Below are 72,089 nucleotides of genomic sequence, written 5' to 3'. Positions count from 1 at the left end.
GAGAAAGGGTGACTCTCTTTTTGCAGCTGTAGTAGATATTATATATGTCACACGCCACAAGCACCTACGTAAATTATACAGTAAAATAGCAAGTCCCTTTACTTTTATATAATTAATAGATGGATACCCCACTCAGGATGGTTAAAATAAATTCCATGAACGGAACAGTTTTTGGGTGCTTCTTTGTTATAAGAGCGAAATTCGAAAATGAAAATATTGAATTTCAAGTAAAATCAATGGTATCTACTTAATTGTCATGTCACAGTAATAAACATATCCAAAAATTATGAAAAACGATGATATAGAAAATAAATTTTTAATGAAAATAGTTTTCAAAGACAATGACGAAAATTAAATTTTAATAAAAACGAAACCAGAGATTTCGTATCGCAACAAGGAAAGTAATTATTTTCTGAAAACTTTGAAAATCTTAAGCAAATTTAGCCAAACTTAATTTTCGCTAATTATCTTCGAAAACTGTTTTCATTAAAAATTAATTTTCTACCTTATCGTTTTTAGTAATTTTTTGATATGTTCATTACTGCGATTTGACAATTAAGTAGACACCATTAATTTGAGTTTTTTGTTTGTTTTTTTTATAAAGGAGTCACTGTTTATCAAAGCCTGGAGGCTACTCGAGGATAAGGGTTAATGAGTGTGCAGTAGTCAATGGGGCAATATCGTAGTAACCGTTAGTAGTGGAAATTTGATAAGTTGGATTACTTAAAGGGACGGCTCATCAAGAATTTGTTTACATTGGACTTGAAGATGGCCATATTGTAGCCAGCTGGAAAGCAGGTAAATGGAAGAGATTTCCACAGGTGTGCAGTTCTAAGAAAGAAGCTTTGTTCATAGAATCTACGTTTAGGTTTAGGCACAGATAAAGAGTGTGAGAAATTATTGATAGTGGTTTCAGCTAGACGAGTGTTTTACGTGAAAGTCAGACGAAGTGAGGGGGGGGGGGATAGATTTGAGCTCAGATCACTTCCCATGAAAATAATGATAAAGCAGAGACAGGCTCGCAACGTCTCTTCTGTGGGAGAAAGGTTGCAGGGAAGAGAAACGGACATCCCCCACTACGAGGCTACGAAGTCTATTTTGAACTTTGTTAAGGCAGGATAAGCTGCTTCTAGCAGTTCCTGCCCAGATGTGGCAAAAGTACTCCATCGTTGGCCGAACTTGGTTCTTTATACAAGTAGAGAATTGCATCAGCAGTGAGATATCTTCTGGAGCGATAGAATGATCCCACCATTTTCCCAGCAACCTTGGCAATGGATGTGATGTACATGTTCCATTTCAGATTAGGAGTAAAGGTCAGATCCAGGAGCTTGTCAAAACATGGAGTCTCTCCAAGACGAGAGCCATTCATTTCAATTGATGCCAGACAGGGATCAGATCGTTGATGATGTAAAGATAGAAGCTTGGTTTTATGTGCATTAAAATTAACCAGCCACCTCTTTCTCCATTGCACCACGTGTTCAAGATCAGAGGAGAGAGAACTTGGTCGTTTACAGCCTTTGAAATATTACCATAGATGGTAGTGTCATCAGCATAAATGTCTACGAATGATCTTAGGATGTAATTTGGAAGATCGTTGATGCAGATCAGGAAGAGAGCTGGGCCCAAGATAAACTCCTGAGGGACTCCAGCATTAATACTGTGAGCTTCTGATCTCTGCCCATCAACTACTACTCTTATAAACCTATCAGAGAGAAATGATTTAATAATTGAAAAGACATTTCCAGCTATACTGCAGCTGGAGATTTTGTGGAGTAGACCTTTATGCCATATCCTATCAAAGGCCTTTGGTATGTCAAGAGCAATTGCCCTAAAAAGGGAACCTCCATTAAGAGATTTGCTAATCCTATGAGACACAACTATGAGCACATCTGCTGTAGATCTAGCAGAATGGAAATCATATTGCATGTCACTGAGGAGGTTATTTTTGCTGAGGTGGTTGACTACTTCTCTATTTAACACAACTTACTCATGACACACAGGAGACTGATTGGTCTGTACTGAGAGGGATGTGACTGATCACCTGAATTTTTAAATACAGGACATACTGTTGAGGTTTTTCAGGGTGTTGGGAAGCAATTATCCTTAAGACAACGTTTAAACAGCTTTGTAAGTATGGGAGCTAGTTCTGGTTAAAGCTTTTTCGGCACTATAATTAGAATGCCGTCAGGGCCAATTTCCATACTGGAATCGAGGTTTTTGATTATCTTGGCGACATCATGCACAAATATTTGTATGTCACATTATATGTTTTCAGCCATCGGAGGAAATATGGGGGGTTGGCAGCCCTGATTACATAGGGTAGAATTAGTTCCAAAGTTCTTGGCAAAGAGTTTCTTTGTCCGATGCTGATGAGATTACCTCAGGTCCATTGATGATGGTTGGAATAGAGCACATGCTTTTGATCAGGACCCTATTTATTATTTGCTAAACTGGTGGGAACCAGGCTGCTGTTCAGCTACTTTGGACTTGATGGCCTGCGCATACAACTCTCTCGCGTTCTTTATTACTCTTTTGCAGTGGTTGCTGGCAGTCCTGAGAGTAGCTTTAGTCTCAATACATCTATTATGTTGGAAGCAATGAAAATAGTGATTTCTGTGTGCAATGACAGCAGCACATTTTGGAGAGAACCACGGCTGGTTGTTAGGTTTTTGCTGGTATCTTTTGGAGGGTATGAAGCAGTCTATACCTATAATTAATCATTCCGTCAGGTCTGATAATATAGAGGACATTCTTTTTAGACATGGCACACAGAGATAAATCTTATATAAATGTATGGAAGCTATCCCAGTCAGCCATATACTGTACGATGGAGAGGTACGTCTGAGGACTTATTACATTTTGTTTTTATCTTAACTGAAACAACCGAGTGGTTGGAAGATCCCAGTGGAGACAGAACGGAGGATGAACATAGCTAAGGGCAAGTTGTGAAAGAAAGGTCTAAGAGACTTGCATACTGACCATCAGTGTCAGGCACGTGGGTGGGTTCATGAAAAATCTGTGTTAGGTCATAAGCTACGGAGAAATCGTGACAGAACCTCCCTTCATTATTTGTCTTGTTTAAGTCGGCTAACCATTTCACATTGTTAGCATTGAAGTCTCCACAAATGTGAATGTTAGTCGAAGGATGAGCAAACAGGATGTGGTCAATTTTCTCAGATATGCTCTTAAAGATAGTAACTCCACTGTTATGGGGACGATAGAGGGCAAATATAAACACAGTGGTATAAGAAAATGCAACCCAGAAGCACATATAGGGCAATTTAGGGTCTTCTCTGGAAATGTTTCTACCACATGGAAAACATCTCCAATGTATGCACATATTCCATGTCCATGGCGATCTTGGGGGTCAGATTTGAATGTTAAGTTAGAGTATCCTTTAATCACAAACTCATATAGGGAAATAGTCGGTCCAATGCCAGTTTTGCTTAGGAATAATAGGTTTGGTTTAGTCTCTTGTAATTAGATTTCAACCTTTGGAAAGTTGGAACATAGACCCTGATGTTGGAGAAGGAGACATAGTAGTGAGGATCTATGTTGGAAGTTGGAGTTTAATCGTGTATTTTTTTCTGGAGACTTTTCATGATGGAGTTTTGGGATTTGTGGAACAGATCGACAGACTTGGTTAGAGCAAGGCAGAGAGGGAAAGTAAGGGAGAAAAAGAAGCAAAGAAATATTTTTTTTATCGGCCATAGGGTAAAGCTGTAACAATTACCTGCTAATATGGCATTGAGAAGCCTCACCAGAAGCTACTGCATGGGCCAGAATCCATTCACCAAATGGCAATACAGCAGTCCCAGTACTTTGCACTTGCTGATAGGGCGGCCTGCTTAGTGGTTAATCCAAGGTTTGAATCCTTTACTATCAGGCGGATAACGTCAGCTCAGTAAAACGTTTGTCTCCATCATCTTTATTAGTGACATGGTTATAATACAAGGATAGAAACAGAAACAGAAAATTTCAGATATTTCAAGAAACTCCTCACGCAAAAATACTGCCGACCTAGAATACAGTTTTTTCTTCTCCCTTTGTCAGAAATATCACTCATTCTAAAGGACTGGTGGACAAATAAAAAGAAGCAAAAGTTACGGGAGCTGCCGACAACGCATCTTAGATGCGTCGCATCTACAATGCATTGTCTACTCTCCTTTAAAAAAAAAAAAATAATTACTTGAAATTCAATATTTCCATTTTCAAATTTAGCTATTATGACGAAGAAGCGCCGTTTAGGGTTAGGTTATGGTTCGTTTATGATTAAAAAAAAAAAAGCGAACCTGAAGAATCTTACCCCCCACCCTCTCTCTCTCTATTGTTTTATTTTCGTCTTTTTTTTTTAGCGGATTATTATCGATTGGACACTAGTCTACCAGATTATCAAAGAAAAAAATTGAAAAAGTCAATATTTAAATACCTGTAGGTGTATTCAGTTTCTAATGCAACGTTCCAGTAAATTGATCACCCATTTTTTAACCACTCGATGTTTTTAGGCCAAATTTCGCAAAATTAGCCTTCATAAAAATTTAGCTCCTTTAAAAAGGCCAAAATGCTTTAAAATTAGGCTAAATTCGCAAAATTTGGCCTGAAAATGTCGAATTGTTCTAAAATGGATGATCGAACGTTGCATTAGAAAATGAGCACCCCTACAAATATTTAAATATTGGCCTTTTATTTTTTGATAATTTGGTAGACTAGTACCCATTCGATAATAATCAGTTAAAAAAAATTAAAATAAAAAAATAGAGAGGGGGCAAGATTCTTCAAGTCCGCTAAAGAAAGAGTTCAATTCGTATAGATTGATAATGCTCGTTAACAGTCGTTTGTCAAATAGTCACGAATTAGTGAAATTGGAAAAAATTCAGAATTGGGAAAACGCACACACACCCTAGAAAAGCTTAAAACAACAACAAAAAAAAAAAACAACAAAAAAGAAAGAAATTAATAAAATTAAACCATACACTTAAGAAAAACGAAACACTTTTTGTCAAATAAATTCTTGATCGAAAACAAAATAAAATAAATAAATAAATGTGCATTCTAATTTATGCATTTGTTAACGCCACGTTTACTTAGCAAAACACATTTTCCATTATTGCAGGCGATTTATTTGGGGAGGCGGTGTGCACGTGGTCACTAATTTTAGTAAAAAAAAAAAACAACCAAAAAAAACAAAAAACATGTCAATAATTTTAGGTTCTCAACAAACTCCTATATTTAAAAAATAAATAATAGATTAGATATTTTTTAAATACCCCCCTCCAATTGAAAATCGGTTATGTAATCGCCCCAAAAAAGTAGAATCTAAGGGGGGGGCGCTAAACTATAATGGCTGTGATAGTAAAACTATTTCCTTTTTTTTTTAACTTAAATTCGCATATTTAGTGGAAATAAAAGTAAAATATGGGCAAACAAAATAGGATTTAAAAAAAAATTTAATGCTTGTTAAAAAAAGTTGTCAACATGAATTTTTTTTCTAACCCGGCTAAATACAAGTAGGTTATTATTATAGTTATTTGTTTTGTTCTTACACACACACATACATACACACACACACACACACACACACACACACACATATGTTGTATGTATCCAATAAATAAGACTATTTTCAAAGTTTCAATTTTCTTTATTTTTAACTGTAAAAAAAAGCACGTTAAGCCGAAGCGTCTTCCATCTTTCTTTCACCTCCGTCTCCGTACTTTAAACTTTACTTAAAACTTTTTATTTCAGTTTTTCAATTAATAAAAGTAAAATAACCATCACATTTGCTTTCTTTCTTACAATAAATAGATTATTTTCCAAAGAATGTAAAAAACTATCTTTATTCCGAATATTTTATATTTCCTGGCGATTTTTTTTTATAATTGACCAAAAATCTATCATGAAAGGCAGCCATGTTTGTTTAATAAAATGGCCAAACCGGAAACGACGATGACAAGAAGACATCGGTTTTTGGCGCGAGAATTTTTTTTGTTGTTAACGTAAATATTTATTTCAACTTTCTGAAAAAAGCTAAAAAAATATTTCTTTTCAACTATTCTTAACTTTAATAAAATATTAAATCTATCCATTTATTATAATAAAAGTATTATTAAAAGTGTTAGTATAATTCTGGACTTCGTTTTCAAATAAAATGTCCGTTTGTTTAAGAATGGGAAACTACTTGACTTTTTTTTTGTTGTTGGCAACAATAAACAAAAGCATTTTTTATGGATCGATGTTTTGTTCTGTTTCTAGACATGAAAATAAAAGAGTATTTAGTAAATAAACAAAAAATGTTTACAATTCTGAAATTAATTATACAATTTATAAATTCTAACTATTGGACGTTGTCCGGGAGAATTTATAATTCATTTTTATTTTAGTAAGCCGTTTATTTATTTATTTATTATTTTAGGAAATAATGTATATTTTTATAAATAGGTACTTTGAAATTTATATGTAATTATTACGGCACTGTTTGATCATGAAATAAATTATATATATATATATATATATATATATATATATATATATATATATATATATATATATATATATATACCCACACACACACACATAAAATGTTTAATTTTCTTAATTTAAATATAGTCATATACATACATAAAGAAAATAATTCAACGACCCTTGTTGGAATTCAATTCTATATGAGCAAACAGTTAATAAAATATGTCAAAAAACACTTTGAAATGAGTTAAAAACATATTTAATCTGAAAAGGAAACACTATATATATATATATATATATATATATATATATATATATATATATATATATATATATATATATATATATATAATTTAATGGAGATTAGAATAATAGTCTAAAGAGCTAAGTGTATTTTAATGTAATAGTGAAATTACTAGTTTAATTAAAATACAGAAAATGCTCGTTGTAATTTAGATATATAATAAGCTCGATAGTTAAATGTCCTAGAGCTAATTCAATATTAAGTAATGTGATTTATAATTTAAAAGTTTTAAAATTTTTAAAATTTAAAAATCAAAATTTAATTAAATTAAAAATCAGTTTCATAAGAAGGAACAACTTTGTTGTTGTTCCTTCTTATGAAACTGATTTTTAATTTAATTAAATTTTGATTTTTAAATTTTAAAACTTTTAAATTATAAATCACATTACTTAATATATATATATATATATATACTTGTTTATTGTTATATAAACATGCTCACATCCCGCTGCTACAAATAGCCACTTGTTTCAATCAAACAACAGATATCATCAGGCAGCGACTTGACTATTCAAAAGTTCAATGAATAAAGATTATTCATTGAACTTTTGAATAGTCAAGTCGCTGCCTGATGATATCTGTTGTTTGATTGAAACAAGTGGCTATTTGTAGCAGCGGGATGTGAGCATGTTTATATAACAATAAACAAGTATTATCAGCTCTTTTTATTGAGCACTATCTAACAACCTCGTTGAATTCATTAGTCCATTACTTTTGAATATAAAAAAAAACCGAGTATATATATATATATATATATATATATATATATATATATATATATATATATATATATATATATAAACTAATTTTGTTAGACTCTCTAAAAATATATATAAACAGCCATTTTTTAACATGAGTGATTTGTCAAGAATTAAATTTTAATTTAATAAACATTTTTACATAAAACTCATCCGGTAAAAATGGTAAAAAAAAATAAATGAATAAATAAATACATAAACAAATGACTTATACCAAACGCAGTAGAACTTATGGTGGGGATACGGTTAAGGGATTTTTTTTTTTTTTTTTTTTTTTCAGAGATTTTCGCCACCTAGACTTAGGGTTAGTGGTTTGATTGGAAGAAAGTTTTGGGGTCTGTTACCACCGGGACTTAGTTTTAAACCCTACCACAAAATAAATTTAAAAGGTGATGAGGACTCTCAACTATTCTGCCCCCTCCTTCAATAAACGAGATTCAGTTTTTTTAGGCTATTACTTGTGAACACCCTTAAAAAGTATTTTAGGATTTAATGTAAGGGGATTAGTTTCACACATTAATTTAATGTAAAATGATATCCTATTTTCAGGTCATTTTAAGTCTTTGGGGTAGTTAACTAATATTTTATTAGTAACCATAAGTCCGACTGGCAGAGTTGTAAAATCACACGTAATCGGTTTAAAAAATACTGAAATAAGCCTCACAGAATTTATCTCCATAGCAAAAAACAAAACAAGATTTAGTTAACTGCTTTAAAAAAGTTATAATAGCTGATCAATTAACGTTAAATTTATATGCGATACTGATCGCCAATTTTTCAATCAAATTGATTGATTGCCTGCTCTAGTTGATGACCTATCGTGGTGCACTGGGAGGAAGCTTCACATATCTCTCCGCAGTGACTTAGTCCAAAATATATTGTAGCCTACATTGCTCTGTTGATTTTATACACTTATTTTTATATCTAATAGCTTGAATTAAAATTTAAAATACAAAAGTCACGTATCATGGTTCAATTGTGTTCTAAACAGAAACATTCATTCCAAACACATCTCTATCATATCAAAGAACCTACTGTTGATTTTATATGCCTGATCTTTCTGCTTGTGTGGTAATAAAACTTTTCAAAGGCACTTATGATATTAGGCCGTGTAAGGTATTAACTTTGGTTAAAATCACCTATTCCTTCTTTCATTGGATTTTTTTCGATTATCGATACCTATCGAAGATATTCCGATACAAAACCCATTGGAGAACACTGTCAAGTACATTTGTGTGAGATTTCATAAAAATCGACCCAGCCGTTTCAGAGTTCATAGGAAATGAACACACACACACAAACACACACACACACACACACACAGAAAAGTTCCTTTTATACAAAAATAGAGATAATTTTTTTCTTGTAGAATTTTATTTATTTGTTGTTGTAAATTTGACAACAAAATAACCATTAAAACAATTATTATACGTTGTATGAAATGTTTCTCATGAAAATTAAATCTTATGGTATTTCTGGACGATCACTTAACATAACAGATTCTTCCTAGACAAAAGAAAAATCCAGGTTGTCCTCAATGGCCATATGTCTAAACATGATATTAATGTAGGAGTATCCCATGGGTCGATCCTTGGATCTTTATTATTCCTAATATTCAAAAATGACCTCCATGATAAAATTGTGTCCGAAATGGGTATATGTGCTGATGACACAGTGATGGTTGTCAAGCGGGGGAGCAGATGGTTTTACATGGTCAGAAGACTTTCTTGTGAAATTTTTTTTATTTTCATCTTTTTTTATGCAGTCATTTTTTTAGGTGTCAAGGTTACAAAGTCAGCACATTCCTGTCTCACCCCAAGGCAGCCACCCTGCAGTAGAGTCTGCATTAATCTGGCTGAGCTTATCTGAAATGAAGAAAAAGACAAGGGTCACCACAGTTTCATGCAAATCCAAAACTGATGCCCAATTCATGCAAGATTGTCCAAAAGCAGTCTGAATCATTCCATACGTTTCTGTGGCATTTTTTTCCGAATTTAAAACAGAATTTTATTGCATATTGTTCTTCTAAAGTGTCGTCACATCCAGATTGCATTTTTGAAATTCACCAACTGTAACACTCAGGCTTTAGGAGGGTGGATTCCAATTCTTGCTATAGCAACCTCTTTCCCACAGAAGAGACGTAGCGAGCCTGTCTTTGTTCTATCATTATTTCCATGGCAAGTGCTCGTCTGAGCTCCATTCTCTGGTCCCCCCCCTCGCCAATCTTTTTCAAAAAACACCCGACTAGCTGAAACCACCGTCAATAATTTTTCCCACTCCTTATCCTTGCCTAAATCAAAACATAGATTCCATGAACAAAGCTTCTTTCTTAGAACTACACGCCTGTGGAACTCTGTTCCGCTTGCCCGTTTCCCTCCCGACTTCAACCTGGATGTCTTCAAGTCCAACACAAACAAATTCCTAATAAACCGCATCCCCTAAGTAATGACACCTTATCAATTCTCCAATACTATTGCTACACTATTCCATTGAGTAAGGTACACACAATAACCCTTATCCCCGAGTAGCCATTGGGCCTTGATAAGTGGTGAACTCCATGTAAAAAAAAAAAAAAAAATCTCCCATCTGGCTGAAACTATTGTCAATAATTTTCCTCACTCTTTATCTGTGCCTAAATCCAAACGTAGATTCCATGAGCAGAGCTTCTTTCTCAGAAGTGCACGACTGTGGAACTCTCTTCTGCTTGCCTGTTTTCCACCTGACTACAACTTGGATGTCTTCAAGTCCAACATAAACAAATTCCTGATAAACCGCCCTCTTAAGTAAGACACTCTATCAAATCTCCAATACTAATGATTACTACAATACTATCTCATTGATTACTGTACATGCAATAACCTTTATCTCTGAGTGGCCTCTGGGCCTTGATAAGTGGTGACCTCCATGTAAAAAAAAAAAAAAAATAGCTGTTCATTTGAATCTGAAATCATAAAAATTGATCAGTCATCTCATAAGATGTATAGCAATGACATACTGAATTTTCAAGAATCTACGAAAATTTTAAATGCCTGTACAAAAAAGTCTGGAAACTTATTGAAGGCACATCGTATATGTGTGTTTACTGTGCCATCTCGACTGGAACTAATCACATTTGGTACAAATCAAAGAGTTAGGTGGAAACGGGAAATATGGACACGTACACGAATCGCCTGATGTATTCCTATATGAGTTTGGATATAACTGTGAGACAAACAAACTATATAATAATTATTATGCAAGCAATTTTTTTTTTCTTTACAGGGGAACCAGCAGTTATCAAGGCCCAGGGTTCACTTGAGGATAAGCATTGAGTGAACGCGATGATAAATAATAATAGTGGAAATTAAGTATAAATTCATGGAGCTCAATAAGAATTTGTTTACATTGGCTTGTAAACAATTATGTTATAGTCGGCTGGAGAGCAGCCCCATGGTATTATGTTCTACAGACAGGTAGCTCTAGGAAAGAAACTTTGCTCATATAAATACAGAAAGGGATAGATCTCAATCATGTGGCTGCTACAGAATTAAAGTTTATAGACACAAGTCAAGTATTCTGGTTTATTTGTGATCTTGACCCCCCCCCCCACACACACACACAAAAAAAAAAGACTGATTGAGAACAAAACAGAAGAACCACAACCTTTGTTAAGAAGGCCTGCTCGATTGAAAATTATGTCATACAGTTTGGGGCAAATTGGGCTGTCAATAATGACATAGCTTTTTAAAAAAAGGTTTTAGAGAACTTTAAAAAGTACATAAAAATCACATAAAAAAGAAAAGAAAGAAACATGATTTGATTTATGCTGAAACTAATTTATGCTGAAACTAATTTATGCTAAAACTGAATAATACAAGTTATTTAATATCAATGATAGTTGATTGATTCACTGAAACTAAAAATACTTAACAAATACTTATTAAATGCAAATAGTTCACAAGTACATGAATACACATTTATTACAAATTGACAAACGTAAAGAATAAAGTAACATCACAATACAAAACAACAATAATTTGGTACTCAATTTAGAAGTGTTTACAGTTCTACTCAGTCTCTCAAGTGGGCATAGTTCCCACAAGGGGTAAAAACATACCTTGCCTTGTCAAGGCCAGGACTCGCTGTGTGTGTGTGTGTGTGCCCCAAGGGAAGTAACTCTCCAATGTATATATTCACCGGGTTTCTTTGCCCATATTCCCCTACAGTACTCCACTCCCCAATATGAAGTACTTGAAAAATGAACATTTATTTTTATTTTGTTCACATAAAAACAAAGTTTTTGAAATAGGTGGGCTATTTGACACTTCAAAGACATTTTCGCCCATGCTCTTATATCTGCTTTGATCTGTGGACAGACATATCACTCAGTAGCCTTACCGATGTATTGATTCCTTGATGTGATAGGCCATGCACTGCTCTGAATATGTCTTTGCATAAAAATGCTGGAACGTAAGGATGCAGTTTGTTTGTGCTTGTATCACACATGACTTTTTTGTTGCTGGTAGGGTTGGTAATCATCATCAGATGGGATGAAGTTGCATTGTTCTGCAGGAGAGGAAGTTCTTTCTGTTGTTCATCTGACAAGGTGTCGACGTCAACAGGAAGGAATAAATTCCTCGTGATAAGGTGTCAGCTGAGATATTGTCTGCTCCCTGACACGCCGAATATCCAATGTAAATTGGAGGATATAGTCCATCTGGTGAATCTCTCTGGGAGAATATTTGTCCGAGGAAGACTGCAGGACACCTAACAGAGGTTTGTGGTCCGTGAGGATAGGAACTGCTGACCCTCCAGCAGTTGACTGAAATGGCGTATTGTGGAGAATGCAGCTAACAACTGTCTGGAAAACGTTTTTTCTATCTCCGTTAATTTCCTGGAGAAGAAGGAAATGAGTTTCCAGTTCATATCACATTTTTGTTGTAGGGCCGCTCCAATACCAATTGTAAATACATACACTGCAAAGTGCAGTTCATGATTAGGTTGGATGTGTGACAATTTGATGATCTGCAACATTGACTTGATTTCATTGAATGCTCCTACTGCATGCTCTGAAAGTGTAATGTCACAGTTCTTCACATTTGTCAACAAGTTTTTCAATGGCAAAAGTACTTGTGCACAGTGGGGGAGGAACCTACAGTAAAAGTTTACTAATTCTAAGAATTGGCGCAGGTGTTTCATAGTAGCATGAATAGGATAATCCGGAATGAACTTGACTGTTTTTGGTGATGGGGAAATTCCCTCCTCTGAGATATGGTGTCCCCAAAATGTGACATCAGATTGACCAAAAACATAATTAATGGGTTTATGGACTACCCCATATTGTTTCAGGCATTTGAATACTTGTCGCACATGATCGATGTACTCCCATCTATTTTGGCTAGCAATGAGTGCATCGTCTATATATGCACAAACGAATGGCAAATCCGACAAGATCTAGTCTATGACCCGTTGAAATGTTTGTGCTGCATTTTGCAGCCCAAAAGGAACTCGCAAAAACTCAAACATTCTGAATGGTGTGATAATAGCCATTTTGGGAATGTGTTCAGGCTCCACCGGTATTTGGTGATATGCTTGGATTAAGTCCAATTTTCTAAAAAAAAAAAAACGATTATTTTGAGCCACTGCTGTTATGTCCTGGATGTGTGATACTGGATACTGATTTAGTAACAGCATTCAGTGCTCTGTAGTCCCCACATGCACGCCATGTGTTAGGGCCTTTGCTGACTAAATGAAATGGTGAAGTCCATTCACTCTTTGAAGGGTGAACTATGCCTAAATTCATCATTTGCTGAAATTCAGTCGTAGCAGCTGCTATCTTTTCTGGTGCTAAGTGCCTAGCTTTGTTATGAACAGGCGGATCTTTCGCTTCGATATAATGTGTGATATGAGTGTAGCAAAACTCATGAAAGGAGTGTACACAAGTTGAAGGGTATTCCTTCAACAGATCCAGGAAATCATTATCCTGGTTTGAATGTGCCACTGCTTGATATAATGGAGTACCGGCCCTGACTACACCACATGCTGTAATATGTGTTTCTGGATCTCTTAAACACTGGCCTTTTATATCAACAATCTAACCGAACGCTTGCAAGAAATTGGTACCTAAAATAGCAATGTCTACATCAGCTACTAAAAATGTGGGTAAATGCTCTCTGCAAGCCCAAATTGAGGGCCATACACTTCTTTCCATATGTGTGCATTAACAAACCATTTATAGTTCATAGTGTGAATTAACAGGGAGGAGATTTCTTGTCGGCTGCAGTTGTGGGAATGAGAGACACCTTTGCCCCATTGTCTACTAAAAAGGATGTTCCTGAATTTTTGTCTACTACATACAATAGGTGGCCAGAGCGAAATGCACCGACAGTTGATGCCACAGTCTTATATTGGTTTAGGCATTTCCCAGACTCTCATAGCTACAAGGAGGGATACAAGAATTTGCTTTCTCCCCAAACCTCTTGTGCTTCCAATACATTGTCCTATCCTGCCCCCGTTCTCTGGTGTGGCTACGAGCACCACCACACCTTTGCTTCTCTTTTAAAGTAAACCTTGCAATGTCCTCCACCATTTTATTCATGCGGGCTTCCAAACTCTTCTACCCCCTCTATTAGTTTTGATAGCAGCTCATCCTTCTCTGATGTCTGAACACCAGCCACGATTGATGACTGTGTAGATATTATGTCAACTATGTGGTCGGCTATCTCGACCAACTGTTCAACTAACGTGGACTCATCCTGTGTAGAAATTGCCACCTTATTTTTGGTGATATGCACTGAAGGAAGTGCTTGCCAATGTTTTTATCCATCGTTCCCTCAGTCAACTTCTGCAGGCATTTTAAAAACTGTGACAGCGTGCCATCCCCCAAAGTTTCTTGCTTTGATAACTGTAAAATCTGTTTCTGCACGAAAACTGTCACAGCTGTTGTAATTCTTTCCCAGAGGATGTCATAAAGTTTGTCCGTGGGAGGGGATATTATTAATTCTCTCACCTTTTTTTATTTTTTACTAGTGGGGGTACCCGGCATTGCCTGGATGTTTGGAGGTGTGTGTTGAGCACAAAAAAAAAGTGTTAGTAGGCAAGCAGGCTTGAACCCATGACGCAAAGGCGGAAAAGGAAGTGAAAGACAACCTGGCATCTTACCGCTATGCTATAACGCCGCAGGAAGTGAAAAGCGTTCAAATTAAGCGATGTCCATCAAAAGGTTGACTTGCTAAGTGAATATGCAAGTGCAGAAATGAACGTTGGCTGAAGGCCAGTTAAGCTTTCTGCTGTTTCATTTATTTGTTTCCCCTCGATGTTAGGGAAACCAAGTTCTTCGAAAAAGGGGGAGCTCTCAAATGAATAGCAATTGTCTGATATGAAGGGTTTTCCCAACATTGATCAAAACTAATTGCTTTCAAAACGTCCCAACACGAAAGGTCGTTGACGACTTTGCTTCGATGAGTTTCACTTTATTTATACGAAAAAGACAAACAAACACGCGAAAGGACGGAACAGCGTCAATTTTTTAAAAGTTGATATAAATAAATGTAGATACGACGTCCGTTCGCAAATCGTATATATTATGATCTTGGGAATATGTAAAAAGTTGTAAAAAATAGTAACCCCCCCTCCAAAAAAATAGTAACCCCCCCCTCCAAAAAAATAGTACCCCCTCCCTCCAAAAAAATAGTAACCCCCCCTCCAAAAAAAATAGTACCCCCCCCTCCAAAAAAAGCCTTTCTTGGACATACAAAAACGCACGCGCCAATTTTGCCTTTTATATATATAGAATAGCCTGGGTGCCCGGCATTGCCCAGGTGTTTTGGAGGTTTGGCAAAAATAATATCCATTCATCCATAGCCTTGAGCCTCTGGAGGAGCATAGGCCATCTGCAACTTTGTAGATGTTTTTGTAGTGAGGAGTTCTTTTTACAGGGTGAGGGTGCTGGCCCCACAGCCAACCTTCCCAGAAGGTACATACAGTGCCTAGCCTTTCCAAATGGTCACCCATCTGGTATTGGCCAGGCTCAACCTTGCTTAACTTCAGTGATCTGGCGAGAACTGATGTGTCAACGTGTTGTGTTATACATAAATTAATATAAAAAGATATAATTTTATGTGTAAGTTTTCAGTATTTACTTCAACAGTGCTCAATACATAAGTAGAGCTAGGTAGTAAGTTATGAAAATATATATTGCCAGATATATTTTTTCATAACTTGCTACTATATATATTATATATATAAAAGAAGAAGGCAGTCAGCTAGCAAATATGCAACATTCACAACTTTCTGTGTTTTATTGTTGACATTTATAGGTGTTTAATTTCCCTTACTTATCTTGTTAATTGATACGGGCCCAGCGGTAACATCCTACCAAAACGAGTCTAAAGGTGTAAATGGGTTCGAATCCCTTGACCAGCAGTAATTATCACTTCCTCCACTGATGATTGCGAAAGCATGAAACATTAGTGTCTGTAGGTACACAAAATAAATTATATATATATATATATATATTAAGGACTATTCACTTATTTTGTGCTTCCTTTTTAAACTTAAATATGTTTTTAACTCTTTTTCAAAGTGTTTTTTAACATGTTTCATTAACTAATTGTTATATATATATATATATATATACTTTTTATTTGTTTTATATAAGCATTAATATGTTGGTACACATTTATAAACATGTTTCGGTCAGCCAGTTGCAAGTAATTGCTTATACAAAAGTTAAGTCTGTAATGTCTTCATTGGTTGCTTCACCTCTGGAAAATATTAACCTGGAATAATTATTGTGTGTGTGTGTGTGTGTGTGTGTGTGTGTGTGTGTGTGTGTGTGTGTGTGTGTGTGTGTTCATGTGCGTGTTCGTGTGCGTGTTCGTGTGCGTGTGTGTGTTCGTGTGTTCGTGTGTTCGTGTGCGTGTTCGTGTGCGTGTGTGTTCGTGTGCGTGTGTGTGTGTGTTCGTGTGTGTTCGTGTGCGTGTGTGTTCGTGTGTGTGCGTGTTCGTGTGCGTGTTCGTGTGCGTGTGTTCGTGTGCGTGTGTTCGTGTGCGTGTGTGTGTGCAAATTGAATGGAAGTGGAACACCAATAAAACTTTGCAAACCTTTTTAAAGATTGAATCACTCATTGTTTTCCGGTTTGTTTAGGACCAAAAATAACCAGGTTGATCTCTAAATGGGAGTGAGATTTAAGAGGGTAGAGTAGGGGTGGAGTTTAGAAGTGGATGGTGTCCTTACTTTGATTCTATCTAAAAGACCAAGGAACTGCAATTATGAATTTAGGGAACAAGCAAACAATAATTCATTAAAAACTGATTAAATAATGAATTTTATGTTATAAAAATGCAAAAATATTTCAATTCTACTATTATTATAAAAAAGTCGTTGTGCGTGCGTGTGTGTACATGAGTTTTGTCCTCATAGGTTCTGAAACGACTGAGTCTATCTTCTGCAAATTTCACACAAAACTAATTTATATCTCTGGCAGTGTTCTTAGATATGCTTTGTACAGAAATTCTTCCAATAAGTATCGAAAATCGAAAAAATTCAATCTTAAAAATAATTTTTACAGGAGAATATTTTACGTTACACCAGCCAAGGAGATAATAAAATCTTAGCAAATCAATTCTTCTTAAAAAAAAAAAGGAATTTATTATAATCTGAAGATATAGCTTAGTGGTAGAGCGTTCAACCACAGATCGAATGATCCCCTGTTTAAGCCCGGGTGTACCTAATCGTTTTATTTTCATTTTTTCTTATTAATGAGTTCAATTTATGATACAAGAAGAGGTACCATTTAAAATCGCTGCAAATCATTTCTTCATTTGCATATTTTAAAACTGAACATTAACCAGAAGTGACTTTTCCAGGGCATTCATCGTTAAGCCCAAATATCAGCTGACGTGATATTGTAAACAAACACAGACGGAATTTGATGAACAACATTATCATCTTTGAAATTTTTTTTTGCGAATTGGTCCACTGGGCAAATTATTCCTCGTAATACTGCCTTCCATAGTTGTCGTTGTGTCACCACGTTTTGACCAGGTGAGCATTGTCTGAAGATAGTGGCTTCAATCTTACCCAAAGCAGGCCAGAGGATTAGTTGGCCAAAACATGGTGAGACAATAAACAACTATGAAGGCAGTAATTACTGGGGATACAGTGACAAGACTCAGCATTCCTATCTTATCACAGAACATGTTTTGTTTTTATTGGTTATTTGTTTCTTTAGGATTTTTTTTTTTTTTTCACTCAACAATTTATTATGCATGGCACTACTGTTCGCCATAACATGTGACTTGTTTTATTTTGATTATTCGGACTATTGTTCTCATCTTGAGTGTTATTTTGCACAATATGTAGGGAAAAGGATCACATCTGAATTTGTGATGATGAGGAGAGCATAGGTCGAAACTGTTTTCCCTAACAAGAAAAACAAAAAAAAAATATTAGTAAATACATAGCAACAACTCGGGGAAAAATTCTAAAACTCAAAATAATAAATTTCCTTTAACCAGAAGTTTATTTTTATGTACTGGAGATGTGTAATTTGTGTTCAATCCTGCATGTTCGTGATATCTCATGAACAGGAAATTAAAAAGATTAAAGTCCATAAATAAAGCAGGAAAATGTGCATTTTTATAAGACGAATTCCATTGAAAAAATAATAATTGTGTAATTGTAAGAGTATTGGCTGGAAATCTTTCGTGACTGAGGACATCTTTCGTGACTGAGGAAATTGTTATTGTCAACATATTTTATGAAGAAACACCGTGAATGAAGGTATGTCAGGAAAGTAAGAGTTTTGCGAGGAAAAATATTCATTCTTTGTTGTTTATGTGCACTTCATTTGGTAAAGGATTGAGTAATTTATCCATTGTAGGTTGAGCTTTGCGGTGCAGTTTTATGTCTTTTAGACGGAGTCAGACACGTGTGATAATCACGGGTGGTGGCGTAGTAACTTGCGGACATTGTCTGGAACTGATTTGTTTTTTGGCGCTTAAGGGCTTTTATGTTGATTTTCTAGAATGTTTCGGCTTGTTGAGATTTTCAACACCCAACTGAAAACAAAGGATTCGGTTTTAAAAGAAAAAAAAAATCTAAGGATTTTTTTTTTCTTTTTTTGCAAATTTTGTATAGAAAATAATACACATGTTCAAAGTAAATTTCTTTACAACAATTATCAACTATTATCAACTACTATCGTAAATCCTTAAGGTTTTTCCTATATATTTTAATAACAAAAAATACATGCACATACACACACCTTTGTTCTGAGTGTACGTATGTTTAAAAAAAAAAAAATCATTTTATTCAAATTATCTGTAATTAATGAAACAAGTCAGCAATGCGCGAACAGACAAAAAAATAGTCCCATGGATTTGTATATAAAAAGGTTGCATCACAACCACGATTCTACGTGCTGATAGAATTGCGAGGGGAACGCTGACAAAAACCAAATTATTCTGGAAACGAATAATTTCCAGCCAAATACGTTTCTCTGATTACGTGATGAGCGACAACCATAAGAACTTCTGACCTGCTTCAGGTGTATTTTGTTGTACTCGTACATTTTTCTGCCGAACTTTGGAATTTGCATGGAATTTTGAATGGAAACCTTTATTTAATCCATGGGAGTAGCATGTTCTTATTCCGTCAATTGGGTACAAGTCTTAAGTTATTCGTAATAATATTCTTAACATCGTTTGCACTAAGGATTGAATCTTCAATTGAATTTAATCTCGTACTTTACCCATTATACTTTCGGTTCTTGACGTAACGGATAAATTACTAAGTAAAATTCAGTTCTAAGTGACACCCACCTTTAAGGCATCATACAAAGATGGATAAAAGTTGTCAAATAATGTTTGCTAAGTCTTGGTGTTCCATTGGTCATCAAACTACAAAATGTGTGGATCCACAGTTGATGAGAACAAGAAAGTTGTTGTCATGAAAAGTTGCAGTATGTCAGAATTAATGCTATGCTGACTAACAGATCATATTCAAAAGCTCTTTAATCCTACCAGACTTAGTTCCCAAATAGTAGTTTATAGATTTAATTCTTTTTTTTTTTTTTTTTTTTTTTTTTACACAGGCATCACCACATTATCAAGGCTTATTCTTATATACCAAGTTACTGAATTCATTACAATTGGTGCCTTCCTTGAAGAAAGCTGTGGATTTGTTTTGTGATTAGAAATTTTGTGTAAATTCTTCATGCTGTGGTGGCTTCTTTCCGAGATGTCAATGCTTGAGGCTGGCTGCAATAGGCTGGCTAGGTTGTTATCAGCTAAAATTTCATACGGTACTCCTCCTTTCGTAAAAGACGGACAAAAGTTGTAAAATAATGTTTGCCAACTCTTGGTGTTCCGTTGGTCACCAAACTGCAAAATGTGTGGATCCACAGTTGATGAGAACAAGAAAGTTGTTGCCATGAAAATGGGTGATATCCGTTCCTACCCCTTGCCATGCGTGACTTGTTTCCAGATGTCCTTTTCACTATCACGCTGATGCTGGATCAATTGACCAACACATTTCACATCGATTGATGATTTATTTCACCTCTGATTTGGACAATGCTTCGTCTACACATCTTACAAAATACAGAGTCCTATTCTCCTGGGTGTCCACTTTGCATATGGATATATTCGCTGTAACAATGTATGTTTGACCAACTTGCTCAGGACCCACCTTTATCGTATCATGCCATTTATGGTATCATGCCATTTATCGTATCATGCCATTCATGAGGCTCTTGTGTCAACTAGTCAGAAAGTCGGGAACACTTAAAAAACGTAACATGCTGTCTCTGTAAATATTCTCAATAAACTTCTCTATTTCTTTATTAACTTCAGAACCTCTTTATCCATTTATTTTCCTTGTGGAATACCTTTCTTGAATATCCTTTTATTACGGCCACCCACCGCAGGATATATCAGTTGCAGTATGACGGAACCAATATTATGCTGACTACCAGATCATACTCAGCATCTCTTTAAGGTGTCTAACCTTCATCTTATCAGCATCTCACTTGTTGCCTTGGAGCATATTCTTGTTTTTTCAATAAGCATGTCAACTACCCAGTAACAGATTTTTTTTTATTGTACTTTCACCCCAAACAAAGTACAGTGCCACTTTGAAATAGGGAGCTAATATCTGGATAGGCAGGGATACTATGTAGGGAGTTGAGCAGCAAGATGTCTGTTTACATTATACTTGAACTTTTGCATGTCAGTTTCTACTGTATAGGGGTGGAATGTTGCTGCTTGTCAGGTTTGTTGTGGCAATTTATGTCGAGGGGGTGCAAGGTGCTTGTAGTTCCTGGAACACCTATCAGTAAAATACTTATAAAACAAGTAGAGGGATGCAACATTTCATCGATGGGACAGTGATTGAAGCCTAGTTGGTAGTGTGGGACCTATTAGGTTGGCGACTCTCTTTTGAACTCTGTGTAAGAGGGAGACTAGTAGCAAATACAAAGTGAGCCTATAGTGTTAGCTATCCTCAAACACCACTCCATCTTTCTCCAACAGGAATTTCACCATTAGTAAACTGCATTGACCCATATGACTATCAACAATTTTCTCAACTCTCTATCTGTGCCTGCATCTAAATGCAAATTCCATGAACAATTTTTTTTTTCCTAGAACTGCTTTCATAATGTAAATCTTCATAAACTACAGTCCCACTTCAACACCCAACCTGGTGTGCGGAAATATGTTCTGCCAGCCTGCTTTTCAGCTAACTACAACATGGTCGTCTTCAAATTGCTTCCAATCACCCTGGAAAATCTCATCAGTATGCCTTGTATTTAAGAATTCAGGTGATTGCTCATCCCCCTCTCAGTATAGACCAATAAGTCTCCTGTGTGTCATGAGTAAGTTGCTGGAATCTGTGTTAAATAGAGAAGTAATCAACCATCTCAGCAAAAATAACCTTCTTAGTGACACACAATATGGTTTCCATTCTGCTAGATCTACAGCAGATGAGCTTACAGTTATATCTCATAGGATTAATGAATCTCTCGACGGAGGCTACCTTTCTAGGGCAATTGCTCTTGACATATCTAAGGCCTTTGATAGGGTATGGCATGAAGGTTTACTTCACAAGATCTCTAGCTATGGTATAGCTGGAAACGTCTTCTCAATTATTAAATCATTTCTTTCTGACAGTTTCATAAGAGTAGTAGTTGATGGGCAAAAATCAGAAGCTCACAGTATTAATGCTGGAGTCCCTCAGGGGTCCATCCTGGGCCCAACTCTTTTCCTGATCTACATTAATGATCTTCCAAATCACATCCTTACATCATTTGTAGACATTTATGCTGATGACACTACCATCTATAGTAGCACATCTAAGTCAGTAAACGACCAAGTTCTCTCCGATTCCCTTTCCTCTGATCTTGAGCATGTGGTACAATGGGGAAAGGAGTGGCTGGTTACTTTTAATGCATCTAAAACCAAGCTTCTCTCTTTACATCATCAACGTTCTGATCCCTATCTGGCATCAGTTGAAATGAATGGCTCTCATCTTGAGGAGGCCTCAAGTTTTGACAAGCTTCTGGTCTTAACCTTTACTCCTGATCTTAAATGGAACAGGCACATCAAATCTGTTGCCAAGGCCACTGGGAAAATGGTGGGATCCTTCTATCGATCGAGTAGATATCTCACTGCTGATGCAATTCTATATCTATATGAGTCAGGTATATCCAAGGATGGAATACTGTTGCCACATCTGGGCAGGAGCTGCTAGAAAAGACTTATCCTGCCTTGATAGAGTTCAAAATAGACTTTGTAGTCTCGTAGGAGATGTCCTTTTCTCTCCTCTGCAATCTCTATCTCACAGAAGAGATGTTGCGAGTTTGTCTACTGTATCGTTATTTTCATGGAAAGTGTTCAACTGAGCTTCAGTCTATGGTCCCCCCTCGCCAAACTTTCACAAGAAACACTCGTTTAGCTGAAAACACTATCAATAATTCCCCCCACTCGTTATCTGTGTCTAAACCTAAACATAGATTCCATGAACGAAGCTTTTTTCTTAGAACTGCACACCTGTGGAATTGTCTTCCGTTTTCCTGCTTTCCAGCTGACTACAATATGGTTGTCTTCAAGTCTAACGTAAACAAGTTCCTGATGAGCCGTTAACACTTGTTAACAAATTTACTGAATTTCCATTACTAACGATTACTATATTGTCCAATTTCTACTGTACACTCTTAACCCTTATCCTCGAGTGGCCGCTTGGCCTTGATAAGTGGTGATGCCTATGTAAAAAAAAAAAAAAAAAATCCGATGTAAACAATTTCTTGTTGAAACGACCCCTTAAATAATCTAATTCTATCCAATTTCCAGCACTGACGATCATTATGCCTTAGTAAACACTGTACACTCATTATCCTTGAATGGCCTTTATGCTTTGATAAGTGGTGACTCCCTTTAAAAAAAATGATCATTTCTTCTTTGTTGACACACCACTCCTCTAAGGCTAACGAGTTCTCATGTGTTGCTCTCTGAGCAAAATTTTTTTGCAATCATTCAGACGAGGAGGGTATCATGTTTTTTATAATACTATCACTGCATTCACCCTGCGTTTTATTATCCCCACTGCCCCATCCCTAGCGAGTGCAACCTTGGCATAGTTAGGGGGCTTGCATGTCTCTAGGACCCAGATAGCTATGCTGGTAGGAGAGTCGTCTTCTGGTAGGGTCACCCAAGCCAGACAGGTTAAAGAGTAGAGATCAGATCAAGAGCACTTACTGGTCCTCCAGGTTGGGGGTTAGAATAGAGCCAAGAACTCAATTCTGTAAAAGAAAGAAAGTTAAAGAAACTGCAACATCATCTGTGGACTTCTTGGTCTGGGAAGGGTTCATGACGTGAGCGGATGAAAGCCTCCGAGAAGCCAGTGCACTGACAAAGAAGCATTGAGGCTAAGACCAGAGCTGCCGGAATGACATGGACCGAACTGAAGAAGACCAGCCAGAACCAGGTCCATTGGAAGAGCATCATTGCAGCCCTATGTTCCTCAAGGAATCAAGGAATCAAGAGGCCTAAACAAAAAAACAAAAAAAAAAAAAACGAACTACCACACAAAGTCATCTATACACTAGCAGGTGTTTTACAAGTTTTTTGCACAAGAAAATGATGCTTTTTGTTGTAAGAAATTGATTGTTTTTCCAGTCTTATTCGTAGAGTGCCATCCTCTCTTCTGACGTCCAAACCCAGCATGCGTGCTTCATCTTCAAACCACACTCTGTCACTTTTGCTTGGATGTGAGTTATTGACTTGACATTTTTATTGATCTAAATATTAATTATCCGGATTGCGGTTCTCATCTTAAGAGTTATTCGCACGTTTCAGTAGATGTAACCTCCAATTTTTTACTGATGTATCGTTGAATTTCTTAATCCTTCTGGCTAACTCAGGAATCTGAACAATACACCTGAAAAAGATAAGAGGTTACATCGGCTGAAACGTTGTGCAAATAAATATACTCAACGAATTTTGGATCTATGGATTCCAAATTTGGTATATAGGATATTCTGACATGTGGAAAATTTTTAAATCCATTTTCATCTGGAAAAAAAGGGCTTTTTACCTGTTGTCAATACCATGTAAAATACCACACTCCCACCACCACCAGGTCTCTCTTAGCTTGTCCAATAAACTGGATCGATGGACAGCCGATAACGTTAAAAAAAAAAAAGATCCATCAAAGGGCAAATGAATTCCATAGGAGCTGACGGACATCCATACTGATGAAGAATAGAAAATTGACTTTGGATTTACTTTCCCACTTCCACCCAATTTTGTCCTTTAATCTTCACATTCCATGAACGATGTTTCTGACAAAGGAAAAAAAATTGCTGTTTTCTGGGTCAGAATCTATTCATGGACAATGTTTCTGACAATGACATGAAAATTGCTGTTTTTTGGGGTCGGCTTTTGTTTTGAGTGGGTGGTGTGTAAAGATTTACAATCCTCTCATAATATAACGAGGACCGATACCCGCATCATTCCCACCTGGGTGTCCTTAACCTTGTTGGATTCCACCCGATATGACAGGTGTTCTTTCGATCGTACATTGTCCCGTCACAAGTTGGCCTGTTGATCGTCCTTACCCACTGTGTTTTCATGGTGGGGCGCTTTGCCTCTTGATCGAATGTCTCCTACCCTGTGTAGGTAGTCTCTAGGTACATCAATCATTCCGCTGGTCCTTGCGGTTTGCTGCAAAATGAAAAGTCCTCACCACAAACAAACAGAACTCCAGTTTATAACAATAACAAACTATTTATTTCATTACTTCATAACAGCTACTGTCTAAATTCAGGTGACTGACTATAGCAGTGAAACTATGTAAAACCAGACCAGTAAAGTCACAGATTTCCCATTAACACAGGCTAGTTAACATCATAACATCAGACCCTGAGGGCTGCCAAATCGGTAGCGCTTGGCCAGCCCAGCCGTTCAGGTTGCTGGCTACGACTCTTCTCTCTTTTTAGAATTCCTTTTTCTAAAAATCCAACCCCTTTTTCCCACCTCTCCTTCAGAGAGTGGTTACAAACCCCTTTCTTTCTTCCTCTTAGAGCTTACCCTTTGTCTTGTCCACTCAGCACCTCTGTCAGTCCCTTTTATCCTATTAATTTGTACTGAGGTTTTTACTTATTATCAAATTAGGAGTGATTAGTCATTCCAAGTCAAACAATGCTTGGCGGTGACCCTTACCTTTGACCCCCATTCCAAGCTGTCAGCCTTAATCAGCCAAGAATCTCTGGATCTCTTCAAATCTCTCAACAGAGGTTTTAAAAACAACCTTTCATGTTAACAGATATATAACGACAATGAGATAAAACCATTATTCTTTGTTTTTTTTTCTCTTTTCTTGTCAAAATCCCATAGACATTTCTGCCCTGTCCCAATCAGACATCAACACCCCCTCTTCTGCCCTCTCTTCCTCTATCCCAACCGGTCAAACACCCCCCTCCTCACTGCAATATGCACCTCGCTGCATGCATTCATGACACCAATTAGTGTCATAATAATATTCATCATTATTCAACTGTCATTCTATCCATCTTAATTAGTGTTTAATGAATATGGATCTAATTTAATGTAAATCTGAAATATTTGAAATTTCAAATCAACAGTTCTATCCACATTAAACCATTTAAAATATCCAAAAGAAACTGAAACATGAGAATATTTAGTGATTTATGTCTGTTGTTGTTGTGTCAGTGTTCACCGTGGGTCAGTTGAGCTGGCTCATCCAACTGAATTCTCTGCATCTTGTATAGATGTCACCCAGGCACGTCGGTTTGAAGTTGCGGCCAGTATCAAGTCCAGCCATTCGCGGTTCCAGCGACATTCTTCATAGAGGTAAGAACATAGGATCAGATCGGCATCTTGCTGTGCTGAGCCAGGTTTTCAGCTGACCATCGTGTCGTTTCTTCTAACCCTGAGGTGGGGTTAGGTTGATGGTGGCATCAATGAGGTCATCTGGTTGCTGGTACAGAGTGTGTCTAAACCATCAGTGTATCTGAATTTTTATAAAGGTTTCCATACATGTTTTACCCCACCTTTGCGTAAAACTAAATTAAACTAAATATAGCCCCAATTATGATCCCTTATGCATAAAAGATGTGTTACAAAATGCATAATGATCGGTTAATTAGTTTAGGAATGAAATCCTGTACATACAAATAAATAAACATACCTTTATGTAAATATATGAGGATAAAAATACAACTTATAATAAAATGAAATTTTGTGGAGCGCTCAAATTGTTTTTACCTAATGAGCAATACCTTAAGTTTATGATGTTGATTATTTCCTTATAAAAGACTTACCCAAGAACTAGAGAACTATGTAGTCATCCACAGATTGTTTAGCTCTTCAGTGCTGCTAGACAAGCAGATGCCTCAAGGCAGGATTAAACCATGACCATAATAGTTGGCGCTTCTAACCACTACGCTATGATCTGACACCTGCTGTCAATTGCCGGAAAGCTCAAATTGTTTCTACCCAATAAGCAATGCCTTAACAGCTAGTGAATTCTATTATATATATACTAGCAGGGAGACCTGATGCTGTCCGATTGAATGAGGATTAACAAATTTTCCACCCTCCCTTTTATTTATTGTAATTGAAATCAGTGAAATCGCCCATTTTTTAATCATATTGATTGATTGCCTACTCTAATTAGGGGCCCAACCCACAATACAGTGTAGTCTATATTGCACTGTAGAGAATCTACTGCTAATTTTATAAAATTATCTGTAAATAATAGCCTCACTTAAAGTTTAAAAGGCAAGAGTCAAGTATCATGGTTCACTTGTGCTCTAAATAGAAACATTCATTTTGAATGCGCCCCTGTCTTATCAAAGAATCAACTGTTGATTTTAGGTAATCACTTGAATTAAAGTTAAACATACAAAAGTTAAGTATCATGGTTCAATTGTGCTCTAAAAAGAAACATTCATTTTGAATGCATCCATGTCTTATAAAAGAATCTATTCTTGATTTTAAACGTTGGGTTTTTGTGTGGTAATAAAACTTCTCAAATGCATTTGTGATGTTAGGTTGTATAAAATTGTTAAATTTGGTCAATTTGGTTTAAGAGCTAAACATGTTCTAGAATAGATGATTTTTTTTTGGTTATCGATTTTTCGACACTTATCAGACGCATTCCGGTAGAAAACGTACATACATTCCCAGACACAAATAAAATTTTGAAAAAAATTGGCCTAGCCGTTTTCGAGTTCATAGGAAATGAATCTCTCTCTCTCACACACACACACACACACACACACTATGTTGGATTGTCTATTCCGTAGGGAACGAACTCAAACACAAAGTTCCTTTTATATAAAAGTAGATAGATAGATAAAAAAAATGATGGTTATAGTTAGCTAACATACTTCCTAACTTTCAGCATGGCTGCTACCGGAAGCGATAACAAGACAAATCAGTTCTTTCACTTTTATTGTTCTTCAGTATTTCTCTTGTGAAGCGATTTGTTGAAATAAAATATAAAAAAAGAACATTATTGAAAAAATATGCAATACAAATGAAAAAAATTATACAATAAAAATAACACAATTAATCTTTAGTTGTATAATTAACAAAATTAAAAAAAAAAGTTTTATTTTCTTTGATTTATTAAAATTCTTATTTAAGTTTTATTTTAATATTTAAATTATAAAAAGTGAATTATTCCATCTGATTTGGGTTGGGAGAAGAAAGAATAAGAGATCAAAACAAACCAAATTCAAATCTAAAATAATTACTCGTCCTTTGCAAAATCAACCTAGTGCCCTTCAAGAGTCAAACAGTGTGAACTTGGTACACTCAGGTTGTTAATCCATGTCACCTCCCGGAGATTCGATATGGAGGAGAGACAATAAAAAAAAAAAAAAAAAAAATCAAATAGAACAGGAATTTGCGAACGCAGTTAAAGGGAGTTAACTCTTAGGTTGAATCAGTAATCTGAGGCACTCAAAACAAATACATTTCTTACAAATCTTTAGATATTGAATTCCTTTAGAAATAAAATAAAATAAAATTTTAAAATATATTTTAGAGTAACATAAGAGACTCAAAATGAAAATATAAATAATTATAAATCTTTCAAGATAAAATTTTTTTTCAAAATAAATTAAAATCAATATAAAATATTTGTCAAAAAATTTAAATTGCCTGCGGTACTCTATATACAACCTACTCCAAAGCAAAAATAAAAACAGAACTAGAATTAGAAGACAACTTGAATCTTTAAAACTTAATTCCAATCGTATGAAAATTTTCTGGATCTTCAATATTCTAAGATCTCAAAATTGTCAGGGGGAATCCAAATCTTTTAAATCTTTAAACTCTTGAAACCTACTACAATATTAAAATTAAACATTCTAAACATTTTAAAGACAATGATATAGGTTTTGCTATAAATGTCTACTCAATCATCCTTTCTCCTTTTCTTTCTTTTTATTGAATAGTTGTCAATGGATAGAGTATTAATGCTGGCATCCCTCAGGGTTCCATCTTGGGCCCAACTCTCTTCCTGATTTTCATCAATGATTTCCCAAATCATATTCTTAGATCATTTATGCAGATGACACCACAATCTATGGCAACACTTCAAAGGCCTGATTCTCTCTCTTCTGACCTTGAGTACATGGTGCAATGGGGAAAAAGATGACTGGTTAATTTTAATACATCAGAAACCAAGCTCCTATCTTTTCACAACCAGCATTTTGATCCTACTTGGTTCCAATGAAAATGAATAGCTCGTCTTGAGGAAGCACCCTTTTTTCTTTTTTTTTTTTTTTACAAATAAGTCACCACTTATCAAGGCCCGCAGACCACTCGAAGATAAGGGTTAATGAGTGTATAGTGGTCAAAGAGAACATGTAGTAATCGTTAGTAGTGAGACTGACCTTAACTCCTGGTCTGAAGTGGAACACTTACATCAAATGCATAGCTAAAAAAAGAAAATGGAGCATTCTAGCGTTCCAGAAGATATTTCACCCAAAACGCAATCTATAAGAGCCAAACATGTTCTAGAATGGAGTACTATTGCTGCAACGGGGAAGGGATGGCTCAGAGCACTCTCACTCTTTCCTGCCTTGACAGAGGTCAAAATTGACTATGAAATCTAGTGGGGGACGTTCTGTTCTCCTCCCTGCTGCCTATTTTCTACAGAAGAGATGCAGCAAATCTCTGTTCTATCATTATCTTCATGGTAGGTGCTCGACTGAGCTTCCCTCTATGGTGCTCTCCTCTCATAAAACAATCATAGCAAATACTTATCTAGCTATAACTGTCAATAATTTCCCATACCCTCTATTTGCAACTAAAACTGTCCACCTGTGGAACACAATACAATGGGGCTGCTTCCCAGCTGAATATGACATGGTCGTTTTGAAGTACAACACAAACAAATTCTTGTTGAGGCGTCCTTGTAAATAATTAATTTTTACCATTACTGTTTATCACGGCGATTCATTCATTAACTCTTATCCTCAAGTGGCCTTTGGGCTTTGATAAGCAGTGAATCCCCCTATAAAAAACGAAACACTCTTAGGTTGGTAGGATAATGAGACTTTATTATTTAAATATGCATTTTCCTTTTTTATTATTAATTTATATATATATATATTTGTAGTCATCGACATACAGTCCTGTTTCGTTGTATCACAACTCATCAGTGATAGTCAGCAGTTCTACCGATCGACCCACGGGAGTGGCGCCCTCAAATAACCTCGCCAAATGTCTATTTTAAACAAATATTTGTCCACCACTTTTATAGTGCTCAAACCGCTTATTTATAAACAAACAGCGAATTATATTTATATATTTTCGCAGCAAGTCATTATTCAAGCACGTCTGATTGAACATGACTGAGTTCTTTTTTTCCGATTTTGTTGAGGATAAGAGTTAATGAATGAATCGCCGTGATAAACGATAATGGTAAAAATTGATTATTTACAAGGACGCCTCAACAAGAATTTTGTTGAATAACTTTTCAATCTGCCGAGCGGTCCTTTTTATTTCAGCTGACATATTGTATATTATGGCACCCAGTAGTTGTTGTTCGGCCATATTCTTAAGTGCTTTCAATCCGTACATCCGATCATTGTTAGGAGCGATTGTTGTTGTTGTTGTTGACATTTTCTTTATTGAAGCTTGGCATATTTATAGTTATTTCTATTAAATTATTTTTTATATTGGTTATAAAGGTGGGTGCAGGATGGGTAGGGGGCGAATTATTTTTTAATTTTGATTTTTTTATTTTATATTTTATTTATTTAGTTATGTATTTATTGTTAGTTGTTAAATATATATATATATATCATATATTCTCGGCAAACACTTGTCTAGCTACAACCATTGGCAGCAATTATTCCCTTATTCTCTCTTTGCATCTAAAAAAACTAAACCAAAATTTCATAAGCAAAGCTTTTTTTTTTTTTACTGGAGCTGCCCATCTGTGGAATGGACTACCACAGAGCTGCTTCCCAGTCATTTTCAGTTATTTTCAAGGCCAATGTAAACAAATTCTTGTGGAGCCGTACTCATAAATAATAAATTTCTACCTAACTTCTACTATTACCATTTTGGGTCTTGATAAATGGTGAATCTTCTTGTAGAAAAAAACTTTCAAAAAATTTCAATACGCAAACAACAAACCTACCAAGCAAAATTATCAGAGTTTTAGTATTAAATTTATTTTTGCGTTCAGATAAAACAACTTGTCAAATTTCAATCAGTTGAAACTGTTCCTGCTAATGTGATACTATGAAAGCTCTCAAGAGTGTTAGGAAGTGATTGATAAATTTTAAAAAATTGTTGGAAGTGTAAGAAAAAAAAAAAAAAGCCATGATAATGGTTAGAAATGATCCAAGACATAAAAAGGCAGTAGGATGGAAGTAGGGTAGGTAGTCAGCTGAAAGTGGCCAAGTGAGACAAAAGACCCGGACATAGGATTTCCAATCTTTAAGTTAATATACAGGGTGTTCCTGAAATATTAAAAGATGTTTAATATGAGTATCATTGGTCACACAACATGCATCAAGCTGATAGTCAAATTCTTGCTAAATGCGTCCCAGCATTGCATTGCCAATGGTTGCAAGTTTCTGGTATTCAGGCCTTCAGCTTATACATGTCTCTTGGGATAAGAAGCACATAGACCAGTCCTTTCACAAATCCCCACAAAAAAAAAAAAAAAAAAAAAAAAAAATTTGTTGGTGGTGAGATTTTTTTGTTGTTTTTTGCAAAATGCATATTGAACAAGTGCCCATGATTCAGTTTTTGCAAATTCAAGCACACAAAACGCCTTTTCTGGTTGAGTGAACGCCATTACTGGGTCTGAAAAGAAATGAAAAAAAAAAAAAAATCAATAACAAAATTACAAAAAGTTAATGCATTTAGCTTTAAAATTGCACTATTTTCATCTTACTACCATTCCTAGTTAAGCAAATATGAGCACTTGAAATGTGCCAAAGACTTTTGGAACACCTTTTATTTAGAGTCAATTTTAAGACAGCTCTTCACTTTACAAGAGTTAACAGTTTGCAGTTTGGAACAGATCAGTGAGAGCTTTATCAGATGAAGAGATGTACTAATCAACTTACAAAGATGCCTCCTCAACAGAATGTTTAGCAGTTTGTCATCACACACACACACACACACACACACACACTCAGGGCACAACTTATTTATACACAACGTATCAGAGCTGCTTTTTCTCTAGTGAGTTTGTATTGTTTTATTTTTTGTCAAAATTGTAAACAATTTTGACAAAAAATAAAACAATACAAACTACCCACATCTTTGGCAATCACCAAGATGATATGGCCGAAAGAGAAGATGATGGAGAAGAAAACCATGACCCAACACAAATATTGGAGTTGGCGATTGTAAAGGGATTTGTTTGCTTTTTTGTATGATGTAATCATCTCAAATCTTTCATTCTTTTTTTTTTTTTAGCATTGTATCTCCAGACATTATCATGTTGAGTAGAATGTTGTTTCTCTGTTGATGAAGACTGGTGGAGTTGAATTGTCTTCACTGGTTGGTCCTGAAATCCTTCTCTGCTGCGATTAGAAACAAAAGCCTGGAGTCTAAGAAATAAATGGAAGGTCATTTCATCTGGGTACAAAACCAAAACTACACGATGACTATTTTAGTAGAAAAGGAAATATATGCATGTCTGATTAAACACAAATGAGTTTGTCTTTTTTTCCCAATTTTGCTGGTAATCTTTTCTATTCGTCGAGTAGTCTTTTTTTAGGCGCCATACTATATAACCTACCAGCCGAAACAAGACCGCTCCGCGAATAGAAAAGAGTACCAGCAAAATTTGGGAAAAAGACGAACTCAGTCGTGTTTAATCAGACATACATAAATAATGACTTGCTGCCAAAGGAAATATATTATCAGGAAAATAGTTCCACTGCCTTGTGGATGCGTTGGGAAAGGCAAAGGTTAAGAGTAAATCCTGACAAATCTGGTTTGGAGTCCCGATAAGTGGATTGTAAAGCAGAGCAACAACTTTTTGGAAACTCCTACAGCTGTGCTGGCTAAGACCATATTAGCTTGCCTTTCCATCGGATTTTGTCTGCTATTCCAAGAGGGGGCCCCTGGTAACTGGGCAAACTTAGATCTCCTTATCACCAGCCCAGGACTGCATCTGGAGAGACAACTCAGTTTCGATTTTACAGCTACCACAGATGGTGCAGTACATCAGATGCAGAAAGCCATTGTCTAGCAAGACAGAAGATTAGGAAAAGAATTCAGTTGTACATGAATAACATCAACTTCGTATTTTGGAATCAATTCTTTGGTGTTTTTAGACATCTGCTCTGAGTTAATCTGAGGATTTTCGTTAATTTGGTTAAAAAAACAAAAAAAAACAAAGACTTATTTCATTTAAACTTCTGCTTCCTGTTTAACAGAAGTCTTACCATTATATACTAAGGAAAAGCCCCTTTTAATTAATACTTACATATAATCAAGAGATTTTTTTTTAGTGTTTACTTTGAAATTTTTTTTTCGGAATTGTTTTATATAAAAATAGATTTTAAGAGTTTCCAAAAATAAGTTTTTACATTCAAACGTTTTTTTTTTTTTTAAATATTTTGTAATAAAAAGACATGTTTTTTTACCCATCGTAAAAAAAAAAAAAAAAAAAAAAAAAGCATTTCAAAGTAAAAAACTAGTTTCTTTTTTTTTTTTTTATGTAGTTTTAAAATTAAATAAGTATTAATCATATTAATTAAAAGGCACTTTTTCTTGGTATACACTGGCAAAACTTCTGCTAAAGAGAAAGCAGAAGTCAAAAAGAAATAAGTTTATTCAATACTAGCAGGCCGCCCGGCGTTGCCCAGTCACAAAATACGTACAAATATTATATTTTAATTAATACAGAAACTGAGACACGTGCATGCGCATGTGAGCATTGTTTTTTTCTAAACAGTTCACTTCTTGTAAATAAAAAAAAAATACTTGAGCTTAGATCAAAACCTAAAGACAGTGAGTCAAGTACGATAACCATTAGGCCAGCTTGATAGGATCTTTAAAAAGTGTTTTCAAACCTACATTCTTAAGAACCTGTCATGTGAACAATTCACACATGCTCATTCACTCAGATAAAAATCTGACAACCTTAACATACCAATTTTTCAATGAAAACCAATTAAATAGTTTTCAACATGTCTGAATACTTTATATACCAAATTTCATGTCTGTAGATCAAAAATTTGTTGAGTATATAGGTTGAGAATTGTCCTAACACACACACATTCATAGATATATAGATAAATGTTAAATCCAGTTGAAATGTTGGTTGAGTTGTCATACAACATATTAGCAATTCAAAAACACAATTTCAAGCCTCCATCTAGTGTCAACCAACATACATTCACCAGGCAAATCAAAACAAAGTCCTTTTAACCACAAAATGTGGCTTACATTAAAGCTCAAGTCTAACAGGGCAACCCAGCACTGGCTCGTTCTTTCTCTTTTTCCTATATTTAACTTTACTATTCGTCCATTCAACCGCCAGTCACAACCACCCGCCATCCCCTAGTTGGCCTTATCTTACTGGTGACAACATTGGATGTATCTTTAGCAATTTTCTTTCTTTCACCTTGCAAGCTCAATAAACACAATTCATCCAATTTTCACTATCCATTATCATTGTTGATTCACTCCTGCTTAACCGTAGTTGATTGATGCTCATCAATTAACACCGTTTGATTGACCTTCTGACCTCAGTCAACTCCATAACATTACACCAATAGTGCACGTTTGATTTGGATGGATGATTGATTTTTATATAGACATTTTATAGTCTTTTGTATATATAGACATTTTATAGTCTTTTGTATATATAGACATTTTATAGTTTTTTTATATAGACATTTTATAGTTTTTTTATATAGACATTTTATAGTTTTTTTATATAGACATTTTATAGTTTTTTTTATAGGCAACAACTATGGAAGGCAGTAATTACTGAAGATATAGTTGAAGATTCAGCATTCCTATCCTGTCGCAGTCAACAACCTGATGAAGGTCAAAGGAATGGTTGGCCGAAACGTCATTAAACAACTATTAAAAAAAAAAAAAAAAAAAAAAAGAAAAGAAAAAAAAAATAGTCCGCAAATAAAAATATACAAATTACTCATCTCAAAAGAATTCCAATAATTAAATAATATATATTTGTTTGTTGTTTATAGCTTTTCAGGGATTATTTCCCCAAATTGCACAAAACAAAAATACAATTCTCAATTAGACGTGATACTATTAACACCCTACTTCCTGCCTTAAGTGTTAGGAAAAAAAAAAGAAAAAAGGAAAAGATTTAACAAAACAAGAAAAAATAAGTTGATCAACAAAACAAAGGTTATAGGAAGTGAGATTAGTAGGAAGACAATCAAAAGGAAGTTGCTCATGAAGGTACACAAAAGAAAAGAAAGCTGAAATAAGATTGTTAATCAAGGTGTGGCAGTGATTGGGACAAAAGTGTTGGACAACAGACATCAATATATTTAGAGTTAGTTTTAGGAGTGGCAATGAGTGTTGGGTTTACAACTGTTGAATAAAAAGTTCACCAGCCAAACAAAGGTTATAGGAATTGAACTTAGTAGAAAGACAATAGAAAGGAAGTTGTTCATGAAGGCACACAAAAGAAAGCTGAAATAGGATTGTTAATCAAGGTGTGGTAGCAGCCTTTGAGATTTGAAAAAAAATCACTCGACCGCCGGTTGAGTGTGAGGGAAAATTTACTCACCCGAAAATATTTTTATCCGTCCGACTTTTTGTCTTTGTTTCAGTCAATAATAGTAAATAATTTTACAACAATTCAATTATATTTTTCTTCTTTATTCTTAATAAAAATATCAACAAACTATTCTTCCGATACCCAAATTATGTCGTAAAATTTCATACAAAAATTAGAATATCTAGCCTAAACCATGGGTTGTGAAAAAAAGTGTTACGAAATCTCCGGGTATTCACAGTTGTGGACTGAAATCTCCTGGTACGAGATCTCCGTGGCCCGAAATCTCCGATAAAAAAAAAAAAAAAAAAAAAATACCATTTAGCTGAAATGAACTAGATTTCTTAGAAAATCGGCATAGTTTAATATCTTTTTAAACTTTAAACGGTCAATTTTTCTTTGTAATTTATGGGAAAAAAAACTTTGATATAGAACAAAAATTGGTCTCTTTTGTTTCTATTAAAACAAAGAATTCACCTCGGAACAACATTCTAAAATTTAGAATATTATTTTTAAAATTGGATATCGATGATTTTTTGAAAGTTGCGCAAAAAAGAGCATGCAAATATCTGAATTTATATAATTGAGAAAAATATGATTACTTATTGCATAATTTAATTTTCAGTGCGTGTTTGACGGAACGATGCGTTTTTTTTCATCGTTCAAATGTTCGTCTTTACTTTTGTAAGCATGAAGTGTATGTAGTTGAAGCGTTGAAGAATTTTTTTTCCAAATGAATTTTAAAATCAGAGAGCTAAATGAAGGCGACATTTTGACTACACGCCGAATCTGTAAATTTGACCTCTTGTTGACCACTCTTTTTTCAATACGATATTCCAACGGTCTCACAGTTAGAGATGAAAGAATTCACAAATGATGAGACATAGGTCATTCTAAGTGACCGCATATTTGAGGGTCGTAAAATAATTGAGTTTTTCCCGTTTCTTTAAAGAAATTTTATCGACTGGCGAGTGAGTGATTTACGAATTTTAGTCGCCCCAAGAAATTTTTAATCGACTGTGGTGACCGGTCGTGTAAAGTCTCAAAGACTGTATGGCAGTGAATGGTACAAAAGACCGGACATACAGACATCAATGTATTTAGAAATAGCTTAAGAGACAGGTTTAGGAGTATCAATGAGTTCTGCGACAGTTTATGGATAGTGATGGGTTAGCAACGGTCGAGGAAAATTTTGAGTTGGGGATAGTTGGACGCAAGTTGTAGCTCAGAGCACATCAAGATGAACTGACCAACTTGGCCTCAACAGAAAACGTAGACATGAATCTTAGTGCTTAGAGAACAGTTTTCCCCGCGCGTGCGATGGTGTCATACATGCACGCAGAGCCCAACTGATAAATACAGAATGTGTTGGAGTTTTTTTTTTTGTTTGTTTCTCTTGAGTCTATTTTAAATTGTTTTATTCTATTTTTTTTTTTATATATACTTCACCTCCTTGGCAGTCTCCAACGTGAGACACCGAGAGATGGCATGAAGCGAAGATGAAAGAAGAAATCCAAGACACACTACATATTTATTTATTTGTGGACTGTTATCCTCATAGTTGTTTTGGCCAGCTATTCCTCTGGCCTTTTTTAAGCATTCCTATCTCGTGATGGGATAGAAATGCTTAAAGGTTTCCAATAATAAAATAATACATGAAATTGGGGTCGGCGATTATTGTTGAATAAGAGAGAGCATGTGGTTTCATATAGGATTTTATAAGTATAATGTACTCGCTTATGCTTTAAAACCTTTCTATCCTCCTTTGCATACCTGGTTACCTTGGTACACGTCATACAGGAGAAAACCAGTAAATTACATATTTCCTCTGTAAATTTACTTTTATTTTATAAGACTAAAGACTCTCACATCTATATAAATAAAACAGTAGGTGTGTGTTCATTTCAACTTGCCAACGTATTTCTAAATATGCCCAAAATTCAATTTGAAAAAAATCTATCTCACAATAGCTACATCGGTAAGAGATGCGACTGGAGCGCTGAATGTTTTGGTTTCGATTCTAGTTGATGGAACCAAAGTCTTTTTTACTTTTTTATATATTAGGTACAATATAAAGTTCAATAGAGAATTGGCTCTGTAAAAATAAATAAGAAATCTGCATGAATTGAAATATATTAAAGTGTATTTTAGAACCTGGCAAGGTCAGGCGCACCACCTTTTCTATAAAGACTAGTCTGGGTGCCCAGCGTTGCCCGGGTGTTTGTAAGCGTTATAAAAAAAAAAAAAAAAAAAAGTGGTAGTAGGCAGGCAGGCTTGAATCGGAGATGCAAAGGCAGAAAAGGAAGTGAAAGAAAACCTGACGTCTTACTGCTATGCCATGACGCGACCGAAAGTGTTAAATGTTTAAATTAAACATAGTCAATCAAAAAGAGGACTTGCAGAAATGGTGTTGCTTTTAAACTTCCCATAAAGGTTGTTTTTAATGTGGAGGAAAAGCAGCTAAAAGGGGGCACTTTGGCAGTATCCAAATAAATAGTAATTGTCTCAGTATGAAGGGTTTCCCCTACACTGACCAAGAACCAATTAACAAATATTATCTGGGTGAAGGCCAGGCGCTGACGGCTGCATTCGATTAGTTTCACTTTATTTATAGAAAAAAAAAAACAAAAAAAAAAAAAATAAACAAACAAACATCCAACACAATGGGAATTTTTTTTAATTTGATAAAAAGATAGAGACAATATCCGTTTGCATATCTGAGATATTACGATCTAGAAAGTATGCGAAAACTTCTCCGGGAATCTGATGCGAGAACCTGACAAAAAAAAAAACAACTTTTGTGGACATACACAAATGCGTGCACCCATTTTGCCTTTTATATATATACTAGCAGGGGTATCCAGCGTTGCCCGGGTGTTTAGTGTGTGCGTTGGGGGGGGGGTAAATCAAAACAAAAGAATAAGTGAATAATAACCCTGCTTAAATATAAAAAAATTTTTTTTTTTTTTTAAATCAAAACGAAAAAAAAAAAAAAAAAAAAAAGTGATGCAATCGAATGATGTTAAAATTTCTTAAAAATCGGAAAAACAAAAACAAAGAAAATGCGAACTTGATGGGGGGAAAAAAAAAAAAAACCCCAAAAAAATGAACATGATGCAAAACGATGTTAAAACTTATTAAAAAATCTGAAAAATAAAAAGAAAAAACAGCGAATGCGAAAAATGGTATAAATAAGCCTGTTTCAACATTAAAACTGTGTGTGTTTGGTAGATTGAAACTAAAAGTAATAAACCTGTTTAAAAAAAAAAAAAAAAACAGCAAAAAAGTTTTGGGAGGGAGGTAGGCTCAAAAACAAGCGTTTAAAACCCAAGTTGTTTTCTAGGTCAAATATGCCATAGTAGCAGAGAAAACGAAATCACAGCGCGAATTTTGTAAGATAAAAGTGGCTGAAAGAAAAATTTTTTACATTTGTAAGATATTATGATGTGTGTAGCATATAAGAAGTTATAAGAATGAGCAAGCAAGCTGAGAACCGCCCAACAAAAAGCCTTTGGCGGACATACAGAAAAAAATGCACACACATTTTCACTTTTATATATATACTAGTGAGGGGTACCCGGCATTGCCCGGGTGTTTGGAGGTGTGTGTGAAAACTCCGGGGGTGGGGTGGGGGTTAAAAAAAAAAAAAAAAAAAAAAGTGCGACGTTAACGATTGCCCCACCGCGAGATGCTAATAGAAACACATTTGAATTTATTTAATTACTTGGATTTGGCAAGCGCCCGTTTTAATGAGTTAATGAGGTCAAGTTTGACTGGGATTTTTATTTTCCCAAGATGTTATAGGAAAAAAACCACATGCAGCGAGCGACAAATGTTAAATATTTATCTTCCTGAAATTGAGCAAATTAAATAGACAGGCGAGCTTCGATGTTAACTCCGAGATATTACGATTTATATGTGATATAAAATTTTTAAAAAGTTCTGAACTGACCGACCACTTCTCTGAAAAAAGCCTTTTGTAGACATACAGAAAAAGCGAACACACATACATACATACATTTTCGCTTTTATATTTATAGATAGACTAGCCCGGGTGTTTGTTGACCAAAAAAAAAATAAATAAATAAATAAAAAAGTGGTAGTAGGCAGGCAGGCTCGAACTTGTACCACGAAGGAGGCAAAGAACGTGAAAAAAAAAAAAAAAAAAAAAAAAAAAAAAAGATGTTTTTGCTGTTGCGCCCATCGCCAAACTGGAAGCCATTTGTATTTATTTTGCTGGTGGTATTAACCCTAAGAAGCTGGACCCCCCCTCATGGAGAAAAAATATATACATCTCATGTAGTTTGAAATTGTTGTCTGCATGGTTGCCACAGATTTTAAATAGCAGGTTGGTTACATCTTTAAACACATCGAAAGGTTAATTTTTAGAAAACTAAATAATGTTATAATTTTTTTATTAAACGAATAAAATAATTTGTTCTCAGTTTATTTTTGCTAGAGTTTTCGTTAGATGCATCGTTTTACTGTTGTGTTTGATTGCACAGAATTCAAATAAAAAAATTTAATGTTCTTGAATCCATTTTTAAACTTTTTGAAAAAATATTTATACCCACCAACATAATACAGAGTGTAACGATAAAATTGCCGCCCTAGAAAAGACATGATTCCATTTCCATTTGATGAAAACCGTTTTTTTCTTTTTTTTTGTTTAAGACCATGTACTAGTTGGCCAGTTGTGTACAAATCTCAAGAGTGATAGAAGCCTTCTATCATGTCTGAAAGTGACACAATGTTCAATGAGTGAGATCGGAGATGCACCTCTGTACAACTCATGCTCTCAACACATCCAAGTTATAACAGGACCATTGCCAGCACCCTCCAAATCCAAATCGTTCAACCCTTGAGGGCATAGTTCAAAGTTTCCACCTACGGTTATGGTCTTTGGTATGGTTTCAAGTGAGGGCCACATCATATCTTCGAAGTTGGCGTGAAAGTCAACACCAAAGTGTACCTGGATATGCTGAAGAGTGTGGTGACCCCATGGTGCAATCAGGTGGCTGCTGGCAAACCCTTGGTGTGGCAGCAGGACTGTGCTGGCACACAAGCCCAAAGAAACGCAGGCTTGGTTTCAGAAGGAGTACAACTTTCTACCCTTCTCTCACCTGCTCTATCCTGTGCTGCCATATATCACCAAGATAAAACTTTTAGATAACTTAAAAAATAGAACTTGCACTACCAAGTAATTTTCCTACTTTAAGGAGTTTACAAACCATCTGCAAGTGAATTTGATGAGTGTCGTTTTGGATAAGGAGCAACAATACTTTTTGAAGAGCTCCTCTCCCTACTCATAATTGTGATCATTCATGTGGCAGCTAAAATTCTTTTACATGGAAAATGCTGGAGTTCTGGGGATGTTCAGCATAAATAGAGATGCCCTGATATTATTGTAGCTCTTTTGTTAAAGCTGCAAAAAAGTATTTATCTAAGCTAGCAGGGACGTAAAATATGCTTAAATACTATATTTTAATTCATGCAGATTCTATATTATTATAGTCTAAATTTTCTATCGATTCTTATATTATGAAGTTATTTAAAAAGCAAAGGAAATTATGCATATGGCTTGGAGGTGCATCCCTGAAACAAAAGTTTATAAAAAAAAAAAAAAAAAAAAAAAAAAAAAAAAAAATTTATATATATATATATATATATAAAACTACCTAATTTACTCACATAAAATTAATATACGAAAGTATAGATTTATGCGTAAACTTTAAGTATTTACTTCAAAAGTGCTCAATACGTAGGTAGAGCTAGTTAGTAATTTATAAAATATATATGGCGGTTAAGCTACACTGAATATTCCGCGTTTCATCCACTCTAGGACTCCTCAGGCTTATATATAACTTGAGTGCCATCAGCTATAATCGAAAGCAAAACTTGAAGAATTCTTGGTAAAATTATTTATTACCAAAAATGGAAGGTCATAATTAAATGACAATATAAAATAAAAAGATGTAAGCATGACACAAAACACACACTCTCTCATATTAATATATAAATGTAAAAGAAGAAATGACTATTTTAGTTATTTCTCTCTCATATATATATAAACAACTAAAAATGTTATGTATAGATTCATCTTGTTATAGAACCTGCACAGACTACTATGTTCGCATATTGCAGAGTAATGGTTTGTGTACAAGTGAGATTTTAGCTAAGGTGTAACATGTGAAATGATAGAAACACCCATACATTAAATAGATCAATTTTTAAAAATTGAAACACATTGCTAGCATCACTAATTTAAAAGTTTGATACAAAAACCGTTGCAAAATCTGTACAATTAAACAAGATGGCACAAACTTGTTTCACTTTAATTTCTTTTTTATAAATTCAGGCTATCTACCTGGAAACAAGTGATAATAAGTGGCTGGTAAAATAGAAAAGTTCAGAACCAGCCCCACCCCAACCTTTGTACAAAGTTTTACTCAACCTCCTGTCTTGATTGTAAGATAGGGACGAGAGTTAAATAAATTCACTTGGAAAAAATTTCTACTCAAGTAAAGAAAGCATAATTAAAACAGTTAATTTGAAAATGCATTCATTCAATCAGCCATTTTAATCACCCAAAAAAAATGCTATTTCAAAGAAAATCGCATTTTTAAAAAAATTTATCTACGAGGTACCTACAACAAGATATGTCCAAGATTTTACAGAAAAAACAGACTTTCTATACAGGCATTTAAAAATTGTCATAAACTTGAAATTCAGTATATTTCTTTTTTTTTTTTTTTTTTTACATGGAGTTCACTTATCAAGGCCCAATGGCCACTCGGGGATAAGGGTTATTGTGTGTACAGTAATCAATGGGACAGTGTAGCAATAGTATTGGTATTGGAGAATTGATAAGGTGTCATTACTTAGGCGGGGGGGGGTCATCAGGAATTTGTTTGTGTTGGACTTGAAGACATCCAGGTTGAAGTCGGGAGGGAAACAGGCAAGCGGAACAGAGTTCCACAGGCGTGCAGTTCTAAGAAAGAAGCTTTGTTCATGAAATATAAATTTTGATTTAGGCACAGATAAGGAGTGGGGAAAATTATTGACGGTGGTTTCAGCTAGTCCGGTGTTTTTTGAAAAAGATTGGCGAGGGGGGGGACCAAAGAATGGAGCTCAGACGAGCACTTGCCATGGAAATAACAATAGAACAAAGACAGGCTCGCTATGTCTCTGTGGGAGAGAGGTTGCAGGGTAGAGAAAAGGGCATCCCCCACCAAGCCACAAAGTCTATTTTGTACTCTAGATGACTAACCAATTTTATTTCATGTTCAAATGAACTACATCCTACTAAAGCCTAATTGTCACAGCTGGTGAATTTCAAAAATGCAATCTGGATGCAAGGATACTTTAGAAGTGTGATATGCAATAAAATTCTGTTTTAAACTTACAAAAAATGCTACAGAAATGGAATACTTAGACTGCTTTTGGACCATCTTGCATGAATCGAACATAAGAGATCCAAGTAAGGCAGAGAGTCTGTGAGGGATAATGAGAGGTGTGGAAGGAGTAAAGAAAAGAAGTGCACGGATAAGGACCGTTGTGTGTCTAGAAACAATAAGTGCAGTTTGATGTCAGTGTGGGAACTGTACACGGAATTATTCGTGAGGAACTAAAGTTACAGATCATTTATCTAAAGGGTGCTCAGAGAAGATCAGAAAGACTACCACGAAAGTAGGGAGCTGATTAATTTAGATCCTGCAGTTTTTGATGCTCTGGTAACCTGCGATGAAAGCTGGATGTACTGCTATGACTTCTAGACCAAAAGACAGAGTTCCCAGTGGAAGCATGCTGGCTCTCTCTGACCAAATCCATCCAGAAATTTATGATAATCCCTTTTTTGACAGCACAGGTACTGGGTTCCCACTGGACAATCAACAAGGAATACTATGTTTATTTGAGGTTTTAAAGAAGTTCAGGAAGAAATTTTGTCGGAAGAGGCGAGCACTCTTCAACTCCGGTCAGTGGCATTTCCACCAGGACAATGTACCAGTCCACAACTCCATCTTTGTCACAGACTATTTGACCAAGATGGGCATCAAGATAGTTCCTCACCCTCCCTATAGTCCAGACTTTGCTCCCTGTGACTTCACTTGGTTATTCCTTGAACTCAAGAAAAACCTTAAAAGCTATTGTTATGAGACAATTGTAAGAGATGAAAGAGACTGTGACAAGGGTCATTGACATGCTTATACAAGAGAACTTCCAGAAGTTGTTGGAACGTTACAACAAATGCATCGCAGCCAAAGATTACTTCGAAGACGACTAGAGTTTCATGCAAGTACTATGAATAAAAGTGCTCATATGAAAAAAAAAGTCTTGAAACTTATTGAAGGTACCTTCTACCTATAAAGTTGAGTTTTCCTCACTGACATTGATATTAAAAGGCTACTTTTTCTATTTAAAAATTAAAATAAGCTTATTAATATACTCAGTCATGTGAGCAACTACATGAAGGTTAACTAATTTGCATATTCTTTTGAAAAAGGAGCATTAACTTTTTAAATTAATTCTATTTATGCAGAGTTTTTACATTGTGCATAATTGCATAGAATTTAAGATAAATATTCTAGCAAAAATAATTTTTTTTACAAATCTATAATATTAACCCTGTGTGTCTGTGTGAAAAGTCTACCAGACTCGTGAATATTTGGTCTACAGAATCGAAACTTTATATATAGGGTATTTGGGGCTGTAACAGACTAGATTTTATTTTTTGATTTTTTAAATTGCTAAGTGGTGAAAATTAAAATAAGTTGACATTGGTAGGGTAAGTTGAATAAAACATTACACCTACTACCTCTGCTCATGGTCAAAATTAATCATCCATAGCCCAAAGTTGCTTAATTTTAAACTTCTTTTATCCATCTGTCCATAGCTCAGACAGTAAGATGCTAGAAGAAAAAAATAATGACTAAAGCTATGATAACAGCATATTCTTTTCCTTGTTTTGATTCTCCGGTATATATCCATTGATATCTTATGTTTTTATGCAGAGTAATGTACTTCTTGGTTAATTGTCTGTTGTTTTACTCGAGAGTTAAAAAAAAAAAAAAATAAATAAATAAATAAAATAAATGTTGTCCTAGCCCTAATAAGGACTAAACTTTCTGGTTTCAATTCTAAAGACTTTAAAAAATTTTTCTTCTATATTTACAATATAGGCATTAACTCATATATATATATATCAGATAATAATCAGAGAATTGACTATGAGAAATTTGCATGAATTAAAGTATATTTATGCATATTTTTATAACCAGACAATGCCGGATGCCCTACTAGTAAATTCATAATTTGTCAGTTCAACCAAATTCTAAATTGACAATTACTACAAGTTGGCACCGTTTGATTCTAGTGACAAAGAAATTCATGATAACTAGAAACAATGCTAAGTTAAGCAGATACAGCACCTAGTATTCTCAAATGGTCACATTTTAGCACCAGTAAGACTCAATGGCAATTAACTTTGGTGATGTAACGGGAACTAGTGCAACAACATGATCATGCTGTGTATTGATAAATCCAAGTAATAAATTTTATTTACTAATATATATATATATATATATATATATATATATATATATATACACACACACACACCTTTAAATTTGGGTTTTTTTTGTGTACTGATGTTAAAACCCCTTATTTTTATTTAAAAAGAACATACAAAACATTGCTATATATATGGGTTGTGGAATTGCATTCATCTGCAGAAGATCTAGCTAATTTGCATATTCTTTTAAACATTCATTTTAATTCCCTATTAGTTTTTTCAGTTTTCTTATGGGATGATCATCTTCAGTCAACTATTACGTGTAATTATATTCATGCAATTATTCTATTTATGATTTATACTTGCGTAATATTTTCATAAAAAGGTTATAGTAAACACAAACCTTTCTCTCATATGTATATAGTCAAAATAATTTTGCCTACCAAACTCCTGTTAAGTTTTTGGTCTACAGACATGAAACTTAATATATAGAGTATTCGAACCCAGGCAAGACTTTGTTCAAGTTTTAGCCAGGGAAAATCTGCAAAGAGTGTATAATAATAATAAAAAAAAAAAAAAAAAAAAAAAAAAAAAAAAAAATGGAATTTGTCAGGTGATGTTGAACGACTCCATTACAAATATACATGCATAACGTAATAGCTATTGGTTCATGGTTTAATTTTTAGCCTTGCAAACATGTCCTCATAGCTCAAACATTAACGTCAAAGGAAAAATTAAATTTTAAACTAAATGTTTTGGCTTTGATTCTCGGGGGGGGGGCGCACAAGTCTAATTTTTTTAAAAATCATTATATACTGGACCCAATATAATTTAATAAATACAAAATCTGCATTAATCAAAATATAGTTAAGTGTATTTTACAACCGGGCAATGCCAGACAGCCTGTTAGAATTTATATATATATATATATATATAAATCCTTCTATATACGCAAAGATGACCCCTCCCAACCTCCTAAAAATGTTATTTTTTGTAACTGTTAGCATTTCATCATTTCAGTTTATATTCAATGTGTAAAAACAATTAAATATGAAGCAAGAACAGACAACTCCGTGGCTCAGTTCAACATTATGATTAACAATTTATATATTAAATGTAAAACAAATAAGCTGAAGGTGTTGAGAGATGGGTTCATGCCTTTCACAAGTGTGCTTGTGGAAGGTATGCATTATGCAGCAATAATTAGATCAGAGTGCATAAAATTAAGATGAGAATTGAAAAGCCTCCATAATCATACTAACTCAAAAGAGAATAGAAAACTACTAGAAGTTAAAAAGTAGAACCAGAGTTACGTGTACAAGTTGTGTTGGGAAGAAGTCTTAAGTGGCACGTAGCGAGGAGGAAAAAAAAAAAAAAGAAAAAAAAGAAAAACAGCAAAATCAAACATTAATCTCTAATCAGATTATTTGGCTTTCCTAAGTACTAAAATAATTAAACAATACTAAGCATCTTACCTTTCGTTATTCGTTTCTTTCATCAGTTTCAGTTTCTTTTTTTATTTACCAACTCACATTAGCACCATTATTTTAAAATTTATGCTTACAGCTCATTATCACTGCTGGTTTGGCATTATTGAATTGGGTTCCTATTCAGAAGAGATGAAGTAAAAGTTATGTGAACCAGGACCATTGTAAAGAAAGGGAAGGGCAGCCAATGTGCTATATCCAATTTAAATCAGGATAAATTATAAAAAAGGAATCAACTAACAAAGTATGTATGTTCAGTGTAAAAGTTTATGCCCTCCACAGCAATCTGGCTGTAGCCTTCTTTAGAAAAGGGGGGGGGGGAACAGTAGGCATGACACAAAGGTGGAAGAGAAAGTGAAAGAACCCTGACATCTTACCGCTAATGCGAGCGGAAGTGTAAAGCATTAAAATTTAGCGATGTCAACCATTGTAACGAAGCCGGGCGACACCGGATAACCTTGCTTCCTAGGTTGAGGGTGAGTGGGGTGGAGCTGGGCGAGAGGTCTCAGTCCCATCTCGTGAGAAACCAACGAATTGTCATCGGTTGACAAGTAAATTATTGGAGTTCAAAAGGGCCAAACTAAAGATAAGCCAGATGTCGGGTTGGTGAGGAAAACGCAAGGAGGGCTGGGAGGGGTCGACGAATAAAGTCGGCGATCCGAGTGTAATGATAACATGATTCACTTAAATCAACAAGTTGGAGGTGATAATAGAGAAAGACCGAACCCGAAAACAATTGAATTAGTCATTCTAATTTTAAGGGAACAAATTGGTTAATTGCCTAGAGAGATAAATAATTCTCGGAATTGAATCGAGAGGGGGTCGGTTGGGAAGGAGAGAAAGAGAGAGAGAGAGAGAGAAAATTATGATTACCCGTCGAATAGAGAGATTGGGTCGACTACAGAAGGAAGGGGAGGATGACGTTTAATAAAACAACTGCGGAGATAGACAAAAGGAGAGAATCGGACAGTCTGTCGAACAGACCAGTTGGGAAGCCACGCACACCGCCAGCCTCTTCTAATTGAGACGAAGAGAACTAACAAGACCGCACTTAGAGTTTTGTTTAAATACACTGGGGGTTGCATTCCAAGCTGGACGAACGTATAAGGGACGAGCCGAGCCTTAATGTATACCGAATCACTAAATGAACAGCCTAAACTATCCTCATCGTTGTTGATGGTTTCCATTTATACTTGTGAAGACTGGCTTCGATTTCAGCATAACCAAACTTGACTTTCCAGCCGTCGCAGACAGAGAGAGACGGTCACCGACGAGAAGACGATTACGACAGAAATTACCAAGAATTCCCGACTGGGCGCTACAACACTAGACGGCCAGATACCAACGTCCAATTCAGAGAGAGAGAGAGAGAGAGAGAGAGAGAGAGAGAGAGAGAGAGAGAGAGATGCTTGTGCGGGGTCCGAGGCTTGAAGGAGCGAAAATATAGCCAACCGTCCTTAGGGTTAGTGCGTGTCGTTTTCCGTGTGCGCGCGACCCCTGCAAGGGAGAAAGGGTTATACCATTACGCCATAGCAGATAGCGAAATGACTGGCTGTAGTCCAGTTAAGTTTTAAGCCAGGGGAACTCTGGCAGTGTCCAAATGAATAGCAATTAAATATGAAGGGTTTCCTGAACCTTGATCAAAGCTAATTGCCTTCACGATGTCCCAGGACGGAAGGCCAGGCGTTTTCTGCATTCATATAGTTTCACTTTTATGTGAAAAAGACAAACAAACACTGGAAACCAGGGAATTTTTTAAAAGTTGATTAAAATAAAAGATAGAGACGATGCCTATTCGCAAATCGGATTACGATCTAGGAAACAAAGAAACTTCATAAATGTAACCTTGTCAAGAAAGCAGAAGAAAAAAAAGCCTTTCGTGAAGATACACAAACACATGCTCCACTTTTGCCTTTTATATAATAGACTAGCCTGGGTGCATGGAAGTGTGTGTTGAGGACAAGAAAAAAAAGTAGTAGTTGGCAGGCAGGCTCAAACCCGTACAACTATCAACACAGGTCAGTTCAAAAGTGCAACATCAATTGAAATTATTTATTCTGAATAATTTAAAGTGATTTTAATGGCAAATTAAAGTTTATAAATGGTCATCATTTAAGAAAAAAAAAAAAAAAAAAAAAAATTCAGTTTGATAAGCTAAACACGTTTTAGGATAAACAAAATTTCATTTAGATGAAATTATTTTATCTCTGAAAGAGCAGAAAAGTTTTCATTTGTTATTTATCTTTCGACATTTCAGGAACGACAGCATTTTTCATGTTTATTTACAAACTGATTCTCGTATTAATTTGATAAAAATAATTTTACGATTTTTCTTAGCTTTTTCATCTTAAACAAGACAGTGCGACTGATGTAGGGGCTACTATCTGGGACATAATTTGTAGGGGTACTATATAGGGAGTTGAGTAGCAATATGTTAGTTTCCATTACACTTTAACTTCTGCATGTCAGGACAGAGAAGCAGGAACCGGATAGAGAATTCCAATGTCTAGCAGTCTGAAGAGAAGAAAATAGGAAGGTAGGATTTCTTACATCCGGGGATTTGTGTAGTGGATATAAGGTTTTGATAGTTCGAGTATCTACAATCAAAATACTTGTAAAACAGGCAGAGGGATGCAACATTTCGTTGATGGGACACCGGTTAAAGCCCAGCTGACAGTGTGGACCTATTAGGTTGGCAACTCTTTTGAACCCCAAAAGGGCAAGAGACTAGAAGCAGATGCACCAGTCCAAATGGTGTGGTGCAATACTCCATACATGGGCGAAGGGTGGTTTTTTTAGAGGGACAGGACATTCAAGCGTAAGTAACTTTCTAGCACGGTAGAGAGAGTCCACCTTTGCAGCAGCCTTGCCAATGCCCCCTGAACATTAAGTATTTTCCGGTAATGTAACCTGTAGACAAACTTGTTTTACACAAGTTTTCTTAAATTGACAAACAAGCGTTTACTAGCCATAGCAAATTTGCTAATGCAATAAAAAGCAAATATAGTCAGTGAAGTTCATCCCGTATCAAGGTTTTCTCCATTTTGCCGAGACAAGTGACCATAATTGGCAAATATGTTCAAGTTTATACAGAAAGAAAGGTTTATTACATCTTTGTGCATTAATTTTGAAAATAAAAATGAGCAAATTAAAGTAAAAAAAAAAAAAAAAGTCAATCAGCATTTCTAATTAACACTTTAACCCAAAAGTGTTAATTTTATTTGGTAAATCTAAGATGTACTATTGTTTAAATGCTTCTAAAAGGTTGATTGCATTAACTACTGAAAATAATTAAACTAAACGCATTCTGAAAACTTTAATTTTGTAATAAAATTGTATTTAAAATTTATCCGTCCCTATTACATAATAATGCACAAGTCATGGAGTGGCAAAAGCCACAAGTGATCAACATGGTTAAACAAAAAAAAACAGAAACAAGGGAGACAACTCATGTTGAATGAGCAATTCAAGAAAATAGAATCGAAATTGATAAATTTTAAAATCACATGGTATACACTACAAAATAGAGTCAAAGTGTGAACACGGTTTCATCTTTTCAGAAAATCCAGTTAAAAATGACAATAGAGTATATCTAAACCATTCTAATTTGATTTTTTTTACTTTAGGATTAGAGAATCAAAATTAACTGTTTGGAAGATTAAAATTTTAAATGTTTTGGAATAATTTTTTTTCTGCAAGTTAATAAAGTTAACCAATAAAGAAGTTTCTTTCCACGGCAAGATTAGAAAATATTTGAAAAGCTATTGACCAAACAAATTACTTCTGTAGGACAACAGGAGGTGAATGGGTGTATTTTACTTTAGTTCCAAAAGTGTCTGATAGAGGGCGTTTGTCAGCCAAAGAACAGGGGTCAATAACTTATATTTTTCTAAAAGTTTTATAAATATTTCTTCAGAAAATATTTATAAAAAAAATTAAAAATACATTTTTATACTTTAAAAATGTTTCCGGTTTTTAAAATATTTTGCTCCATTGACAAACTAAAATTATATTGATATTTTATACAATCTTATTGTGAAAAGAAATTCAAATTATTTTTAAACAAGGTTTTGCTTTTCATATGTTGTGTTATTTCGTTCTATATTTTTTGTGTTCTCAGAGACCCTTGTTTATATTTGAAGTTCAAAGCCGATGGAGGGCATTTCTCATTCAAACAGGAGTCGATAACTTTTCTCAGTCATCTCAGGTTGTCAAGCAGAAGTGCAATTACTTGTCTAATACTATTAATAGTCCCAAGTGATTAATTCCTCAAAGGTTGAGAAACTAAATTTATCAATTTGTGCTGCCATACTAACAAGGCAATATTTTGCGGCATTGGAGTTTGTCAATTTTGATTAAGTGGTCAATTTATCGTAGAAACCAAGATGGCATCAGTTATATTAGTGACTTACATTGGAATAGAATGACAAAGTTATGATGCAAGATCATAAAGATAAAATTTAGAAATTTTTTTTTTTTTTTGCAGCCTTCAGGGAAAACTGGAGTTGGACTGGAGGGAATTTTAGAAGAAAAAAAAAAAAAAAAAAAAAAAAAAAAAAAAAAAAGATTCAAAACAAGTTTAGGTGAATGAAAAGGATTTATTTTGTGTAATGAAGACGCATGATAGAAATTGTTTTAAAAGATGGAGAAATGGGTGAAGGAAAATCCATGCAGCCTCTTTTTTTTTTTAAGGAAAAAAAAATTTAAAAAAATGTTAAGATATACAAAGAGTGAAAGATGATAACATTGAAAAAATGAAATTCTTTGACAGCAGAAATGACAAAATTCCTACAAAGTCATTTTCTACCATTTTTTTCCGTTTTAAAAAGTCATTTTTTTTTTTGTTGATTCCCCAGTTTTTTTTTTGTTTTCTTTTTGGACAGTTTTACAAGAAAAAAAAAGAAAAAGAAAAGTTAATTCAACCACACAGAAACAATTATACAGCAGACATTCGTGGAGGGGGTGACTTATGTGGCCTTTTGAGAACCTTTCTTGCCGATGAGCGATTTGTGGATGTGAGGAATGACACCTGCGGAAAGAAAGAAGAGACATTAGAGACGTTTAGACAAGAAAGAAAAGGTATTTGTGAAGAAGCTCGTGATGTTTTGGGGTGTCGTAAATGAATAACTTTTTTTATTCACAAAATAAGGTTTTAAACAATTTTAAACGAATTATATACACAAAAAACTGAATTTGATTCTTATATTTAAAACGGAAAAGTTTTAATTTATTATCTTTCAATTTAAATGGGAAAAATTGAAAGCAATCATTTTTGCTTTTTAAGAGAATGAAACGAAAAGGAAATTTTAAACGAAAATTTTTCGTACTTGTACAGTTTAATCAAGACAAAAAAAAAAAAAAAAAAAAAAAATGAAAAAGAAAGGTTATATTGTACGTATCCGTTTTGAACTGAAGATCTCCGAGGGGGGGGGGGGGGGGGGAAATCACGTCTTTATGACAGCTGTTGAAGGCAAACATCTTCGATTTTGTTTGGATTTTAGAAGTGCCACGGGGAGATAACTCCCGTTAAAGTGCCGACACTCCCTCCCATCTTTAATACTAACTTTTCTTCCTAAAAATCGAAGCTGTTGCTCGGTATCAAATTGCTTTATTTTTTTCTTCGAGAACTTCATTCCATAACGGATACGTACAATTTAAACTTTTTCTTCGATATTTTCAGTTAAGGTCTTGATTACACTCTACAAGTACTTTTTTTAAACGGGAAAAGGTCATTCATTTGTTTTTAGACATTGTCAGTCGTACAAGCCATTTTTCATTCATTAAATTCAAATTTTTCGATTAATTAGTTTGGCTTGTTATCTATTTCACGCATGTGTAGAACCGTTCCATTTTGGTGACCCCCACCCCCAAACCTCACAGGCTTCTCCACAAATACCAAAATAAATTTTTTAGAGAAAATTTAAAAATTCAATAAAAATATTTACCCAGTTGTGATCTATTTGCATTAAAATTTATTCGATAATCCTAGGACATTTGATATAAAGCAATTCTGATTAATTAAATGTTTGGCGAATGTTGTCGAGTGCCCCCCCCCCCCAACCTGTTAATATCATCGATTACAGACTTTAGTTTCAGATTATAAAATTTCATAATTTTTAACGTGAGGGTTCAAGTTTCAATTATAACGTACTAAATTGAACACTAAATTTGTGACCACAATGAAAATAAAGATTTCTTTACCCCCCCCCCTTCCCACTGCGGTCAAAGTGTTTGATTTAGTACAAATTGAAAAATTTTTTTTTAATCTGAAACAAGTCTAATCGATATCAGCAGGAAAAAAATAAATTGTGGAATTTAGAGGGGGGGGGGACACACACTCAACGTCCGTTAAATTAAAAAAAAAAAAAAAGTTATCAAAGGCAAGGTAAGTTACGTTTCTAATTAACTGGATACCTTTTTAGCGTTTTTATTTAATGTAACATGTTTATTCAGCTCGAAAAAAGCCCTATTTTTTTCTTCTTTTCAATTAAAAAGGAGCAAGGACCAAGGTTTCATTAAAAAAACTTTTAAACTTGGGACTTTACATGTAAATTTCTAAACACTACCTTTGTTTTAAATTTGAATATATTAGTTATTGATCTTATCTTCAATTTGTGATATTTTATTGGAAAGAGCATAAAATTTCACATTGACCCTGAAAATATCGTAAAAATTGAATCCATAGAAAAATTGATTTTTTTTTTTTTAAGTTTAAAAATTGAAAAATACCAAACTCGTAAAATTCAATTAATTTCATTACTGTTAAATTCTATTACTTTTAAACTAGTTTTATTTTGAATCCATAAAAAATAACTCACTTTTAAAAGAGAAATGAGTTTTTTTTTTATATCTTATTCGCAGTTTCGTGTTAGGGGCGTCAGAAATTCCTACGAAAATTCTGATGATACACTTTTCACACGGTAAGTTTGGGAAAATGAGTTCAAAATAAAAAACTACACAAAATACTGTTAAAAGTCAAATATGTCAGGGTAACATTGAGTTTCTAACAGTATTTTGTATATATATTAAACTAATTTTCCCAAACTGACCATGTCAAAGAGAGAATCTGGCGCCATTTTTAATTTTCCAATACATCGGTAAACACTTTCGAGCTGAATAAACATGTTACATTAAATAAAAACACTAGAACATTATCCGGTAAAGAAAACTTACCTTTGATAACATTTGTTTTGTTGAAACTACGTATAAAAATTTTTTTTTACGAGAATACTCAGCTTAGTATAAACACCCCAACCTTTAAGAAAAGGTTTGGGAATAAACACCCAACCTCGGAAGCCGTTCTTAACATGGGAGGTTGGACGTTTATACTACGCTGGATATTCTCGTAAATACAAAAAAATCCTACTTGCCTCCCTACACGAGGGCAAAAGGTAGGACATGTTAGCACTTCATTATCCTCTCGACTAGAAAATATAGTTTAGGTTACACTGACAAAAATATCCGAAAATTACAAAATTCACATTAATTTTAATTAATGTGGTGGGCATAAAAAATATATAAAATACATTCATTTCTGGCACTGACAGCGAGATTATAATGCTACCTTTACATTTAATAATAAACTCACGTGAACTAATTTGCATATTGCTTTGCAAAAGGCCATCTCATTTAAAATTCTATTGTCAAATAATTTCCATATTTAAAAGGTTTAATTATAGAATTATCACTTTTAAAGCAGTTAAAAAAAAAAAAAAAAAAAAAAAAAATCAAGATTACATTAATAAGACATTTTGAAAATATTTATGATTTAACCTTCAAAATCTATAATTCAGATTTCCATTTTAATGTCGAAAAAATTATAAACACGTGAAAGAATTGAAAACAAAAAAAATGTAGTCGCCATCTTTATAAACAAATCCAAGAACGACAACTCTGGTAAAAAGAAAAAAAGGGATCTTACCGCCGCCAGCAATGGTTGCCTTGATTAGGGAGTCCAACTCTTCATCACCGCGAATGGCCAATTGTAAATGGCGAGGAGTAATACGTTTTACTTTCAAATCTTTACTTGCATTGCCAGCCAATTCGAGGACCTGAATAAAAACAAAAAGCATATTAAAAAAATAAATAAAAATAAGGGAGGTTTACTATATAAAAAAAAAAAAATTTACATGACTAGAGGGGGAGAGGACAAAAGCATTTAAAACTGCAACTAGAAGGAAACAAAAAGTTTAAAGCAATGAAGATTAATATCAACTTTAGAAAAAAAGGGGGAAAGAAACTTGACATGGAAACGTGACCTACTTTTTTTTTTTTTTTTTTTTTTTTTTTTTTTTTAAATATTGCAGACATTTTATAAATATTAATAACGAACATTAAATAAGTTCAACTTAAAACAATCCAAAGTTTAATTAGAAAAATTTGTTTACTTTCATTTAAAATTTTTTCTAAAAATAGAAAATGTATTAATAATGATGGTGGTGGTGGTGGGGGGGGGGACAAAGTTTGCAGCTTTTGAATAGTCGAATAGAAAAGTTCATGGTTTTTATATAAAGTCTACACGTAAAACATTTAGGGCTGAATATCAAACGACGAAAAAAAAAAAAATGCAGTAAAAATTTTAAAAAGATAACATTAAATTGAGGAATTTTTTTTTTAAATCTTGCGAACAAAGAACAAAAAGTTGCTTGTGTATAAGGAGGAGGGGGGAGGATTTGGCGGGAAGATAAGTTTCCTTTTTAAGTCAAAAAAGGAAAAAAATCCGAAAATAAATACTAAAGTACAGATTAGGATTTAGAAGGCTAAGAAGAAATTTAAAAAATCGGGATTAATTTTTTTTTAAGTCATGTGCAAAGGAGCTTAGATTAGTGGCTACAATTTTAAATTCGTAAACAATTTTTAGAAATCGTTAAAATGTGTATAAGAATAATTATAAAAAATAAAATTGATATTTAAAGTTTTAGTTTCTTGTGAACCGGAAAAGTTAACAGCCAATGTACAACACGGACCATGCTTATATCCAGTTATGGTTTGTTTATTAAATTGTTAGATGAAAGTATAGAGGAGATAGAGACCAGATATTAAGAATGGGTTTCTAAACATTTCAGCACGATCCGTAAGATATTTAATCTGACAAAAATGTTTACAAATCTGCATAAACATTGAACTTTCAAAAGCTCAATTTAAAAAAAATTGAGATATACATTTCAAAATTAAACAGTGAAGCAAAAGAATATTTTAGAAGACAAATTTTTTTAAAGCTCTAGCACCGGTCAGATTATTTTATCTGACTAGAAAACATTTAATATTCAAAAAATTCTCGTTTATATTAAAACATTACAAATCGAAAACAATTTTAAAAGTTTAAAAAATAAAATGTTTACAAATTCAAATTTTGGACGCTAAAAGCGTACACGATTAGAAACGGAAATGAAGTACTTAAAGAAGCAAACTTTCAGATTTTACTGAGGATGAAATTTACAAGAAAAAAAAAATATACAGTTCAAATAGCACAAAAGTAAATAAATACTTACCTCAGCTGTGAGGTACTCTAAAATAGCTGCGCTATAAACGGCCGCGGTGGCCCCCACTCGGCCATGACTTGTGGTTCGGTTTTTTAAATGTCTGTGGATACGACCGACGGGAAACTTTAAGGGAAGGAAAAGAAATTAAAAATAAGTTTAGAATTTCTTTTTTTCTTAAATACGAAAATAAAAGTTCTATATTTTGCATATATAAAAATATGAAAAAAATAACTTACTTGCAAGCCAGCACGAGCTGAACGAGAAACGGCTTTCGCCTTAGCTTTTCCAGAATCTTTACCGGCTTTTCCACCAGCCTTTAATATAAATAGAAAACAAAAAACGAAATGAGGCGGCGACGTCAAGGAAAAAAATATTAAAAAAATACAATTAAAAAATCATCGGAGAGTAAAAATCGAAACATTATATAGATAATAAGATATACAAAATTTATTATTAATAAAATTCAATCTTCGATGGCTTTAAATAGAGGTAAATTAAAGAGGGATACTCACCATAGTCGTTGAATGTAATTGTAAGAATCCCTGCACAAAAACACCTAATGACCGCCAAAAACGACACTGACAACAACGCTGCGAGTCACGTGGTTAAATATAGCCAATCAGGGAGCGGGCCTTCGTCAACGGACAAATCAAAAAGATGGAATACAATAGAAGCCTTTTTTTTTCGCTTTTATCAATTAAAAATGAAAAACATTGTTATATTTTTAATCTTGATAATCATTTTATTTTTTTAGCGCGGAGATAAGTTTTTAGGTTAATTAATAGTTTTGAAAATTATTAACTTATTACTATTATTTTTATTGAAATGCAAAGTTTAGCAAAATAAATAAAGCACGAAGATGAAAGAAAAGGGGGGATAATTTCGTTATTTTATCACTAGGGAATTTGAAATTAGGAAATTTTAAAAAACTACTAAAATTATTTTTTAAAAAGGTATATATATAATCTCCAGTTATTTTATGAAGGAATAATTTACGTTCAATAAAATAGTTACTTATTGAAATTAAACACATTTATGTTTAGTAATAATTCTTTTTCATTAAAATTATTTAAATTCATTTAATTTTTGCCAAATTAAATTTTGTAAAATTAAAATTATATTTGTACTTTGTACTTAACAAAAAAAGTACAAATTTAAAATTATCTGCAACAATTCTTAAGGAAAGACTTGTTTACTGTAAATATTTAAAATTTTAAGTAATCATATTTAATTTTTATTTAATGAAAAATTGTTAATTATGGAAAATAACATACATTTTTTTTTTTTTTTACATCCAAGAAAACAATTTATTAATTGTTTTTAAAGAACAAACAATTATGGATAAAACTAGAACTAATTTGAAACCAATTTTGATAATTTTACTATTGTAAAATATAAAATTAAAGTGTGTGTGTGTGTGTGTGTGTGTGTGTGTGTGTGTGCATTAAACCAAACCAAATGAATTCAAATATTTTTTCAATCAAAATAATTTGAAATATAGAATTTCAGAAATATGTCTTGTTCAGTTTTCTCAACAACATTATTTATATTATTTTGATTATTCAAACTGTTGTTTGTTATTCTCACAACATTTCGGCCTATATAACCTTCGACCTTCTTCAATGGTTAAATATTATTTTTATTGGAATCCTTTGAGATGAGTCATTTGTATATTTATTTATTTATTTGCGAACTGTTATCCTCATCTTCATAGTTGTTGTTTCACCACGTTTCGGCCAACTCATCCTCTGGCCTCCTTCAAGTGATTAAACGCAACAGGATAGGAATGCTGAGTCTCATAACTGTTTCCCCTATTAAGTACTGCTTTCCATAGTTGTTGTCTCACCACGTTTTGGTGCCAACTAAACATTTGGCCTGCTTTGGATAGGATTGAAACTGATATCTTCAGACAATGCTCACCTGGAACTATAAAGACTCAACACCTCTATCCACTGTGCTACGGGCCCTGTGGGTGTCTTGTTAAACTTGAGAATATTTATGTTGAACTTAAGAATCTGTACAGAATCCATGAGCGTAGATTTTTCTTGTTTCATCAGCCATGGCTGAGTAAAAGTAATTTGTAATTGTATTCTTAGTATCCACAGTACATAGGATTGAACCTTCAGTCCCCAGAACACTGTCACTTAGAACTGATTACTTAGTACTTTTATTCATGAATTTGAATTTGAAAAGACGCACACATGTCATGACATGAGTTACCATTTCTTCAGATTAGCTGTGAAGAGTTACTTGCCCTTGAATAAAGTGGATTCGTCAGTATTATGACGCGACCCTTGTAAGCTGAACATGCCTTTGCGTTATTTCTTCTTATTTAAACTAATCCAAATTTTAACATGGCAGCAGCATTAAAAAAAGAACAAAAGAACACGGGATGTTATAGTGGATGTAAACGGAAAACAGCTAAATTGTTTTAAAGTCTAGCAGTATTTGTTTTTGTTACCAGCTCTCAAGAAATGGGAAGCTCCAGATGCATTTATTATAAACAAAAGGACGCCATATTGGAAACTTGGTGAATAGAACCATAAGTTACTTATTCTTTCAATCCCTTGTATTGTACAAAATACTAACAACAATGATGTCTAACCATATGAGTGAACCACTTATGTGCTTGGAAACATCAAATTTGGTGGAATCCCTCAAAATTTTCAAACAACAGTGTGTGTTGTACTTCTTCATGAAACACATCTCTAAAGACAAGCAAGTTGACCATATTCTTATTTTATCCAGAAAACGGGGAAGTTAAAGCATTATAACTTGAATACAAAGCTGATAGATGCAATCCGGCAGCAATTTGGGAGAAGTTTCTAGAACAAAGAGAGCCACAAATGAACTTTGAATTGCATGCTTCTACTTGCAAAAGTACTCGCAGAAAGAAACAGAGAATATTGATGATTTTCTAGCGAGATGTAAACTGCAGGCATAAAAATGCAAGTTCAAAGACAAGCGGGAGATGGAAGACTGAGTAAGCGACCAGATTATCATCAGAATAAAATACCCAGAATTACAACAACAGCTACTTAACAAAGCTGAGGCAATGTCCATGCCAGAAGTGCTCAATATATGCAGGAACTTCGTGGCTTCAGTTGACATTAAAAACTGACCTTGTGTCTAACTCTGCCCTCGTGGGGAGGCAAGTAAATAGAAACAATACACAAAAAAAAAAGAATGTACTTCAAGTATCTTTAAAAAAAATTCGCTTTTTAATCCAACAGATTTTTTTATAAAAAACACCTCTATTTAAAACAGGACAAAAGAAGAGGAAGTATGAGTCACCAAACTTTTGTTTGAGAGAAACATTACCCTTGGATAATGGAAACATTAACCTGTGAGAGGAAGCAACAAAGAATCTGATTGGTTAACTAAACATATGTGTATATATAAATAAAAATATTAACACACATTCCATGTACAGAGTGGCCCACTTAAAAGTAGCCCAGAAAATGTAGTAGAGAGGAGGAATATTTTTTTCTTGTTTAAATTACCTGTAATGTTATAAAAGATGCTGGAAGTGATCCCCGTTGACATCTATGCATTTTGGAGACAGATGGGTGAACTGCAAGGAAAACATGACAGCCAAATAAGTGCAATAAAACATAGACCGATGAACACAGACACATGTGGTAAATGTGAAAGTGTCCATCAAAGCGGAAACTACCCGGCTGGAGGCTGAACTTGTTCATCTTTTGGTCAATAGAGCCACTGGGCTAAGGTATATCACAACAAAAAAAATAAACAGAAACCCTGACAGGCAGCCACAGATGAACAGATCTATGAAAACCAAAAAATGTACACCAGTACAACACACATATAAAACTGTCAGAACTCTATTAACATTCAGAACAAGATAAAGGAAGAATTTGAGAAGATATCTTTTTATTTGATAGAAAAGCATGTTAAAAAGAACACTTGGTCAGAGGCATTCACCATATTGAATGTACAAATGTGTGCTCAAGTTAAGAATTAAGGTGGACACAAGTGCGGAGGTAAATACACTGCCCTTATGCACATTCCAGCAAAAGTTTCCAGAATGTGTAGACCAAAATGGATAACCACATCCTGGCACAACACAGAAAGAAACTGCAATCCAGGTGGTTTACAATGGATTCAGTATCCCACAACACAGATCCGTACAAATTCAATGTGTACAGGCGTGACTGGAAATACGTTAAATTCTATGTAGTGATCTCCCAGGGACCTACTATACTAGGGTTACTCTCCCTCCAGGACTTGAAGCTAGTTACCCTACACTGAAATAAAGTGTGCCCTAGTTAATTATACAGCAGATTCTCCCAATACTCTTTCAGACAATACCCTGATCAACTCCATGAAAAATCTGATGGAATCATATTCAGATGCATTTGATTGAATTTGGAATTTTGCAGGCGAATATCACATCATGCACCGAGAAAATGTCTCATCAACATAACGGTTGAAATAAAAGCAGAACTGAATGAAATGTTATCCCAAGGAATAATTCATAAGGTCGATGAACCAATAGACTGGGTTAACTATATTGTGTATGTGCACAAGAGCAACAGCAAACTCTGCCTATACTTAGACTTCAAAGATCCAAACAAAGATATCATGCATTGCCACCACAAGACATCAACAATGGGAGAACTCTCACACAAACTCTTCTCTGAGCCTGGAGCAAAAATGGCTACTGGTTCATAAAACTAGATAGGGTGTCACAACAGTTGACTACCTTCAACTTACCCTTTGGAAGATATTGTTTCCATAGAATGCCCATTGGTTTAGTCATGTCTCAAGATGTTTTCAACAGAAGATGGATATGATCATAGAAAAGTGTTCTGGAACTTTAATGTTGACCGATGACGTCTTTAGAAAAAACAAAGAGGAACATGACCACGACTTACAGATGTTGATGGAGACAACACAGACTGCAGGTCTCACATTTAGCAGTAACAAATGTGTTATCAACCAGAGGCAAGTAAGATTCTTTAATGATATCTTCAGCAAAAACAGATGATATCTTCAGCAACCCAGAATGTAAATTCTGCAGCGCCCCTACTTTCCTCTTTGTTTGCTTTCATTTTTTTCTCTGTCTCTCTCTGTTTCTGCACTCTTCTTAATGGTGACGAAACATGTAATGTTTTAACCTGTGCCGAATAAATTGAATTGAAAAAAAAATTGAATTCTCTAGTCCAACTAATGCAACGGAGCTACAGAAGGTACAAGGAATCATGGCACCATTCATTCCTAGACTTTTGGACCTCACGGCAAACCTCAGGAAATTCCTGAAAAAGGATGTTGACTATGAGTGAAGCAATAGCCATGAGAAGTAGCTGCAAGAGATAAAGAATTCAATATGCAAGGAAATACTACTCTATTAGTATTAGTCTTCTAAAAAGTCTATAATACAAGTCAATACATAGTCCAGAGCAGGGTTTCCCAAACTTCAAGACACTATGGAGCCCCTGAACAGGGTAAAGGTTTTTCACAGAGATAATTTCTAAAATAAATATGAAAAACATTCATTTCAAATTTTAACACTAACTAATGATAATGTTTACAACCATTTTTTGTTTTTGATTAATCAAAATATGTTGCATTTTTTGTTAATTTATTTTTATTTTCTTTTTCATGAACCATCCTGAAATTCTTTGCACCCATATATATATATATATATATATATATATATATCATCAGTTGTTTACCATGAAACACTGTTTCGGGGAATATATATATATATATATATATATATATATATATATATATATAAGTTTTGTGGTTAAATTTTAAATTCTGAAAAAACAACATATAGAGACATATATTCGATTTAAGAATTTATTGTTTGACAAAAGGAATATATAGAATGGGTTATTTTAATTTCCTTAATCCATGGATTTTCAACAATGGCTCATATCATCAGAGGAAATGAAATGCGGTTAGCAAAATGTTCAGCTGCGAATGGACGCTAATTTTGCTTTTCAGCACAATTATTGAAAATAATTATATGAAAAAATTATACGATTTTTCCATATAATTATCCACAACCACTCAAAAAACTATTTTTAATAATTGTGCTGAAAAGCAAAATTAGCGTCTATTTGCAGCAGAACATTTTGCTAACCGCATTTCATTTCCTCTGATAATATGAGCCATTGTTGAAAATCCATAGATTAAGGAAATTAAAATAACCCCTTCTATATATTCCTTTTGTCAAACAATAAATTCTTAAATCGAATATATGTCTCTATATGTTGTTTTTTCAGAATTTAAAATTTAACTACGAAATTGCTCTATTCTTAAATATTGAGATTTTCCCAACTATATGTGGTAACAAAATAATGTGACATCGACAAAAAGAAAGGAACACAACACAAATGAAAATCAATAGGAAAGAGAAGGAAGAAAGAATGTTTCCTTGCAAAAACAGTTATGCTTTGCGGAACTTATCAGTAGATTCGTCCTGTTAACGATGTTTGTTTCCTGTGGAGTTTGGTCGGTTTGAGGTAAAAAAGGGAGCCTTGAGTTCATTGATGCTGCAGTTGCTGTCAAAACTCCTCACACGTGTCTGGTATGAATAGCGGAGAGAGCTGACAGTCATATGTCGTCGTTCGATGCCCGACAAGCAAAATAGATAGAGAATTTGAAAAAACTGGTCTTGTGGTGTTAAAGAGGAATCTAAAAGGAAAGCCTGTGATTGGTTGTATTTCATCCAATCACAGGGCACCCCGTCAGTGACTCCTTAATAATTCCAATAGTTTATTTAAAACTTTTAACACTATAAAACAATTTTAAAAAATTGTCCTTCGTTGGAACATTATTTTGTCTGTAAGTTAATTAATCTCCTGTATTGTTGAATAGTTTTACTTACATGAACAAATAATAGTACCAATGTTCTTAAAGGGATCATCAGTTGTTTACCATGAAACACTGTTTCGGACATTAAAAAACAAAACAGTATATTAAGTTATGGCGCCATAGCAGTGTTGATTAAACATATATTATATTTATATATTTATTCATGGAACTCACCATTTATCAATGCCTGAAGGCCACTTGAGGATAAGGTTAATGAATGTATGGTGGTCACTCGGATAACAGTAAAGTTAGTAATGAAAATTGGATGTAATTTGATTATTTAAGGGGACGGCTCAACAAGAACCTGTTTATATTGGACTTGAAGACGACGATATTGTAGTCAGATGAAAAGCAGGCCAGCGAAACAGAGTTCCACGGATGGGCCATTCTAGGGAAGGAGCATTATTCATGGAATCTGTAGTGATATCAGCACTGTTTTCCTACGTGCAAGGATTGTGACCTTTTGGTGTAGGAACACATGCAGGAACAATTGGGATTTGAAGCTGAACAACATGGCCTAACTAATGCATCAAAAAGTCATCTTGTATATATGCTAATAAAACGTTAATAAAACAACAATGCCTCCGTCATCGAATCAACCCTCTTTAACATTGCATGCAGCATGGGATTCAATCAACAATAAAAAAAAAAAATAAAATAAATTTTCTTTTTTTTTTACACAGGCATCACCACATTATCAAGGCCAAGAGGCCACTCAAGGATAAGGGTTAAAGAGTGTACAGTAGAAATTGGACAATATAGTAATCATTAGTAATGAAAATTCGGTAAATTTGATAACTTATATGGAACGGCTCATCAAGAACTTATTTACGTTAGACTTGAACACAACCATATTGTAGTCAGTCGGAAAGCAGGAAAATGGAAGACAATTCCACAGGCGTGCAGTTCTAAGAAAGAAGCTTTGTTCATGGATTCTACGTTTAGGTTTAGGCACAGATAAAGAGTGGGAGGAATTATTGATAGTGTTTTCAGCTAGTCAAGTGTTTCTTGTGAAAGTTTGGCGAGGGGGGACCATAGATTGAAGCTCAGTCGAACACTTTCCATAAAAATAACGATACATCAGAGACAAACTCGCAACATCTTTTCTGTGAGATAGAGGTTGCAAGGAAGAGAAAAGGACATCTCCTACGAGGCTACGAAGTCTATTTTGAATTCTATCAAGGCAGGATAAGTCCTTTCTAGCAGCACCTGCCCAGATGTGGCAACAGTATTCCATCCTTGGACGTACCTGGCTCTTATATAGATAGAGAATTGCATCAGCAGTGAGATATCTACTGGATCGATAGAAGGATCCCACCATTTATCCAGCAGCCTTGGCAACGGATTTGATGTACGTGTTCCATTTAAGATCAGGAGTAGTGGTCAAATGGGACATTAGATTTTCTTATAAAAAAAAAAAAGAATCTCCACGTGGAAAATAAAATAAAAAAAAAGGAAATGAAAAACACCACGAAAATAAAAAAAAAAATAATGGGAAAAAGTGTCTAATACCAGGAATACAAGCTACAAAGATAATTAAACTTTTGTTTTTTAATTCTCCAAAGTGTGATATATTTTTCTTGTATCGACGCGATGTTAGATTATTTATTTATTTATTTTTTGCTGTTTTAACTAAATTGCATTTATCATGGCTTTTAACACCAGTATCCCATTGTTTTACTGGAATTCTACAAAACTGGTAGAAACATTTCAATTGTTTAAACAAAGATTGGAATTTTATTTCATAATTAATCAAATTAAAACAGAACAACAAGCAAATTATATCTTCTTACCAGTAACGAAGGACAAAAAAAAATTCAAGCATCCATGTATGAATGCTAACAGTGGAAGAAAAATGTTCTCCTCAAATTATTTTTTATAAGTTCATTGAACACCTTAAACCCACAGAGAATTTTAGAGTTAATCGGCTAAAATTAATGTCATATAGACAAAAATCTGATGAGTCGTTAACTGACATTGTCAACAGATGTAAACAGCTTACACAGAAATGTGTGTTAATAGAATCAGAGCAGCAACAAAGAATAATTCTCTTTTCACTGAAATGCAACTCGCAACATAATCGGACAAAGTCAAACTCTTTGCCAAGAATTTTGCAGCCAATTCTACCTTATGCGATCAAGGCCACCAAGCTCCCGTATTTCCTCTTGTGTTTGAAAACATGTTATGCGACATACAAATATCTGTGCGTGATGTTGCCAAGCTAATCAAAAACCTTGATTCCAGTAAAGCAACTGGCCCTGACGGCATTCCTATTATAGTGCTCAAAAAGCTTCAACCAGAACTAGCTCTCATACTTACAAAGCTGTTTAAACATTGTCTTAAGGAGAATTGTTTCCCAACACCCTGAAAAACCTCATCAGTATCTCCGGTATTTAAAAATTCAGGTGATCGGCCATCTCTCTCTCAATACAGACCAATCATTTTCCATGTGCATCATGAACAAGTTACTGGAATCTGTGTTAAATAGAGAATTAGTCAACCACCTCAGCAAAAATAACCTCCTCAGTGACATGCGATATGGTTTCCGTTATTCTAGATCTACAGCAGATGTAATTACAGTTATATCTCATAGGATTAGTAAATCTCTCGACGGAGGTTTCTTCTCTAAGGAAATTGCTCTTGATATATAAAATGGCATAAATGTCTACTCCACAAAATCTCCAGCTACGGTATTGTTAGAAATGTCTTTTCAATTATTAAATCATTTTTCTCTGATAGGTTCATAAGTGTAGTGGCCGATGGGCAGAAATCAGAAGCTCACAGTATTAATGCTGGAGTCTCTCAGGGGTCCATCCTGAGCTCAACTCTCTTCTTGATATACATCAACGATCTCCCAAATCACATCCTAAGATCATTCATAGACATTTATGCTGACGACACTACCATCTATGGCAACACTTCAAAGACTGTAAACGACTAAGTTTTTTCTGATTCTCTCTCCTCTGATCTAGATCATGTGGTGCAATGGGGAAAGAGATGGCTTGTTAATTTTAATGCATCTAAAATCAAGCTTCTATCTTTCCATTATCAACACTCTGATCCTCGTCTGGCATCAATTGAAATGAATAGCTCTTGTATTGGGGAGGCTCCATGTTTTAACAAGCTTCTTGGTCTGACCTTTACTCCTGATCTGAAATGGAATATATTGTCAAGGTTGCTGGAAAAATGGTGGGTTCATTCTATTGCATCAGTAGATATCTCACTGCTGATGCAATTTTCTACCTGTGTAAGAGCCAAGTACGTCCAAGGATAGAGTACTATTGCCACATTTGGGCAGGAGCTGCTAGAAGCAACTTATCCTGCCTTGACAGAATTCAGAAGAAACGTTGTGAGCCTGTCACTGCTTTATCATTATTTTCATGGCAAGTGCTCATCTGAGCTCCAATCTATGGTCCCCCCCTTGCCTGACTTTCACAAAAAACACTTGTCTAGCTGAAACCACTATCAATAATTTCCCACACTCTTTATCTGTGCCTAAACCTAAATGTAAATTCCATAAACAAAGTTTCTTTCTTAGAAATGCACGCCTGTGGAACTCTCTTCCATTTGTCTGCTTTCCAGCTGACTACAAGTCCAACGTGAACACGTTTTTGATAAGCCGACCCCTTAATTTACTAAATTTCCAACGATTACTATGATATTGTCCCATTAACTACTGTACATTAACCCTTATCCTCGAGTATTATAATAATACTAGACTACCCGTGACCCGTTGGGTCAGTATGTTATATTAGCTATGGAATTAATGTATGAGCGTGACACTTGTGATGTAAAGAAAATAGTTTTTTGTGACATAACAGAAACATTTCTATGAGAGTATATTAAAATGAAAAAAGATTATAGATAGATTTCTATGAGTCGTTCTGCTTATAACTATTTATTTTTGAAAAAAAAAAACTTACAGCCATTGAAGTATAAGTGGTTTGCCATACTTATAGGTAAATGTGCACTGAACAGATACCATAATACTTAAAGTTAAATTCAAATTTTGATATATATTTTAATTTAAACGTGAAAAAAAAAACAATTGGGACGCTGAACACGTACACAGTAAAACAATATGTTTTATTGTCGCGTTGATTATTTATTTGTAACGCAATTAAAAAAAACATATTTTCAGGGTTATTTATTTATGTTGGTAGTGTAGAAGAAAATGTATGAATGTTTTTGAGAAAGGTGCATTAAAAAATGGAGAATAAATTAAAAAAAGAGGAAGGCGGTGTGTAAATTGCTGTTGTAAAATGCTCTTATGGTTGTCAATGGGTTAAAGTAGATTTATTTGTAAGAAAATAGTGTTAAAATAACCTAAACATAATATGGAAATGAACGATGTAAAAAAAAAAGCAGAAAGTATTAATTATTGTTTATTTGGATAATTTAAATGCAAAACAGATACCATAATACTTAAAGTTAAATTCAAATTTTGATATATCTTTTAATTTAAACGCAAAAAAAAAACAAAAACAATTGGGACGCTGAAAACGTACACAGTGAAACAATATGTTTTATTGTCGCATTGATTATTTAGTATAATTTATATTGTATATATGAAACAGGTCGATGATTATACATATTATTTGTAATCACGTTTTGCATTTGCTTCCCATATCTTGAAGTTTTTTATTCAATAAATTTAAGATATTCGCTTCTCTAAGGACGTCCGTTTGTTTGAACGAAACCAGTTCAGCGATTTGTGTTTATATGTTTATGTATGCATGCGCAACCGGAAGCTGTAAACCGGATGTTGGTTTACAGCACCCGTTACAAGGTCATTTGAGTTTTATAATTATGTAGATTAGACATATAAAGAAGATTTAAATCTCTAGAAGTCAGAGGTGTAACGGATAGACACAAACTGAAGCAAATTAATATATAATGGTTGAATAAGCTATGCATATATATATATATATATATATATATATATATATATATATATATATATATATATATATATATATATATGTGTGTGTGTGTGTGTGTGTGTACACATACTGTTTGGCTGAGGAAATAATTATGTATACGTACACACACAATGTACAGAGTAACCCGGATATAAGAGACCCGGAAATAAGAAAAACGGATATAAGAGAGATTTTATCTAGTCTCAAATTAGAGTCTGTGTTAATGAACAGTGTAACCCGGATATAAGAGAGTCGCATTCTCTTATATATATATATAGATGTAAGGGGGCTACTATTTGGAACCATGCCTAGGAAAGATTAACAAGATGTTGACTTATGTTACATTTAAACTTCTGTATATCAGTGCAGCCAGGGATACAGGTATCAGGAAAGGAATTCCACAGTCTAGTTGTTCAAGAGAAGAAACTATTAAAGTAGAAAGCTTTCTGGCATTTAGGGACCTCCACAGTGAAGGAGTGAGATTTTGTTGCTAAGCGGGTTTGTCGAGGTTATGTACATCGAGGGGGCACAAGTATGACGAGTTCATCAGAGCACATTCCATTAAAATATTTGTAAAACAGGCACAGAGATGCAACATTGTGGGATGGGACAGGGGCTAGAGCTTAGTTGACAAAGTGGGACCTATCAGATTGAAAACTTTTTTTGGACACTAGAGAATTGGTGAATGGTGGCCTTGTAGAGATACAGGATACTATTAAGTATGAGCAATATTTTAGCTCGATAGAGGGAGTCCATCTTTTTTGCAGCAGCCTTTGCAATGTCCTCAATGTATTTGTTCCAGTTCATATTGCCCGTGAATGTTAGGCCGAGTAGTTTGAAGGGGGAATTTATCAGGTAGGGTGTTATTTGTCATATATATATATATATATATATTTTTTTTTTCTTTTTTTGAAATTGGTATATTTAGGCAGCATCTTTTCATTCAAGCAAACATTAATAAATGCCATGGAGACACTTTGCTCAATGATTCTTTTTTTTATTTTTTTCAATTTTCCATATAATCTTTTTATATCAAAATCGAAATTATTGATGAAGGTTTCATAATTGTTACTGTTAAGAACACTTTCGATTCGTCCACAAATTATCTGCAGGTGTTGAGGAATTAAAAGTGCGAAGGAGCGAAAATGGAAATAACAGGGACGTGCACAGACTGATGAAAACAAAGTTTCCTGCCACAGTTATGGTCTTTGATGTGGTTTCAAGTGAAGGCTACCATACCACCTCACATCTTTGAAGTTGGCTTGAAAATCAACACCAAAGTGTACCTGGATGTCCTGAAGAGTGTGGTGATCCTCTGGTAGAATCAGATGACCACAGGCAGACCATGGGTGTGGCAGCAAGACTCTACACTGGCCCACAAGTCCAAAAAGACCCAGGCTTGGCTTCAGAAGGAGTGTGACGACTTTGTACCTTTTTCTCGCTGCCCTTCCCTCCTCACACTACCTGAACCTGTTGGTCTACTTCGTTTGGTCATACGCCGAGAACATCACAAACATGATCTCCCATAAGACCAAAACCAGCCTGATCGATGTTATCTGCCGAGTATTTGCTGAGCTCCTGGCGGCGCTTGTGGAAAAGGCATGCTCCCAGTTCTGAACCTGTATCGAGGTGGTGACTGAGGCTGAAGGCAGCTACATTGAATAGATGTCAACTCTAGTTCATAATCAAGTTATCTGAATTGATTTTTTCAATAAAAGTTTTAAAATAAAGCTGTAAGTATTGTTTTCTTTAGGGTGACAATTTTATCGTTCCACCCTGTACACACATTAAACAATGCTTCAAGCAAACTACATTAACTTCTTAACATTAGATATCTTTTAATGAAGACCACAAAATCTGTTAGTAAATGTTAATGTTTTAAATGACTGAAAATTTTAGAATGCATCTATATCAAATTAAAACAACCTTCTCTTAAGAAGATTAACTGTTCGCACACGTAAATGCGTTCATAACATTAATCCTCTTTGAATGCTCAATCATTATGTATAAAATCATGTCTACGTGTGACTTGAGCTTAATTTAACCAGATCATCTTATTCAAATTAAAGATCTTTAATCTATACTTTCTCTATTTAATCGGACTATCTACATACATTTTTGTTGACACACACCGGTTCCATTAGATCAAAGTTAAGCAACATTGAGCCTGGTCAGTACAAAATGGGTAAGCATTTGGGAATATCAGGTGCTGTATGTGCCCTCTGCTTATCTCAACATTATTTTTAGTCGTCCTGGATTTCTCCTTGCTACTGTAATCAAGCAGTATCGATTCAGGAGATGTGTGGTTGAAGATTGTGCAACCCTTGCTTTACAATTACATGTGCAGCTACCCTTACAGGGGGGGGGGGGTTATCCATTGTTTCTCAAGACTGGAAGATGATTGGAGTTAGTTTAAAGCTCAAAAACTAAAATTAAGTAAATTGAGTTCAAAACAACAACATGATCTTTGGAAAAATTTTTATTTATTTATTTATTTTTTTTGTGGAAATCGCTCCAGACAAGGCATGAAGGCACTTTATGTAAAGAGTTAACAAGAATGAAAAAAGATTATCACAAAGACAGAAGAAGTCTTAATCGTAAAAAGATCAAACAGATAGAAGAAAAACAGTGAGCAGGAAGAGAGTTCCACAACCTTGCAGAAGAAGCTATTTGAATAGGAAGCTGTATTATAATGAGGTATTAAAAGAGCGAATTGATAGAGACTACTAGACCAACAAGTCAAACGAGCTGGAACAAAGGAAGCAGGGAATAGATCAAACAATTCTTAAGATTAGAGAGTGGGATCATGAGTATAATGAGTTAATTTTCTGAATTATATTTTCGAAGACCATTGATATCACCATGACAGTTGCTGTTGGGGCACTACAGATGACCTGCCAATCCTTCCTGTCCTCCACATGCTTGATCGCCTCACTCAGCTTCAAATCTGTCTATTCTGTGATGTTGTCTTCTCATCCCTTCTTTTGTCTTCCTCTCTTTCTTCCTCCTCTCACTGTTCCTTGGAGCACAGTCTTGGCAACCTCTCTCCTCTTGTTACGTGACCGATCAATTTTAGTTTGCGAATCATGATTGTGGTGAGAAGATCTTCATAAGAACCAATGGCTCGCCTTATTCTGTTTTTGACTTCCTCATTGGTTATGTGGTCTTTGTAAGAGATGCCAAGCAGTCTCCTGAAGTATATCATTTCTGAGGCCTAAATCCTCTGCTTTAAGGGTCCATGTTTCACAAGCGTACAGGAAAACTCAGTGGACAAGGGAACGCATGAGTCTTATCTTTGAGTTGAGCTTGATTGCCTTTCAAATGATGTTCAACTTAGCCAGTGTTGCAGTTGACATTGCAATTCTGGCTAATACTTCAGGTTTGGACCCTCATCTGAAACTATTGCTCCAAAGTATTTAAAATTCTTCACGGTTTCAAGCTTTTCTCCTCATTGATATAGACTAGATATAAAATTGGGAACTACAAATTTTTGCCAACCGACAATGATTTAAACATTTTTTTTAAATTTCAAAATATCATCTATTCAACAAATAATAAGCAAATTTGAATTTCAATGCAGTCAACTGAACTCCACAAAAATGTTCACATTTCATCAACAAACGAAACATAAATACCAATTTAAAAAATCCATCAAACTGTGACAACAAATCATTTCATTAAAAAAATAATAAAAAAAGAAAAAATCAAATCTTCATTTTTTTTTATTCATGCAACATGAAGCAGGGAATAAATCAGACGATTCTTCAGAATACATGCCATAATTTACAGAAAAGACTGAGACTAGTGACTGGTGATGGGACGATTCCAATATTATTCCTGATTCTGATACAAAATTTCCGGTTCTGATACAATTATTGATTCCGATTCTTTATAAATCTCTAAATATTTAACTATAGAATTGTTATTTTTTTACGATTACTGTAAAAACACATGTTAGATGTGCAAATATTTGCTCAAGTGTAAAAATATATTTGTGTGTGTGTGGGGGGTGCTCTATCGGTTTTAGTTTTACTGGTTGTTTAAAATCAATAAATATTTATTATTTTGTCATTAGCAGTGAAAGATTTTGTTTTAAACGAAATCAAATAAAAAACAATTGAAAGAATCATTTTCAGCGTCGGAAAATAGGTACAAATTGTTCCAATTCTGATACCTGCAAAAGTTCTGATTTTTACGATTCTGGATTCCGGACAATCGTCCCAACACTACTTGTAACATCTCGCATGTAAGAGAGAGTTTGCAGAAAAGAAGAAAAGGTGGGGCCAGTTTAATTACAGTTACATTTCTGCATCTTATCAAGAACCATCAGATAAGACAGAGATTCACCAGCAAAAATGTGACAACAATACTCCATGCATTCACTTCTGTAAGTTTTTTAGAAGAGATAAGGAAATAGTCTCAGATGTGAGAAATTGTTTAGAACGATAAAAAGAACCTCCCTTATGTAAATTTATTAGAAGAGATAGAGAATAGCCTAAGGTGTGAGAATGTGTTTAGAACGATAAAAAGAACCTCACTTACATAAGTTTTTTTAGAA

General features: G+C 34.4%; 1 protein-coding gene and 1 long non-coding RNA gene across 2 annotated transcripts; both read right to left on the bottom strand.

The window, feature by feature from the left end:
- Positions 1-30,699: 30,699 nt before the first annotated feature.
- LOC145249461 (uncharacterized) lies at positions 30,700-47,626 on the bottom strand. The gene is made up of 2 exons (XR_013863534.1): positions 46,267-47,626; positions 30,700-31,364 (listed from the first exon to the last, which is right to left on the bottom strand). It is a non-coding gene; the product is annotated as an uncharacterized LOC145249461 (long non-coding RNA).
- Positions 47,627-50,856: 3,230 nt separating this feature from the next.
- Positions 50,857-56,615, bottom strand: LOC145249459 (histone H2A.V). Its single transcript, XM_080111025.1, has 5 exons — positions 56,273-56,615; positions 55,997-56,074; positions 55,770-55,883; positions 54,200-54,329; positions 50,857-51,307 (listed from the first exon to the last, which is right to left on the bottom strand). The coding sequence occupies exons 1-5, from the start codon at positions 56,273-56,275 to the stop codon at positions 51,246-51,248; spliced, it is 387 nt and encodes a 128-aa protein (XP_079967151.1). The 5' UTR covers positions 56,276-56,615; the 3' UTR covers positions 50,857-51,245.
- Between the last annotated feature and the right edge of the window lie 15,474 nt (positions 56,616-72,089).

Source organism: Euprymna scolopes, chromosome 28, assembly GCF_053919585.1.
Source record: "Euprymna scolopes isolate OS-2025 chromosome 28, ASM5391958v1, whole genome shotgun sequence".
Taxonomy (NCBI): domain Eukaryota; kingdom Metazoa; phylum Mollusca; class Cephalopoda; order Sepiida; family Sepiolidae; genus Euprymna; species Euprymna scolopes.
This window is presented reverse-complemented; position numbering and strand designations above follow the sequence as displayed.

What these genes read in the sequence shown, in the direction of transcription:
- LOC145249459 (XM_080111025.1), bottom strand. An exon ending in TAGAGTACCTCACAGCTGAG is followed by an intron (nt 54,330 to 55,769) that starts GTAAGTATTTAT and finishes GTTTTTATTCAG; the next exon opens with GTCCTCGAATTGGCTGGCAA. An exon ending in GGCAACCATTGCTGGCGGCG is followed by an intron (nt 51,308 to 54,199) that starts GTAAGATCCCTT and finishes TTCTTTCCGCAG; the next exon opens with GTGTCATTCCTCACATCCAC.